The following is a 71,719-nucleotide window of genomic DNA, read 5'->3' on the forward strand; positions in this document are numbered from 1 at the left end:
GGTAGGGACCGTCTCTAGATGTTGCCGACTTGTACTTCCCAAGCGCTTAGTACAGTGCTCTGCACACAGTCAGCGCTCAATCAATTCATTCATTCAATCGTATTGAGCGCTTACAGTGTGCAGAGCACTGTACTAAGCGCTTGGGAAGCACAGTGCTCTGCACACAGTAAGCGCTCAATCAATTCATTCATGCAATCGTATTTATTGAGCGCTTACTGTGTGCAGAGCACTGTACTAAGCGCTTTGGGGGGGGGGGCCGGTCCTCCTCTGAGCATGCGCAACGCCCACTGGGGGGCGCCTCTGAGCATGCGCACCGCCCACATTTGGGGGGCCGGGTCCGCCTCTGAGCATGCGCACCGCCCACTTTTGGGGGGCCGGGTCCGCCTCTGAGCATGCGTACCGCCTACTTTGGGGGGCGCGCCTCTGAGCATGCGTCTCCGCCCCACTTTTGAGGGGCCGGGTCCGCCTCTGAACATGCGCCCCTCCCGCTTTTGGGGGGGGGTCGAATCCGCCTCTGAGCATGCGCACCGCCCACTGGGGGGGGGGGGGGGGCGCGCGTCTCTGAGCATGCACCCCTCCTGCCTTGGGGGGGGGGGCGGTCCGCCTCTGAGCATGCGCACCGCCCACTGGGGGGGGGGCGCCTCTGAGCATGCACCCCTCCCGCTTTTGGGGGGGGGGTTGGTCCGCCTCTGAGCATGCGCACCGACCACTTTGGGGGGGGGCACGCGAGCCGCTGAGCATGCGCCCTCCCACTTTTGGGGGGCCGGGTCCGCCTCTGAGCATGCGCACCACCCACTTGGGGGGCGCCTCTGAGCATGCGCCCCTCCCGCTTTCGGGGGGCCGGGTCCGCCTCTGAGCATGCGCAGCGCCCACTTTGGGGGGGCGCGCCTCTGAGCATGCACCCCTCCCGCTTTTGGGGGGGGGGCGGGTCCGCCTCTGAGCATGCGCGCCTCCCGCTTTGGGGGGGGCGCGCCTCTGAGCATGCGCCCCTCCCGCTTTTGGGGGGGGGCAGTCCTCCTCTGAGCATGCGCGCCGCCAGTTTTGGGGGGGGGCGTCCTCCTCTGAGCATGCGCCCCGCCTTGGTCGGTCCTCTGGAGCATGCGCACTGGCCGCCGTGCTGGTCTCCCGTCGGGGTGCCCGTCCCCCCGCCGGCGGTGCCGCGGTGACGTCACGCCGGGGTTCCCCCCCCCCCCGGCCGTGGGCGGGCGGCGGCGGCCCCACCATGCTCAACGTGCCGAGCCAGGGTTTCCCGGCGGCGGGCTCTCAGCAGCGCGCCGCCTCGGGCGGGAGAGCCAAGGTAAGCCCCCGGCGCCCACCCTTCTGCTTACACGACCCTCAGCGCTTAGAACACTCACTCATTCGTTCAGTCGTATTTATTGAGCGCCTACTGTGTGCAGAGCACTGGGCTAAGCGCTTAACAGAACAGTGCTTTGCACGTAGTGAGCGCTTAACAAATGGCACCGTGATTACCCCGCTCCCTCCCTGCTGAGCCTCTCCCCCACTCCCTCCCTGCTGCCCCTGTACCCCACTCTCTCCCTTCTGATCCTCTCCCCCACTCCCTCCCTGCTGAGACCCCCCTTACCCCATTCTCCCTGCTGACCGTCTCCCCCCCTCCCTCCCTGCTGACCCTCTCCCCCCTCCCTCCCTGCTGACCCTCTCCCCCATTTTCCCTTCCTGCTGACTCTGGACTCCTTCCCTCCCTGCTGTCCCTGTACCCCACTTCCTCCCTGCTGTCCCTGTACCCCACTCTTTCCCTGCTGCCCCTGTACCCCCCTCTCTCCCTTCTGATCCTCTCCCCCACTCCCTCCCTGCTGAGACCCCCCCTACCCCATTCTCCCTGCTGACCCTCTCCCCCCTCCCTCCCTGCTGACCCTCTGATCCTCTCCCCCACTCCCTCCCTGCTGAGACCCCCCCCTACCCCATTCTCCCTGCTGACCCTCTCCCCCCTCTCTCCCTCCCTGCTGACCCTCTCTCCCACTCCTTTCCTGCTGACTCTGTACTCCCTCCCTCCCTGCTGATCCTGTACCCCATTCTCTCTCCTGACCCTCTACCCCACTCCCCTCTTTCTGTCCCTGTACCCCACTCCCTCCCTGCTGATCCTGTACCCCATTCTCTCTCCTGATCCTGTACCCCACTCCCCCCCGCTGACCCTCTCCCCCACTCCCTCCCTGCTGACCCTCTCCCCCACTCCCTCCCTGCTGACCCTCTCCCCCACTCCCCCCCCTGCTGATCCTGTACCCCATTCTCTCTCCTGACCCTGTACCCCACTCCCTTCCTGCTGACCCTTTACCCCACTCCCTCCCCGCAGGCCCTCTACCCACTGCCTGCCTGTACCCCACTCTCCCTGCTGACCCTCTACCCCACTCCTTCCCTGCTGACTCTGCAGTCACTCCCTCCCTGCCGATCCTGTACCCACTCCTTCCCTGCTGAGACCCTGTACCCCATTCTCTCTCCCTTCTGACCCTATACCCCACTCCCTCCCTGCCGACCCTGTCCCCCACTCCCTCCCTGCCGACCCTGTGCTCCCTCCCTCCCTGCCGACCCTCTCCCCCACTCCCTTCCTGCTGACTCTGTACTCATTCCCTCCCTGCTGATCCTGTACCCACTCCCTCCCTGCTGAGACCCTCTACCCCGTTCTCTTTCCCTTCTGATCCTGTACCCCACCCCCTCCTTGCTGACCCTGTACTCACTCCCCTGCTGACCCTTTACCCCATTCCCTCCCTCTTGATCCTGTACCCCACTCCCTTCCTGCTGACTCTGTACTAACTCCCTCCCTGCTGATCCTGTACCCCATTCTTTCTCCTGACCCTGTACCCCACTCTCTCCCTGCTGACCCTGTACTCCCTCCCTCCCTGCTGACCCTCTCCCCCAGTCCCTTCCTGCTGACTCTGTACTAACTCCGTCCCTGCTGATCCTGTACCCCACTTCCTCCCTGCTGTCCCTGTACCCCACTCTCTCCCTGCTGACCCTGTACCCCACTCTCTCCCCTCTGATCCTCTCCCCCACTCCCTCCCTGCTGAGACCCTCTACCCCATTCTCCCTGCTGACCCTCTCCCCCTCCCTGCTGATCCTATACTCACTCACTGCCTGCTGATCCTGTACCCCACACTCTCCCTTCTCCTTTTTCATTCATTCAGTCGTATTGAACACTTACCGTGTGCAGAGCACTGGACTTAAGCACCTGGGAAGTACAAGTTGGCAACGTATAGAGACGACCCCTACCCAACAGCGGGCTCACAGTCTAGAAGGGGGAGACAGACAACAAAACAAAACGTATTAACAAAATAAAGTAAATACAATAGTAAATATGTACTTATTTTATATGTTATGTGTGTATGTATTAAGTATATATGTGTTTATTACATATGTAATATGTACTTCTCTCCCTTCTGACCCTGTTCCCCACTCTTTCCTGACCCTCTGTTCTACTCCCTCCCTGCTGTCCCTGTATCCCACTCTCTCCTGACCCTCTATCCCACTCTCTCCCTCCTGACCCTCTATCCCACTCACTCCCTGCTGCACATAGTAAGCGCTCAGTAATTACAATTGACTGAGTAGATGAATGAACCCTGTAGCCTTCTCACTCCTTGCTAGACTGTGAGCCCGTTGTTGGGTAGGGACCGTCTCTATATGTTGCCAACTTGTACTTCCGAAGCGCTTAGTACAGTGCTCTGCACACAGTAAGCGCTCAATAAATACAATTGAATGAATGAATGAATGAATGGTCCTGTACCCAACTCTCTGTCTCTCTCGTGGGCCTGTACCTCACTCCCTGCTGGCCCTATTCCCCACTCTCCCCCTGTTAATCCTGTGCCCCCTTCTCTCCTGGTCCTGTACTAATAATGATGGCGTTTATTAAGCACTTACTATGTGCAAAGCACTGTTCTAAGTGCTGTACCCCTCTCACTCCTTACTGCTCCTTTTGACTGTGAGCCCACTGTTGGGTAGGGACTGTCTCTATGTGTTGCCAATTTGTACTTCCCAAGCGCTTAGTCCAGTGCTCTGCACATAGTAAGCGCTCAATAAATACGATTGATTGATTGATTGCTCCTTTACCTCACTCCCCCCCTGCTAATCCTGTTGACTAACATGATCTCTGCTCTCAGGGAGCTTGCAGTCTTGCTGCGGAAACAGACTAAGAAAAAGAAAGTGGAAAAGTGGGGAGAGGAATTTTAGGTCTGGCCCTGGAGAAGGGGATCGTGCTGAGGAGAACACCCATCTTCTGACCAGAAAGATTTTGGTGTGGTTTTGGGACCACAATTGTTTAAATGAGGCCATAAACTATTTAAGGCAGCTAGCGGAGCAGACCATAAAAAGGCCTAACTTTGGGGGAGTTTTCCCTTTAAAGAGACAAAGAAAAAAGTGCTGTTTTCTTTTGGGTGTGGGGCTGTATTTAGTTGCAAACTAAGCCAGAGCTGGAACTATATGGATTAAAGTAGTGTACCCGAATCTAGACTTTAAGGGTCCTTATCTGGAGTTCTGGAGACCTAGCTCTAGTTCTTAAAGAACATCAGGACCTTGGTATCAGTCAGTCGGTAGTATTTATTGAACACTTACTCTATGCTGAGCAGTGTCTTACCACTTGGGAGAGTACAGTAGAGTACAGTAGGAGTGTATATATGTTTGTACATATTTATTACTCTATTTATTTATTTTACTTATACATATCTATTCTATTTATTTTATTTTGTTAGTACGTTTGGTTTTGTTCTGTGTCTCCCCCTTCTAGACTGTGAGCCCACTGTTGGGTAGGGACTGTCTCTATATGTTGCCAACTTGGACTTCCCAAGCGCTTAGTACAGTGCTCTGCACACAGTAAGCACTCAATAAATACGATTGATTGATTGATTGATTTCCTGGGGTGGTGGGGTAGAGAGAGTTAGCTAGTAACCTCCAAGTGCTTAGGGGGGAGGACTCAAGTGCGTAAACGATTCAATAGGCAGGGAAAATAGTGGGGTGAGAGGAGAGATTAGTCGGGAAAGGCTTCCTAGAGGATAGGTGATTTTTAGTAAGCCTTTGAAGACGGGGAGGGGGTGGTCTGTCATTTGTGAGGTGGTAGAGAGTGAGGCACAGCATTAGAGGAGTGAAGTGACCCATAGGCTGCCCATGATCTCTGTCATGGATCAAAAGTTCCCCATACATGTTTTGAGTGTTCACTTCTGTGTATTTTGTTCATGTTCGGTGTGCTCAGTCTCCCCCTTTTAGACTGTGAGCTCACTGTTGGGTAGGGACTGTCTCTATATGTTGCCAACCTGTACTTCCCAAGTGCTTAGTACAGTGCTCTGCGCACAGTAAGCGCTCAATAAATACGATTGCCGTGGAGCATGACCTCTACATCAACCTTTGAGGGATCTCACTTCCTCCTGCCAACTTCCTCTCCTGCCTAAGGCCCACAGATGCAGCTCTGTTCCCATGCAAAGCCAATCCACTCTCTGATTAAATCTGGGAGTCCCGTCTCCGTCCCTGTCATTCAGGCCAAGGTTCCTGCTAGGGGAAGGAAGGAGAAAGTAGACGACCAAAGATCTGGTGGTAATTGCCCTGAAAGAGGGGAAAAATTGCAGAAAAAACTTCATACAATGGAGTGTGGGCCAAAAAGAGGAAGAAAAGTTGAGAGTCAAGTGCGAAGAGAAAAGGGATTTAGAGAAAAGGAAACCAAACTACAGTTACGTAATGTCACCAGTCACAAATTAGGGAAAAGATCTCTGAGATATTGTTATTATTATTACAGTATTTTGAAAGCAACTAGTGTGTGTCAAGCTCTGTTCTAAGCGCTAGGGAAGATACAGGTTAATCAGGTTGGACACAGTCCCTGCCCGCCATGGGACTCAGTCTTCTCAGAAGTTGGGCAGGGGTGGTATTTATTGAGCACTTACTGTGTGCAGAGCACTGTACTAAGAGCTTGGGGGAGTGCAAGAAGGTAACAGTCTACAGGGAGAGGGAAATAATGCAGAGATAGTACAGAGTCCCAGAAATGATCCCGAGAAGGATTGGACGAATAGGAAAAGAGAGATCCCAGAATTGGGAGTTTTGATATTTGGTGAGAATGTCGGGGAGGTAAGGTGGTGGTGTTTCAGGCAGTAGGGGAAGAAGTTTCTCCGAGGAAGTGGAGCGGAGGTTTGCATATGTGGGAAGAGGACTGTGTTTGTGTCTGGGTCAGTGCTGCTCCATGGCCGGGACACAGGCGGAGCGTGAGAAAATATGGCATATGGTGTCCCTGGGGAGCAAATGGGATCCAGGGTTAAGAGGGTGAGCTGGGAGTGGTGTGGCGTAGTCCAAGAAAAGTCAAGTTCCTGGTTGGGAGGTTTGTATCTCTTTGTGAATTTGGGGGACAGTTGTGTTCTGAGGTGGGTGGGAGTGTTGAGAGAAGATAAGGGGGTCCCTAGTTGGAGAGAGGGAGAGAGAGAGTGAGTTCTCACGCACGCGTAGTGAGAATGCCTGTCCTGACAGGGAAGAGAGCCAAGTCGGCAAAGGGCTATGCGTGAGATCCAATCCGGCAGGATTTATCTAAGAGAAGAAGCTGTTCTGTGATGTGAATTTTTCTAGGGAAGAACAATTCTTCCATGTTATAGTGTACCCTGGGACAAAGTTCTGGAGTGCAGGGAAGACTTCCTTTTCTCCCCTCCTGTTGTCCTGGACTCCTTTTCTCCCTCCTATCCTTTTTCCTTCTTCCCCTTCACCCTTTTCTTTCTCTCTACTGTACATTTTTAGAACTCAGCATTTGTCCCGTGCTCAAACCCTTGGAATTATTTGTTTGTTTTTTCCACTTTGGTTCATACGTACTTCTTTGGAGTCGATGGTCATGAACTGTGATTTTGCTTTTCATTTGTGCAGCCGGCTCTTGGTTTTCTGTGTTGCTGGGGGAAGGGAGGCAATGGGAAAAAATGAGACCTGTAGTTGATCCATAAATGCCACTTTAGCCAATTTAGAAGGCTGGAAGCTCCAGGGAAATGGGGAGACAATTAAAAAAGCCACAGTGGGAGATGGGAGAGGAAAGTTTCACGAGACACAGAATAGTTACCTCTTCACCGGGGAGGGAGGGTTGATATATCTGTTTTACTTTCAATGAAGTAGAAGTCAGCTACTCTTTCATGGAACCCTTCTGACCAAATCTAGATAGAGTAACATAACATCATTGCCTTGAATACATAATTCTTGGTAATTTTGATTAAAAGTAGGGGTTTCTTCAGTGGTTCAGTAATCAATCCCCTATTGATAATATTGTTCCTTTGAGAAAATGGGTTCCAGCTTATGATGTGTCAGTTTTAGACATGGCTTTGAGGACCTGATTTTCCTAAAATCCAAGGCCTGCCTGGTGTAATTATCAGAGCGGCAATCAAACAGTAGAAGCACCTGGAGAAGCCCTGGGCAAAAGATAGTCCCAGTTCTGAATGATGGAGTTGGCTGAATTCTTCTTCCCTCCCAGGTACCTTTAAAGAAAGGCAGAAGCCTTATGGATTGGATTCGATTGACAAAAAGTGGAAAAGATCTATCAGGACTGAGAGGAAGATTGATAGAAGTAACTGAAGAAGAGCTCGCTAAGCATAACAAAAAAGATGACTGCTGGGTGTGCATAAGAGGTGGGTCCCGTGTTTGTGTTCAGACCTAGTAAGCCATGGTGGCTTTCATGACTGTCACTTCACTGAGTGCTTGGTTGCTTAAGAGTTGATTGTTTCAGCCCCGTAAACAGTGTATATTAGGCAATGATGATGATGATGAGAGTGTGAAAAAACAGGACAGCCTGTACCACATCATTTAAGAGGCTTGAATGAGAAGGGGAAGTAATAAGTTCTGCATTTAACTTGAAATGGACAAAAATCCTCCTTTTCCCCTTCCTTCCCAACTCCCGTTTCCTCCAAAGGAATCCATAAGAAGGAACTTTTGTGTTTATAAGGCTGAGAAGCCATAGCCTCCGCCCCCTTTTTGTCCTCCAAGATCTGGCCAGTGCCTAGGCACCATGGAGCGTAACAGTCCGCTGGTCCGTGAATCGTATGGGATATCAAAATTGGGCATGGCCTCTTGGATTTTACCCATTGTGGTTCCCATGGGCTATCCAGGGCCATGACACAAAAGCTCTTTCTATTGTTTGATGTGAAGTTTTCTTTTTTATCTGCAGCCGAAAAGTATTTGCAAAGAGTGGGATTTGCTGCTTTATAAAACGGGCAAAAAGAGTAAAAATGGTTGGAAATGCAGATTTTGACCCATTTTTTTTTGAGCACCTGGGTGGGTATATACCTCTAACTTTTTTACATTTGGAGGACATAATAAAAACTGATCCTATAGAAATTTGACATATGAAGAGCTGAGAAAACAGGGAAGATAAAAAACAGATTTGGGGGATGTAATCCTATTTTAAAACTGAATTTTAAACTGCTTTAATTATGGTATTTGTTAAATGATTCCTCTATGCCAGCACTGTACTAAGCACTGGAGTAGACAGAAGATAATAAGGTTGGACACCCTACTCACCATACTTTGATCTCATCCATCTCGCCGCCGACCTCTCGCCCGTATCCTGCCTATGGCCTGGAATGCCTTCCTTTCATGACAGAGAATTACTCTTCCCACCTTCAAAGCCTTATTGAAGGCACATCTTCCCCAAGAGGCCGTCCCCGACTGCCCTCATTTCCTTTTCTCCCACTTTCTTTTGCATTGCCCTGATTTCCTCTCTTTATTCACCCTCAACTTAGCCCCACAGCACTTTAGCTACACACTTGTAATTAATTTCTATAAATGTCTGTGTCCCCTTCTAGACAGCTCATTGTGGACAAGGAATGTGTTATACTCTCTCAAGTGCCTAATACAGTGCTCAGTAAATAAGATTGATTAAGTGATTCATTCTTCTGGTGAACAGGCCTGCAAATAGCCTCGTTCAAGAAACTGTAAAATCTCACGTGATGCTCACAAGCAGCCTAGGTACAGGTGCCCCTTTACACAGCACTAAGTACTGATCAGTTGAAAGGGGCACATGGATATATAGCATAATCTGGATGAGGACTTTTAATTTTCAAGATCTTAATATTTTTTTTAACAATCAAAAGAAGTCCAATGTTGACGTTCGGGCCCAAGTCTGGACATGTTCTGGCATGGGTATGTAGAAGGGATCCGGATAGACTAGATTCCTCAATAACAATCAGTCAGTGGCATTTATTGAGTGTTTACTATGCATACAGCACTGTATTAACAGCTTAGGAAAGTACAGTACAATAGAGCTGGTAGATGCCATCCCTGCCCTCAGGGAGCTTTCAGTCAAAATTGGGCCCAGATTTTGGAACTGGGACTAGGGGGACAGAGATGGGAAAAACTTCATTTTTCTCATCTTAGGGATTTGCTCACCTGCTGTGACTGCTGACGATGACTGAGTGCCTACCATTTAAAAAAAGGAGGGGTACCTGTCCTGGTTTGACACACTGAATTTCTTGTAATAATCAAAAGAAGTCCAATATTGACGTTTGGGCCCAAGTCTGGACATGTTCTGGCATGGGTATGTAGAAGGGATCTGGATAGACTAGATTCCTCAATAACAATGTCAGTGGTATTTATTGAGTGTTTACTATGCATACAGCACTGTATTAACAGCTTAGGAAAGTACAGTACAATAGAGCTGGTAGATGCCATCCCTGCCCTCAGGGAGCTTTCAGTTAAAATTGGGCCCAGATTTTGGAACTGGGACTAGGGGGACAGAGATGGGAAAAACTTCATTTTTCTCATCTTAGGGATTTGCTCTCCTGCTGTGACCGCTGACGATGACTGAGTGCCTACCATTTAAAAAAAGGAGGGGTACCTGTCCTGGTTTGACACACTGAATTTCTCGTAATAATCAAAAGAAGTCCAATATTGACGTTCGGGCCCAAGTCTGGACATGTTCTGGCATGGGTATGTAGAAGGGATCCGGATAGACTAGATTCCTCAATAACAATCAGTCAGTGGTATTTATTGAGTGTTTACTATGCATACAGCACTGTATTAACAGCTTAGGAAAGTACAGTACAATAGAGCTGGTAGATGCCATCCCTGCTCTCAGGGAGCTTTCAGTCAAAATTGGGCCCAGATTTTGGAACTGGGATTAGGGGGACAGAGATGGGAAAAACTTCATTTTTCTCATTTTAGGGATTTGCTCTCCTGCTGTGACCGCTGACGATGACTGAGTGCCTACCATTTAAAAAAAGGAGGGATACCTGTCCCGGTTTGACACACTGAATTTCTCGTAGACGATTCCTTTTATCAACACAAGATGGCAAAGTGTTCACAGTCATTGAGAGTATTTTTTGAGTAACTTTATGTGGAGAGATTTTGATTTTTGTCCTCAGTAATTTGTAAGTCAAAGTGAACGGCTGCAGCCAATTGAAGCTGCCAAATAGTATTTTCAATAGTACCGATCCATTCTTTAAATTCCAGAATGTAATCGAGACTTCACTCTTCGTCCGAGGTCCTCCGGGGAGAGTGATCTTAAGGGAAAACACGTTTTGTTCTCTTATTTGATACTTTTCTTTATCTGAAGGCTGGAGTAAAAGAAACAATCTGTTTTGGGCAGGCATGTCTCAATGCAAGGATTTACTCTAGGGCTTCGCTTCTAGATTGATTGCTATTATTTCATTTCTACTGTAGCGTTTCCAGCTGTGGTAGGGTTTCAGCAGCACCCCTGTTAACAGTTGTGGTTGATTCCTGAGAAATCAGTTTTATTAAGCACCTTCCTCATGCAAAACACCCTACTAAGTGCGTCTCGACTTTGAGGAGTTTGAAGGGGGCCATTCACAAAGCAGTGGCTGTTCCAAACGTATGGAAGGATAAAGAAATGCACATGAGTAAATAGCACAAGTGCTAAGGGTGTGATCTGGGAAACTGGTGTGTAATTGGAGAATAACTCCAGGAGAAGGTGGGAATTCAGGCCTTTGAAGATGGAGGGAGCTGGGTTCTGGTGAAGTTAAGTGAGAGCGTTTCAGGCAGGTGGACGGGTGCGAGCGAGGCATCAGAGGCTGGAGAGTTGTGGATGAGGTCCAGTCAGAAGGTTATCTTGGGAGGAACTGAGGGGTGAGCTGGGATGGGAAAACAGGATAAGTAGCAGGGAGAGAGCTAACTGCATTAAAGTCAAGAGTTTCTGCTTGGTGGGGAGAGGAATGGAGGCTTTTGGGGAGTGAAAGCATGCAGAGTAATGTTCTGGCCAACAGAGTGGAGTACGAAGTGGAGTAGCAGGAGATGTGGATAGAGAACTCTACCTAAACTTGGATAGTGGCAGTTTGGATTATTAATTGTATTTATTGAACGCTTATTGTGTGCAAAGCACTGTACTAAGTGCTTATGGAGAGCAGAGGGTGGATCTGGAAAACCCTCCAGCGTCTGCAGAAAGAGGCTAAGTTCTGTCCTTCCAGGGCTGTTTTAGGGGCCGTCCTTCCTAATGTGGAGAGGTGAATGGGCTGATCTTTCAAGAGCTCTTTGGGCCCCTGATTCTGGATGGAACCTGGAAAGCCCAGGCTAGGTGAGAAGATGTAAGTAGTAGAGCAGATTGTCGTCAAGTTTTCAATAACCAGTTCCCCAAACTTAACTTTCAGGAGTCAAAGTCAAGCAATTCTAGAGATATATCGTGCTTCGCTTCCCACAAAATCAGTCCCTTCGTGTTTTAAACGAAGCCATAGATCAGGGGGCAAGTCCTACCATCCGAATCCAGGCTTTACAATTCTCACATCTTCAAGTCTTTCTCCATCAGTGGGGATCGCTGAGATCAGGTAGACGCAGAAGATGGTAGCATTTGCTTTTGCACTGGTGCTGAAGAAATCTCGTGGTGGTGTCTGTCAACTCTGTTGTATTGTTCTCTCCTAAACGCTTAGTACAGAGTTCTGCACACTGTGATCATGCAATAAATACCATTAATTGATTGCTTGATTGACTTGGATGACAGTCACAGTTTTTTTTTTTTTTTTTGTCTTTAAGGGCCTCTGGGTTATAAAGCTGGGTTTTGCTGTTTAGTAATTCAAAATAAATGTTTTTCATTACTCCCTTTTTGAGATTTAAGCATTAGCAGGATTCTTTCCAAACTGCCACTTGTGAAATGGAACATACTTTGGAATTATATTTTTAGTTGATTTATGATCTTATTTTTTCATCTCGGAAACAGGACTTGTTTACAATGTTAGCCCGTACATGGAATATCATCCTGGCGGGGAGGATGAGCTGATGAGAGCAGCGGGAACAGATGGCACAAATCTGTTTGATCAGGTAAGAGGCCGGCGGAGTTGGAGAGCAACTGCGCTTCAAGTTCATTTTTGAAAGGGGTTTTAGTAAATGCCAGCTCAGTGCTGAGCACCAGGGTAAAAATGCAGGGTAATCGAATCAGACGTGGTTCCTGATCCCTTAGGTGCACCACAATGTAAATATTTCTGAGCAATCTTTAAGTTTGAAGAAAAAGCAAAAGATAGAGAAGAGTCTTAATAACATTTGCCAAAGGCCAGTTCTCTTGGTCCCGTGGCCCAGCATTGTCACGTATTCAGCAGATGCTTGATTTATGTTTGTAATGGTGGTGATTGCTCATGTTCTACTTGTCTTCTACTTTTATGGCTTTTTTATAGGTTATCTAGCTCTCTACCCTCTGAATTAGATAACAATTGAGAAGAGTTTAGGTACTAAGAAAAGTAGGATAGACTTTCCGAGGGATCATGGCAAAGAAGTTCCGTGTGGCGCCCTATAAAATTTGACCATGTTTCCTCTTTATTTGATCATTTTTATTAAACTGTTTGAAGTGAACTGATGAACAAGTGCTTTTGGAATAAAATAGTATTGTTGAAAACTCACATTTAAATCAGAATGTCATGAGGTCATCTTTAGTAGGTTGATTCATGGTTCTTTTGAGATCACAGGTCTTGGTAAATTACACAAGGCTCAGCAAATGTGGATTTAGTTCACTAGTGAAACAAAAATCCTTCTAATTAGATACTCTCTGGTGGTCATCTGTCTTTGTGTGTGCTGCCTTTGGCTTATCTGTTTGTTTTACCTTGTGCTTTCTCCTGTTACCCCTCTGTCTCCTGTTGCTGTGTTTTCCAGTTGCAAAAGATTGCCTGATTATTAACCCTGATTTTTTTTTCACTTGTCACTGACCTATAGGTAGTGAATCTGTTGAGATTAAGCGCTTGACAAATGCCATTATTATTATTATTATTATTATCTGTTGAGACCCAAACATTCATTCAGGTGTCAGTTCTCCCTCCCTCCCCTTCTTCCATTGGATTTTTTTTTACAAAGTCTTACCATAACAATTTAGTAATTGCTTTTTTTTGAAAAAAAATTCTAATTGGATTTGTTAAGGCCATTTGCCATAAAGTTTTCTTCTGATATGTTGGTTTACCTGTGGTTTATTTCTCTCATCTCAGTTCAGGTTTCTATTTCATTCTTTATATAGTTCCCTAAAGACTGTGCTCTCAAGCATAAACTCTAGTTTGTGGGTAGTTATAACTAAATAGCTTTATTGTAATAATTCTTCTTTGAAGATATCCAGAGATAGCAGTTCCAAAAAAGCAGAGTAGAGGAGCCAGGAGGTGAGAGGAAAAGGAGTGGAGAAAGGACATGAGCTGAGGTGAGGGAGAGGAAGGAAGAGAGGGGATGAGCTGGAAGAATAGGGGGAGAAGGAAGGGGAAAAGAAGAGAATGGAGGGAAAACAGTCCCCACAAAAGTTCCTTAAATGCTTTGCACGTCTCGAAGAATATTTAAATAGTTAGCTTTATTGAAGTACTTTCTTATTCTTTGGAGACGTGCTCGGGGCTTTCATCCTCCGTAAGAGAATATTGAACTCTAGAAATCAGATTCTGGAAAGATAACAGAGACCCTATTTGTCATCTAGACATTTTATCACATCCAGGGTTACGTGCACACAGATTGTTCTATAACTGACTGAGAGCATCCCCTTGGTGTCCAGCAAATTCAGGGGGTGAGGGAGTTATTAAAACCCTCTCTGGCTCTGAGAAACCACGGAAATTAATCGGGACCACATTTCCCAGAGAGAGACATCTGTTGTCTTGTTGGCTAATTGCTTGGTGATTCTTTTGGTGTGTGGGAGTGGAGGAGCTTGCTCTTCCCAAATTGACTTTGAACTTTGGGAAATATGCTTTATTAAGATTGATCACTGACCCAGCAGCTCAGTGCTGGCTTGGAGATGTAGGTGTTGTAAGCCCACTGGTTGTGGGGACTGTGATATTGTACTCTCCCAAGAGCTTAGTACAGTGCTCTTCATACAGTAAGTATTCAGTAAATACAGTTAACTGACTGACTTACTAAGGAAATGATTTGGAGTGGCCCAGTACCGCTGAGCAGATTGATTTTTGTCTAACACTTCAAACAGTGTTTTCTCTTGCCAGGCACTTGCAGTCTCCTTGACTTTAAAAAAGGGGGCATTTAAATAACTTATGGATTTCCTATGTTTTCAGAAGTGAACAACTCCAAATAGCAATATATGCCTTAAAACTGCTTAACTGTCATTAAAACCTTTGAGTGCTTCCAGGAGCTAAGAATTTGGATTGTGGGGTGAATATAAACCATTTCTCTTGGCTTTCACGGATTGACATTTCATAATACTCGTAGCAGAGTGGTGGAGAGCAAATATTACATTTAGCCATTGGAACATCATAACTTAAGATTGAAGGTCCAGCCTGTAAGAGGGAACTATGATCACGCCCATGTCAATAGTATCAGAAGGTCTTGGGTTTCTTCACTGGCAGTCAAACCAGTTGCTGTGGTTATGAAACCACAGATCACTGATATATTTGTCGTGATATATTTGCCAGGTGAACTTGACTCAAGTTCTGTTTCTTTGATGTCTATACCCTGGATTCTGCCCCTCTCTCTCTGAAAAAGAGAGAGATGAGGGAGAGAGTGTGAGCGCACACATATATGTTCTTGCGAGTTTGGAAATATGTGTGCATATATGTTGGGAGTGGAGAAATGCTGAAATGCAGGACCACAGCTGGTTTACAGTGTGGAACATTCTAGTCAGAAGAATACTGATTTTTTTTTAATCTCTGAAGCAAGAAGTTCCATTCTATTTTAATGATCTGCCATTCAGATCATTAAAAGTTCTGAGATTACACTCTTTCCCTGTTCTCATTAACATCTCCTGTCTGCTCTTTTGTACAGGCTGATCTCAAGTCCTGCTTGATAACCATTTGTTGTGAGTTCATTACACTAGGGCCAGAAGGGGAAGGAGACCATTTGTGTCACACAACTGTCCTCATTAGCCTACATGACAGACACCAGGGCCCAATTTCAGTATTCTTATGTAAAAAAGGGCATTATTCACATGATGATTTACTAGGATACTCAAGGTGAATTAAGGTTGAAGGACCTAGAGACTTGCTCATATGGTCTTTTCAATCTGCATTCATTCCTCCTCACTTCAGGATCAGCCAGAGGTGAAAAGATGATCAGCTGAAAAAGCACAGTTTTTTCTAATCATTTTTCCATGTTTATTTCACTCTCACTAATTTCTAAGTACAGTAATTATTTTAGAAAGATATTCTTGTCACTTACACTGGACCACTTCTGTAGTTGCAATTTTCAGTTAAGGACTCCCAGTGCTGAATTCTGAAGAGCTAGGGTGCTTTTAAAAACTAATTTTATAAAATCAGGACAGTAAAGCAAGATTCATTCATTCAGTCATTTATTGAGCGCTTACTGTATGCACAGCACTGTACTAAGCACTTAAGATCGAGCCCTACTTTAAAGGAGATGACTCCAGTTCTAATAGCAGTGACCATGTTTATTAAATTAGTGCAAAAAAAATTAAAAAACTCCTAAAACAAAGGTGTTAATAGCTCTGCCTTTATCACCCACTGTAGCACTTAAATTTATTTCTTGAATGTCAAGGTACTGTTCAGTTAAGTTTTGTTGTTCCCTAATCTTATAGACTCTGAGAGTTCTGTTTACATATATTTTGTTGTTGCATTTATCTCCTCACTCAGGTTCATCGTTGGGTCAACTATGAGTCTATGTTGAAAGAATGTCTTATTGGAAGAATGGCAGCCAAACCTGCTGCTGCTGCTAAAGGTTCGTTGAGCTCAGTCCTTCCTGCTCCCTCCTTTCTCCATCTCCCTTCCACCCCCCTCCACAGGTTGGAGAACTCAGCATGGGAAAACAGAGCAGGGTTCCTATGAAGATTTCTGTGAAAGAGGGGAAAGGTTTCCCTAATCTGGCCACGGGTCGGGGGTTTTGGGTCATATGCAGCCTTTCACGGTGAGCAGCCTGGTTTTGGTAGGGCAGGGGAGAGCTAGAACCTGAGAACAATTTCCAATGGTCCTTCTGCCCTGCGACAATCCTTCGGGGTCCTACTGGGTATTCCTCCTCCAATGATGACCACAGAGGAAAACCAGAGTTTTGAATCTCAATAACTGTAGCGTTAGCTACCTAAGAACAGATATCCTCTGAGAGAGACTGCATCTTGAAACAAGGTTTAACCGTGAAATCAGGTCCCTTTGGTGAAAGTGTCACATCCTAGCAACCAGTACATGCACAACACGGATGAAATAATAACAATAATAATAATGATGATAGTATTTGTTAAGCGCTTACTAGGTGCCAAGCAGTGTTCTAAGCACTGGGGTATATCAGGACGTCCCAAGCGGGGGTCACAGTCTTAATCCCCATTTTACCGATGAGATAACTGTGGCACAGAGAAGTTAAGCGCCTTGGCCAAAGTCACACAGCTGATAAGTGGCGGAGCCGGGATTAGAACCCACAACCTCTGACTCCCAAGCCCGTCAGTAAACAATGCTGCTTCTCCAACAAATGAAAGCATAAAGTGAAAAGTAGTTCATCTTAATACTATAGGGAAATACCTTGGGCCTTATTTTCTCCCATTTTGTATTGGTACCCAGGTGATATGAAACAGTGTTTTGGCTACCTGACTTCCTACATTGACTAGTCTCCTTGCTGGTGAAAATGTGCGAAAAGCAGTCAGTGATCACGTCCTGTGATTTCATGAACTTAACTCCTTGGGTGGCTGAGGGGTTGCACCTATGAGTCCCATTCATGTCCTCAATAAGACTTTCATTCATTCGGTCATATTTAGTGCGTGCTTACTGTGTGCAGAGCACTGTACTAAGCATTTGGAAGAGTCCAATGTGACACCAAACAGGCACGTTGCACAGCGAGCTTATGTTCTTCACCAGTACTGTCCACCCAAGGTAGAAATAGTATGAGCTACCCAGAGGCCAGTTTCCTTGTGCTTGAATGGGGCAAGGACCTTTATTACAGGACCCAGAAATGGGACAGGGCCAACTGAGTAGTGAATTCATGAAGTCACGTGAAGAAAGCTTCAGGACAAGGTACTGGACCTCACAGAACCTCACCTGTAGAAGTTTGTGACTGCCTGACCTGTTGCCCAGCTTGCCAGAGGTCCCTAATTTCAATCAGTCGATGTTTACTGAGCACTTACTGTATGCAGAGTACTGAACTAAGTGCTTGGGAAAGTACAGTGCAGTAAAGTTGGTCGGCTTGATCCCTGCTCTAAAGGAGCTTACCATACTGCAAGCACTTTTTGGATTGCCCCTCCTGCTTAGGAAGTGCACAGATCATTTTTGCTATTATAATAATTGTGGTATTTAAGGGCTTATTGTGTGCCAAGCACTGTACTAAGGGCTGGGATGGATATGAAGATAGCCTGGACACTGTCCGTGCCTCTCATGCATTTCACCATCTAATGAGGAGGGAGAACAGGTATTTACTCTCCATTTTACAGATGAGGAAACTGAGACATAGTGAAGTTGTGACTTACCCAGGGTCGCAGAGGAGGCCAGTGGCAGAGCCGGGGTAGGACCCCAGGTTATCAATCAATCAATCATATTTATTGAGCGCTTACTGTGTGCAGAGCACTGTACTAAGCACTTGGGAAGTACAAGTTGGCAACATATAGAGACAGTCCCTACCCAACGGTGGGCTCACAGTCTAAAAGAAAGTGGAGATGCCGGGGATTGAACCTGGGGCCTCATACATGCAAAGCATGCGCTCTACAACTGAGCTACATCCCCTGACCATCAGTTTATCTGACTCCCAGACTCCCTAGGCCCTGCTTGAAAACATTTTTTTTCATGTGGTGGTGTTTAGAAGTCCTTTGGAACTCTTGGTTTCCCCTTGAAAATAACAAATACCATTATAACAAAGGACCACACTATAAAACCTTTTCTTTCTTTTGTCAAAGAACCAGCCATCTCCCCATGATGCTAATATATTTCAGGGTAACAAACCATGAAACTCAGGGTAATGAAAGGCTTTATTGGGTTTCATGGCTTGTTATACTTTTATGGGATCTAAAAGATCTTTTCTTTCTGGTGACTGTCCAGGATATGAAAAGCACTTATTTTAAAACAGTTTGGATTTGTTTTTCTTCCATTTTGTTTTCTTTTTCGGGAGAAATTTTAAAGATGGATTCTGGTTCAATACAGACATTAAAGAGCAATTGCTTCACTGGGGAAGCGAGTAAATACAAAAATACACGGATCTATGCAGTTAGATATGTGTAGGCACAGATTGCTCATTCCTCTCCTTAAGTACCGATCGATAAGTACCCCTGATTGATTACTCCTGTTGAGACAGGTCCAGGGGTCTTGAGTCCCAATGGGAAAGGGGGAGCAAGAAGGAGTAGTCATTTTGGAAAATGAAAAGCTGAGAGACAGTTGAATAATTACTTTCAACCACTATTATAACTAAGCTCTTCTCCATTTACACTGAAGATAGAATAAAAGGGAACTCAGCTGCAGTTTGCACGATCTAGGGTAGATAGAATTAATTTCCTGAGAATGAGATGTTAAGCTTTGAGATGTATTAGTGAAGAGGTTCTGGAGTCTCATTCCCTATAATATTTCACAAGCAGGACAGATCCTCATCCATCACTTTAACCCAACAAGTTGGTTCATTAAGAGAAACTCGAGGACCATGTGTCCAGCCTTATTATCTTGTATCTACCCCAGGGTTTAGTAAGAGCTTGGCTCACAAGTGTTTAACACATATCCATCCATCAGTCAATGGCATTTGAGTGATTGCAGTGTGCCAAGCACTGTACTAAGAGCTTGGGAACATACAATTCAGTAGAGTAGGTATGGAAGCTCCCCGCTCACAGGCAGCTTACAGCTGAGAGGAGAAGCTTACAGTGTAGAGGAAGTTACAATACCACAATTATTACTATTCTCATTCTTCAGCATGTATAGTAGTTTGTGATGATGCAACGTGTTTTTGCCAGTGACAAGGAAGTGAGCTCTCCCAGAGGATTTTCAAGGAGGAATGTTAACAGGTTGGGGGCAGGGGGGAGACTGGAAGAGCTCAGGATTCACTAGCACTGCCATCTCTTTTTCCCCCAGACTCCTGTAGAATGGCTGTCTGCCACCACTTCAGCATTATCCCAAGCCACTGCCACTTCTCCATTGTTTTCCATCCCCTCCATCCTGTGGTAGAACGGTTAATTAGTTGTTGTTTCAGGGGTTTCAGTGATTTAAGACGTGGTGAGGCTCCTTTCCAATTGTATGAGTCCATGATTAAGGCCGTGCAAGAACTGATGTAGAGCAGTAGAACCTCGGTTAGCCAAGCCCTACAAATCCAGATCTCCTGCTAGTCCCCACAGTTTGGGAGAGCTGGGCCCATCAAGCCTTTGGATCCCACCGCTTGTAAGTGGATTCTGGCTGGATGGGAAACATTCTGCTAGAAGATTGAGAGAAAAATAGGCCAACTACATCATATAGGATGAGTTTTGTCCTCAGGAGCATTTAGATCTTTCAGTTAAAAATAAACTCAGCAATTGTAGAAGTCTTGGTGCACGCAGACAAACTCACAGAAACACACACACACACACAACTGCCTTTTCCTTTTTACACAGAGCTAGGGTCTTCCCTTTCCTCTGGTTGGAGCTGAGAAGTACACAACGACAGCTGGTAACTGTTGCACAGGAGCACAAAACCCTAGAGAAGAGGAAGCTGCACAGGCCTTAGTCACTGGTCAGAGTCCCCACAACTCTGGTTTCCAAGACTGGAAATATTCAAAAAATCTTTCCTCCTACACTCCATCTCCTGGCCATGGATATGTAAGAAGTAGTTTCTCTTTGGAAAGGCATTTTGTCCCAGAAGTAAATTGTGTAGGGAATTTTTCAAATTACCTGAGCCTCTCTGATAAGAAGAAATGACATATCATTTTCCTGAACTGCAAAATGAAGATGATGATGATGATGAAATCGTGTACTTACCCAATTTTGTAGAGACCATGGGGAGAAAGCCCAGAAATAGCAGGAAGTTGGGCGGGAGGAGAAGCTGCAATCGACTACATAAAAAACAGGCATCAGGGAGTTTCTAAAGGCTGTAGAGTTTGTAAGCGAAGGTCTGAGAACTCTGACCAAGCTCTCACTCAAGCATTTTCTCTTGATTCTGCCGGCTTCCCTTCAGATCGGTTCCAGCCCAGACCATAAAGGGGGGTGGAAAAGCTGACTTCTGTTTTACTAAGAAACGTAACTTCCCCTGGGAATAGTTTTCAGTTAACACTCAGTTTAAAGGGCAGCCCTTTTCTCTGGTTCTCAATCAGCTTGTCCCCTCTTACCTTACCTTGCTACTCTTCTGGTACAACCCAGCCCACACACTTTGCTCCCCTAATGCCAAGCTACTCAATGTGCCTCGATCTCATCTATGTTGCCGCCGACATCTCACCCACGTCCTGCCACTGGCCTGGCACTCATTCCCTCTTCATATCCAACAGACAATGACTCTCCCCACCTTCAAAGCCTTACTGAAGGTGCATCTCCTCCAAAAGGCCTTCCCTGTCTAAGCCCTCATTTCCTCTTCTCCCACTCCCTTCTGTGTAGCCCTTGCTCTTGGATGTGCTTTCTTTTTTCACCCCTCCCTCAGCCACAAAGCACTTAAGTACCTAGCCATAGTTTATATAAATATTCGTGTTCCCCCTCTGTGTAAGCTCATTGTGGGCAGGGAACAGGTCTATCAACTGTATGTTGTACTGCCAAATGCTTGCTACAGTGGGCTACAGCCCACCCCGTCCCAGATTGAGCCCCTTCTTTCCTCTCCCCCTCGTCCCCCTCTCCATCCCCCCGCCTTACCGCCTTCCCCTCCCCACAGCACCTGTATATATGTATATATGGTTGTACATAGTTATTACTCTGTTTATTTATTTATTTATTAATTTTACTTGTACATTTCTATCCTACTTATTTTATTTTGTTGGTATGTTTGGTTCTGTTCTCTGTCTCCCCCTTTTAGACTGTGAGCCCACTATCGGGTAGGGACTGTCTCTATGTGATGCCAATTTGTACTTCCCAAGCGCTTAGTACAGTGCTCTGCACATAGTAAGCGCTCAATAAATACGATTGATTGATTGATTACAGTGCTCTGCACAAAGGAAGCACTCAATAAATGTGGTTGTTTAAATATGACTGGTACTTCCTGTAGCATTAGCATTCATTCATTCATTGAATTGTATTTATTGAGCACTTACTGTGTGCAGAGCACTGTACTAAGCGCTTGGGAAGTACAAGTTGGCAACGTATAGAGACAATCACTACCCAACAACGGGCTCACAGTCTAGAAGGGGGAGACAACAAAGCAAAATGTGGACAGGTGTCAAGTCATCAGAATAAATAGAAATAAAGCTTAGATGCACATCATTAACAAAATAAATAGAATAGCAAATATGTACAAGTAAAACAAATAGAGTAATAAATCTGTACAAACATATATACAAGTGCTCTGGGGAGGGGAAGGAGGTAGGGCGGGGGGAATGGGGAGGAGGAGAGGAAAACGGGGGCACCCAGAGAGACGATGCTGTTTTAAGAAACTGGCCTCCCAGTTGACAGGTGCTAGATGAAACACTTTTTCAACTCTGTGCTACATGCATAGCTTTCTGAAGAGCATTTTTGAGTTTTATCAGGAGCCAAAGGCTCGGTAAACATAAATAGGTATATCAGTCAATCAGTGGTATTTGAGTGCTTGCTTTGTGCAGAACACTGTACTAAGTGCTTTTAAGTGTACAGTACAATATAGTTGGTAGTTGCAATATGTTCCCAATTTGTACTTCCCAAGTGCTTAGTACAGTGCTCTGCACATAGTAAGTGCTCAATAAATAAGATTGATTGATTGATTGATAGTCTCTGTCCACAAGGAGCCTTCAGCTTAGAAGGGAAGACTGTCATAAAATACAGAGAGGAAAATGGCAGGGTATAAGGATACGTAAGTGTGGTGAGGGTGCATTTGACTGCATAGGAAACTAAGGGAAAATTACAGTTCAACTCCTGTGAACATAAGGAAGCACCAGGCCAGTTGGAGACATTTGCCTGACAATATTTCCAAAGAGTCTGACTTTACCCAGTTACGTTTGAACTCTTATATAGTTTATTTTGTGTCTCCTGTCTCTCTGCAGAGAATCGTGAAGAGAAGAAACATTTAAATGGTAAGAATTCCTAGGAAAAGCTAGCTGCCAAAGTCAGTAACACCCAGAAGTGATGAAGTGATATCAGAGAATGTTTGGGAGGTGTTTTTGACTGGCTATTGCTGATGATGATATTTTAATATTAAGGTCATGTGTCTGCACTTATCAAAACTTGTATAAGGTGTCACTAGCTGAACAGAAAGCCAAGGTCTTGCACTGGCATTTCGTATGGTTTTTTTTTTTTTTTTTTTGGTTTGGTTTTTATTCTGTTAAAGTCACCAACACAGGCCTCTCAGATCCCAGTCCAACAACTGTCTATTTTTCAAGTTAAAAAAAGTTTTCCTTGCATGCTGTGGCTGCTACTAATGATAATAATTGTAGTATTAAGTTCTCATTATGTACCAAGCACTGTATTAGCCCCGAGGGTAGATACCAAGATATTTGGACACAGTCTCTGTCCCAGGTGGGCCTCACAGTCTAAGTATGGGGAAAGTAGGAATGAATCCCCATTTTACAGTTAATTGGAGCACAGAGAAGTGAAGTGATTTGCCCAAGATCACATCGCAAACAAATGGAGGTGTAGGGATGATGAAAAGTAGGGATTTCTTCAGGTCTTAGGTTTGTGATCCCAATTAGTATTTGAAAGGACTATCGAGGTGCTTAGCAAATAAGGAAGCTTCTGACTCTCCAGAAGATGAATTATTTCAATAACTTGTGAACATTGTAACCATACCTTTTCCTCTCTTCTTAGTTTTGGGGATTTTTCTGGTCCTGCTTTATTTCTCACAGTTGGTTTAATCCAGGAAGACTGGGAGTTCAAATTCACTCTTCAGTCTTTGAGTTTCAAAATTCATCCTGCCTTATGTTTTAGAACTGTAAATGCATCCGTTGGTGTCAGTGTTTCCTTGGTGGAGAGAAATGCCATGGTGTACACAATTCACTTTGAATTTTCTTCTTCGTAGGCATGCTTCCTAAGAGCCAAATTTCAGAAACACTTGCCAAAGATAATACCCCAAGGTAGGCAATTCTGTTTTACTATGTCTGGATTGTTTTAACCTGTGTTTGGTGTTGAAGGGTGATTGAGGGTACTTGGTATGTTTTTTCTATACTGAAGTATGTCTAATTGTTTCAAATTAAAATGACTCCAATAAAACTGTATAAAAAGATTTGATTTATTAGGTGTGTCTTCATCATCACCACCAGGGTTTGTCTGGTTGTGGGGGTAGGGAAGAGAGCAGTGGTGTATCAGAACCGAGAAATTCCGGAGTCTTACAACTGGATATACCAAACACTCACTGCTGGAAGTCCAAGCCTTCCTCAGTGCCAGATTTTCTCACAGAAAGACCAGAAACTACTCAGCTCAGACTGCACCATCACCCTCCCCTATCTAATTACCCCTAACCTCCCTCCCTCCATCCCAACCCGTTCCCTGTCCCTGTCTCTCATCGCAGCAGGAAGGGCTCTGGAAATCTATGGCTTGGAAAAGCTGCAGATGGATAATGAGAGCATACTGTAACTAAAAGGCCAATGTGCTCTAGAAGATATGGTTCAATATTGGGAGATCCTAATCTCACTCCCAATTCTGCTATTGTCACTTGAATAATGATTCAATCTCTCTGTAACAGTTTATTCCCTGTCCCTTAAATGCTCCACACAGACTTTGCTGCAAAGATTAATTAGGTCATGCATACAAATTGCTTTTATGCTCCTACAGGGCAAGGTGCTGGCAGAGAATTTAGTAGGAAACTATAAAAATTAAGTAAAATGACCCAAGCAGAGATTTGCATTATAAAGATAGCTTGCCAAGATTTCAACTCTTTCAGATAAAGGAGGCAATTTTTAAATTTGAGTACTCAGAGATTGGGAAGAGACGGTGCTTATTTAAGCTTAATGATCCTTATTTATGTCCATCTAGAGTTTTGGGGAAATAATCAACTCTATATGAATGTGAGTGCATTAAAATGAAATTATGCGATGCATAACAAAGTGTGCTTGCACAAATGAAAATGATATGCATATGTAAATAGCTTGCAAATTGAGGGGGTTTAGGTCTTTGTTTTTGTTTTTTTTACCTTTTCTTTATTTTCCAGCTATGATTGGTTCCAAACAGAATCCTCGGTCACTATTGCCATCTACACAAAACAAAAGGTAAAAAAGTCTTCAAATTTAAGGAACCCTGAAACCTAGAATAGAAAAATGTTTTGTTCTGTCCAATTTTGTATATGTGTGTATATATATATATGTATATATATATATATATATGTATATATATATGTATATATATATATGTATATATTAAAAAAGGGGAGTACCTGTGAAATTACTTATTGAAATTACTGGTTGTCCAGTCTCCTAAACATTTGAACCTGTAATAATTGGAGACCATTTTGGTGGTGAAGGGGTGGGTGTTTATGCAGGGCTCAGGGAATCATCCCAGACCCCTTGGGGAGAGTTCAAAAATGTGAAGCTGGCAAAAGCTTTTCTTTTATAACTAAAATTCACCTCTCCAGTTTTCCCTTATGCTCTGGGAACTGTACAGTCTTAAAACAGAGCTGCTAGGGCCTGCTCTACTACAGCTAAAGACTTGGCACTATCAGTGCCTCGTCTTACCTAACCACTTTGACTACCGACATCTTCCTTTTAAGATGCCTTGGTGTGCTCTGGGCTATCATAGGTACTAGGAGAGTAGTGGAGGAGCTGGCAATTAGCAGTCATGAATAGATCAGTGCTTAGAACAGTGCTGGGCACATAGTAAGCACTTAACAAACACTATTATTATTATTATTATGAGGAAGCAAGTGATCCCTGTTTAGGGACTGCCAGGAAGCGGGAGGCAGATGGGCAGGAACTGCCCTCAGGGAGGGGATCTGCCTCTCTGTATTTGGCTTGGACCCCAGAATGGACACCCCAAGGGGGAAGTAGAAAGATGTCCAAAATGAGGGTGGAAGCAAAAGGAACAGGGAGGAGGATTGAGGTACTCAGGGGATTAGGTCAGGTTGAGCCATAGAAGTTCGGCAGATTTACGGGCAGCAACTGATGTCCACGTACTGTACTAGATTATTTCCTTCTGTAATTAAATGCCAAAATTAAACATTTAAAAAAATATGATAAATGGATGAAACCCTGTAAATTGGGACCAGCTGTCCCTCATAGTTCTCTAGGTGTTGCTCCCTGAAAGAAATATCCAACATAAATATTTAGCCACTGTTTATGTGCTACCTTTTTGGTAGAGGGGAAGGGGAAGGGGTACCCTTGACTGGGCACATATTTTTTTCATGTGCAGCAACTTCTAGACTGTGAGCCCACTGTTGGGTAGGGACTGTCTCTATATGTTGCCAACTTGTACTTCCCAAGCGCTTAGTACAGTGCTCTGCACACAGTAAGCGCTCAATAAATATGATTGATTGATTGATAAATATACAGTTTACCTTTGCTTTATGAGTTCAAACACTTTGTTGATCTCTGAATAATGTCCTGCCCAATTTAAGGACAAATAATACATGGTTAAAAAAATATATAGGCCTATATAGGTCAGGATTAAAAAGTGGCTTGAATCAGAATCATTCGTAGCAGGAAGAGGAGGCGAAGAGGCTTTTCGTTCTTTGTGAAGTTAAGTGATATGCAGAAATAGGTGGAGTTGAGTGTTTGAAAGATTTTCCCTTCCATTTGTTAATGGAGGCAGCTTTTCAGGGTTTTTTGTGTATGGCTCTTCACAGCACAACTGATTCTTTCAGCAATAGTTTAGTGACAAGCCTCTATATTTAAACTGAATTAATGAAATGTATTTTCTCTAAGCTATTTGTCCCTGAGATAATTTCATCTCATAATATAGCAGACATCTGAAAAGTATAATTGGCAGCTGTTGAATGCCCAAACAGTTGTTTAAGTTCCTTTTCCTTGGCCTGACTAGCTCTAATAAGTTCCTTCTTATCACATACGTGTTTTCAGTAAGACTGTCTCAGAGTAGATCGGTAGCATATATTTTCAAATTAAATTTAGTAATCGAAGTACTCCTGAGTCTTTAATTAAAAGCTTGTTTCCAGGGATGTTTGAAGCTTCACTAATTGTCTTCCTTCTCCTCATCCTCTGCTCTTGCTTTCTGTGAAGGATTTAGATTCCGAGTTGGTGATCGTTGACTACCAAGATGGTTCCTTGAGAGCAGAGATAGTTATTAAGGAGAATTCATATCTTCTACATTATGGTGAGAACATTTTATTGGAGATAGAAAAACTGGTTAATGTTTTTGGTCCAACAGTCTTTTAAGGGCTGTTTGATTAAAGAAAGCGTCACAAATGCTTTCAATTTGGTTGGCAACCCAGTAATTAATTCCTTTGCCTTTTATTGCCTCTGTCCATATACAAGACGTTGGTAGCGATGTCACCATCAATCAATCAATTGTATTTATTGAGCACTTACTGTGTGCACAGTTGGGAGAGTATAACATTATAACAGACACATTCCCTGCCCAAAATGAACTTACAGTCTAGAGCAGCGTGGCTTAGTGCCTAGAACACTAGCCTGGGAGTCAGAAGGTCATGGGTGTTAATCCCATCTTGTCATGTTAGTCCCATCTTGTCAGCTCTGTGACCTTGGACAAGTCACTTAACTTCTCTGTGCCTCAGTTACCTCATCTGTAAAATGGGGATTGAGACTGTGAACCCCACATGGGACAACCTGATTACCTTGTTACCTGCCCCAGCGCTTAGAACAGTGCTTGGCACATAGTAAGTGCTTAACAAATACCATTGTTATCATTATTATTATTATTATTATTATAGAGGACAGGCTTGCAGTCTAGAGGCTGGTTATAACTCGTCATATTAGAGAAATCTAAATGAGGGGCACACTTAATACTACTTCCCATGATCCCTAAGAGATTATGTCACTGATTCTGACCAAATGGGAGACAGAGTTTCACTCTTCAATGTACTGTTCCGTCCCCTTTTTCTTCAGTAAGGCAGAAGCACCGTATCCTATAACCACTGTAGTTTCCATATTGCTCCATTACCTGCTCACTGATTCACTCCATCTTTTCTTTTCCCTTCCTCCCCACATTCTTCTTCCCCATGCTCCTCCACATCACTCCTTCAGCCCCCAATTCGCTACCCAAAAGCAGCCTTGCACTCTACCTCTGCTCTACAGACCCAGATGAATAGGAGGATAAGGGTCTTTCTCTTTCCCCTTCTTCCTGGGCTCTAGTAGCAGTAATCGTAATTATTGGCTGCTTAGTGTTTGCGGAGCACTGTACTGAGTGCTGGAAAAAATACGTAGGGGGATTTTAGACATGGCCCCTTGCCTCCCCTTCCCTTCCTGATGTTAGTAATCATACCCAGAGCATTCTGAAAGGGAGGTTGAATGTTTCTTCCCTCCTGGCCTATGGTGCTGTGTTTATGTGGCACGTAGCAATTTTTAGCATTCGAATGATTTCCCCTTTCTTTGAGTGGAATGGCTTTCTTCCAACACTCATTAGGGAATCAGATATTTTATTGTTAATCTTGTAAGTGACACAACCAGACTGAATTCACAGTAGAAATGCAGGAGTAGAGTATATAAGTTGTGGCTGGTTCATGTAGCATTTTGCCTATTGCTGTTGAATGAAGTGTTTGCCAAATTTCAAACTATGTGAAAGACTAGAAACTGAGGGGAAAATAAATATTAACAACATAACATTGGGGAGAAGTATATGTTCCCTTCTACAGATGTTAATTTTGAAATGTATTTTCCGTTTTAGTCCAACAAAATTCCCCCTTTGTGGCTAGCCATATTTGTGTTCTTTTGCCCCAGATGTTTGCAACAAGATGATGATGATGATGATGATAATGGCATTTATTAAGTGCTTACTATGTGCAAAGCACTGTTCTAAGCACTGGGGAGGTTACAAGGTGATCAGGTTGTTCCATGGGGGGCTCACAGTCTTAATCCCCATTTTACAGATGAGGTAACTGAGGCAAAGAGAAGTTAAGTGACTTGCCCAAAGTCACACAGCTGACAGTTGGCGGAGCTGGGATTTGAACCCATGACCTCTGACTCCAAAGCCTGTGCTCTTTCCACTGAGCCACGCTGCTTCTCTAATGTAATATGAATATTTAATATGTAATATGTAATAAGATGTAATATGAACATTTAAAGTCATCTCTTCACATTGTTCATGGTACTAATAGCATGCTAAAGAATTTGCTTAAATATAGGGCTTATTTCTGTTGCAGAGCTGAGCTATGCAATTCAAGAGGACATTCAAGGCAAGTATCACATTAAGTCTTGGTCTTTATTTGATTATCACATTGCGTCAAAAAATGACAGCTTTGTAAAATGACAGCTTTGTATCTCATTCGCTGTCCTACTCCATCCTCATTCCCTCCATTATAACACCATTCCCTTCGGTTCAGAGGCCTGTTCCGGGGGGAGTTTTTTCCTAAATCTGGCCGACAACAATCTACTGAGCCCCTCAACTCCTCTGTGATGGAGTGGGCAGAAGTGCCTGGTGTCCCTACTCTCTCAATGAGTAGAGCTGCAGAGGTAGATGACGGCAATCTTCGGAATGACAGGGTACCCCGGGGAGGGAAGAGAAGTCTGGAGGGGCTGACAGCAGGTTCGCAGGTGGCTCTGGCCCCAGGAGAAATAGCCGGGTGCAGTTTTGGGGGGTGAGGAGTACGAGAGTGGGAGGGTGAAGATGGCAGCAGCAGCCAGTCTGAAGCTACTACCAGGCTGAGGGCACAAGTAGAGAACAATGACCTTGGGAACTACTGTTAGGCTGGCAATCAGAGGTATTTAATGAGCACTGTACTAAGTACTTGGGCATATACAGTAACAGTTGGTAGACACAATGCCTGCCTTTAAGCAGCATAGAATAGACTTGTCTCCCCTCCCCTGGCTAGTTAGGACCCCACGCCCAACCCAGCCTCCGCAGATAACTTTGCCAATGTCTCCCATCCGAGCAGCAAAAATTACCAATTCTTTATTGGGTGGTGTATCCACAGCGGGTTTTTTATGAGACTGAAAGCTTTCAAAGCTAGATTTCCATAGGCAATATGGAGTTCATATCAGTGGCTACAAGGGCGACACTGGATTTATATCTCTGGATATGAAGCCTGCTGTCAGCATAGCCAGGTGTTATGAAAAAGTAATCTGGTGGCATTGCCCATGTGAATAAGTTCTTAATTTTTTACTTTGGCCACAAGTTGAAAGTTTCATGATTCTTTTGGAAACAGTTCTCCCTCGACTCAGTAATTAACGAGAAGTCTGGCGTTGTTTGTTTCTAACAGCAGATGGAAATGGGTTTCAAGCCTTTGAAAGTGTACTCGATTCTAAGACAAATTTACAATGTGGTTAATAGTTGGAAGAGTAAATAAGAGCTAAACTTCAGAATGTAACAATAGACATCCATCGTGTCAGAATAAGATACCTCTGCAAGAAGAATTTTAAAGGTTTTTCAGGCGTATGAAAATTTTCAATAGACTGCAGTGTTTCCTTAGCCCAACCATATTTCCCAATCAATCAATTAATTTCCCAGTGCCCACTGCCTCTTCCAAAATAAATGCCCCTAACATTCTCCTACAAATAAAAACTTAAAAGAAGTGAAGTTTTGCTTAAATTAGCCAAAAGCGGTGTCCTCATTCACTCTGTCTGATTTCATTTAGCTGTTTACCATTTTCATGGCTGATGTGTTCAATTTCAGTGGTAAACCAGCTGTGAAAATAATCCGAGGCCTTAAGGTTCAGGGTTAGAATGAAATTAAGTTGATATAAAAAAAGATTAATGGCAAAAAGGGATTTTGATTAAGAATAGAAAACATGACTTGGTGTATGGTTCTAATGGTCCCTGCCATTCCTGAACAGTGACTATGGCATTGGTAAGTTTGGGGGAAAAGTAGTATACATTTTTGTAAGATGTGGTTTTGGGTTTTAGTTTTTTTGTTTTTTTTAAAAAAGCTGATCTCAGAAAAGCGTCTTTGTAAGACTTTTATCAGATGTGCTAACCCAAATTTCTTTTTAGTACGCATTGCTGAAAAAGTGGGGAAAATAGAGATCATTCTGAAGAAAAAAGATAGCATCGCTTGGAAAAATCTTGGACATCCCTTGGAAAACCATAATTCTTTTATTTCCCACAGAGACACGGGTATGCTCTAATTTCTGAGTTTGATAGTGGTCACAATCCTGTGGATGTTCATGGAATGAGTTGGGAGTCTTGGGGGTGAGTCCTGAAATGATAATAATAATAATAATGGCATTTCTTCAGCGCTTACTATGTGTTAAGTGCTGGGGGAGATACAAAAGAATAAGATCAACACAAGCAGGGGCTTTTTAGAATTCCAGGGTCTGCAGTGAAGTGACCATCAGGAAAATGTCTCACACTATGGAGCGCATCTTTTTGGTTCTAATTTTCCATATAATTCTCTTAGCAATGTATCCCAGCATTCTGCTTTTGGATGGCAGCTGCTCCTCGTGACTTAAAAAGATTGTTGTTTTTCCCCCTCAGGGCCCATAATTTTCATTTATATTGTGCCAGGATCTAGTATTTGTACACTAATCTAATTGAATAATATATTTTGTCATGCTCCCCAGGTCCCAGAATAGTTTGTTCTTTTTGTCTCTCCAAATTTTCCACCGTGTTGGGCTAAGCTAAACACCATCTGTGTCATCAACATGCTGTCCCCCTTCTACTGCAGTCTCTTGATTGAAATTGTGTTGGACCTAAAAAAACCCCAAAGGAGCACTGCATTCAGGACAGCTATTTCTCGCTGCCGATCCTGAATTCACTTGTTTCCAAGGTTTAAAAAATGCTAAGCCCCTTTTATTTTTCTGTATTTAATAATAATAATAATTGTGGTATTTGTTAAGCACTTACTGTGTGCCAGGCACTGTACTAAGCACTGGGGTGGATACAAGCAAATCAGGTGAGACACAGTCCCCGTCCCACATGGGGCTCACAGCCTCAGTCCCCATTTTGCAGATGAGGGAACTGAAGCACAGAGAAGTGAAGTGACTTGCCCGAAGTCATACAGCAGACAAGTGGTAGTGCTGGGATTAGAACCCATGACCTTCCAACTCCCAAGCTTGCGCTGTAGCCACTACATCATGCTGCTTCTGTTTAGAAGGTATGCTAGTCTCAATTTTCTTGGCAGGCCTCTTCTTCTTGAAGTTCGGAACAAACTCTTCCAAACTTTGCCTTTTCTTCTCTCCAGAGTTAGAAAGAAATTGAAGAGCTACTTGCAGTATGTGTGCATCGAATAGAGGAGGCTTAGAGAGGGGAAAAGAGTTGAAGTGGCAGTAAAACTGAATCGGGTTAGATCTGAGGTTAGGTCCAGTCCAGTTAGAGCACTCTGCCCTGGAAGATCACCAGGAAAAGAAGAAGCACGCACCTCTCGTAGGTGGCTAAGTGTTCGCCTTCATAGAAGCCGGTGTATGATGTGAGCTTATCATGGGCAGGGAATGCCTTTACCGACTCTGTTGTACTGTACTCTCTTAAGCGCTTAGTACAGTGCTCTGCACATAGGAAGCTCTCGATAAATACCATTGACTGAACAATTGATGAATCACATAGGTCTGGTTTCCAGCCTACTGCTGGCCACCACTTAATGTCAGGAGATTGAGTTTGATCCGAAAAAAGCTCACTGTCACCATAATAATGGTATTTTGTAAGTGCTTACTGCGTGCCAAGCTTTGTACTAAGTACTGGACTAGATACAAGATATTTGGATTGGAAACAGTCCCTGTCCTACCCCAGGGATCACGGTCTAAGTAGGAGGGAGAGCGGGTATTGGATCCCCATTTTCTAGATGAGGAAACTGAGTCCCAGAGAAGTTATGTGGCTTTCCCAAGGACACAAAGCAGGCAAATGTTAGAGCTGCGATTAAAACTCAGGTCCTATTACTCCCAGGTCCCTATTCTTTCTACTAAGCCATGGTACTTTGTACATCCTCTAGACCGTAAGATCCTTGTGGGCTAGTTTCTTGTCTACCATCTCTATTGTACTGTGCTCTCCCAAGTGCTTAGTTCAGTGCTCTGTACACATTAATTGCTCAGTAAATACCATAAGTTGAGCAGATCTGTGTTCAAAGTGCATCTCTGGTTTTGGGCTCTTGCTGACATGAAGTTGTTGTATGTTTCTGACTCCTGCGCTTGTATGTTTCTGTAACTGATCTGACATCTAGAAAGATTGCTGAGAAGCAAAGTGGAATCCTGCAACCGTGTGAACTTGAAGAGTTCCTTCTGTTTCTTCTCCTTTCCCATCTGCCCTCCCTTGCCCCTCCTTCCTACTTTGCTGTGTAGGGGCTGGGGGATACTTTGAAATTCTGCTCTCAGATGGTCTCATATGTATTAGTACAGTTTAAGTGCTTAATCTGGAACCTAAGTGGATAAAGAAAAATGTAGCATGCAGGAAACAGCTTACTGTGTAAAAAAAAAAAAAGCCCAGGGCCAGTGATTCAGGAGGAGGAAGCTTATCAATTATTACTTCTGCAGTATACAGCAGCTGCTGAACACCTAGTAGTGTGCCAGATTCAGAGTACATGGTAAGCATTTATGGCAATTACTGATCCTTACAATGCCAATGATCTATCCAATGCCTAAAGGGGAGAAGGTCTATCTGTGCCTTAGAATATTAGTATTCCTGAGAAACAGACTGTTTTGTAGAAGTTGTTTTTCTAAGCCACATATGTGCTCATTTTCATTCCCAAGCATTTAGTTTCTTGCACATCCAAATAAATAATAGGTTTTGAGAATCTATTGGCCGAACCTTCATTAGGTACTCAGGGACCCAGGTAGAAAGAAATCAGTCATGCAGAAAAAGAAGTCATCCTCAGGAGTTCTTATTGGGCATCCATTGTCTGAAGCATAAGGTACTTATTCCTTTGGAGTTTCTTATAAGTGGACATAATCTCAAATATTTTGGAGGTTCATATGGTTTAGGGAAAGTATTGGAGACTGCTTTTAATTAGGTTTGGCAATAACAACCTGATAATAGCTTGGAAGAAGTTTAATCACATGGCAAGGTTGTGATGTTTCCAAGAACTAATTACACGAGACATATATAGCGCTTAGAACAGTGCTTGGCACATAGTAAGCGCTTAATAAATGCCATCATTGTTATATATCAATTTCACATCATCTGGGTTGTAACTTTAGAAGTTATCCAAGGGAGAGTGAGGAATGAGAGAGAAAGAGAGAGAGAGGCGTCCTTGAATGTAAATAATTCTTTCATAGTCTCTTCAGTTTATAACTTTAGTGCTAATAAAATAGCCAGAAGAAAACTGCTAATGTAACATCAATCTGTCATTTCCAGCCTCCAGTCAATGAAATTCTGTTCTAGGGAGAAAAGAAAGCAGAATTTTTGAATTATGGCAATCTTAGCCTAACATCATTATGGAGCTTCACAGATCAGTGCTGTGGGCATTTTACTAGAAGGTGGAAATATCTTTTTGAAAACATAGTGAGGTGTAATTTCTGCAGTAACCATTTTGTCAGATTGAATTTCTATTTTTAATCCCATCTTTATTCATTTGCATGTCCCATTCCCTAGTGGAAGAGTTATGGAAGAAGCCAATAAAATAAAATTTAAAATGCACCTATGCCTTGACCAAACTAATTGGCACAGCCTGCTCTATCGCTCCCTTTCCCTCCCTCTTCCTGCTCTATCCTTTTCCTCCCCCCAGATCCTTTATTCTTCTATTCCCCTTAGCTTGCCACTATTTGGCCTCTCTTCCCCTAGTCCCCTTCTCCTCTCCCTCCCACAAAGGTGCTGCATTTAAGAGGGCCTCACTGGTGGACATGAATTGAAAAACTTGATGAGCCAGCTACCAATTGTCTCTTGTGGACAATATTTGGGATTCTTTGCCCAGAGAAATCAGGGGGAATCCATCTCCAGGCAGATGGGCCTTTCAGTCAATCAGTAGTGTTTATTGAGCACTTACTGTGTGCAGAGCACTGTTGTAAGTGCCCAGGAAAGTACAGTACAATTGACTTGGGGATAAAAATAAATCCTCTCTGATAGGAATAAGGTAAAATGGATCAGTAGCTCCGTAATAGTAGGCAGATCACTGTCAGATAAGGAAAAACAGTAGCTCCGGAAAACTGAAATTGTAGCTCTAATTTCCAAGAGAATCCATTCTGAGGAATGCTCCAATTCGTATTCCTCATAAGTGATCAGGCCTGATAGAGCCCTGTGTATGCTGGAAATCTAGAGTTTGTCAGGTCCTCAACCACACCACCGCGATACTGAGTAGGATCAGAAGTGAGCCTGGGGTAGACCTGGAGAGAACTGCATTCATATCTGGAGGATGCTATTATGACATATCCCAGTGGGCTGCTGTAGCTTGTAGTTCCAGGAGCTTTCCCTGACAATCACATATTTAGGAAAAGAGAGAGAGAGAGAGGAGATGTTGCACTTATCTCCACTCCTCTTCTCTCACTCTAAAATCCCCCAACTGTAGCTGTTTAGACCAATTGTTTGAGTTTCCATTGGATGTTTAGCACTGCACTGGGTGCTTAAGTAAGGGTATACCTGATAATAAGGGCGTTTGTTGAGCAATTTGTGCTAAGCACTGTACTAAGATCTAGGGTAGATACAGGATAATCAGTCGGACACATTCCCCTACCCCATATGGGACTCACAGTGTAAGTAGAAGGGAGAACAGGTTTTGAGTCCCCATTTTACAGATGAGGAAACAGCCATAGAGAAGCTAAGTGAATTGCCCAAGATCACCCAGCAGACAAGTGGCAGGGCAGAATTGGAACCCAGGTCCCAGGCCTATGCTGCATCCACTAGACCACCCTCCGCACTTCCTAATAGTTGTTTTTACCCTCTGTACTTCCTAGTAATTGTTGTTTTTACCCAGTGGATCAGAAAATGATTACTGGTTTGAGTAATTCAGAAATAAGTAAAACCATCGATTTTTTTTCTAGGATTGTTCTACCGAAAATGCCAGCTGATTTCTAAGACGGATGTCACCCATGATACCAAACTTTTCTGCTTAATGCTGCCTCCAAGTTCTCATCTTCAGGTGCCTTTAGGGCAGCACGTTTACCTCAAGCAAACCATCGCAGGTAAGTGGAACAGAAGCTATCAAGATTGTGTTTGTTGGTTTTTTTTAAGAAAAATACTTTCATCTTCTGAGCATCATGAGGAAGGTGAACTGAATTTTGATTTTCAGTTACAAAAAAAGCTGCCTTTCATGATGGTTAGGTGCTTCTGTCGAAGGTAAATGTTACCCATGTGTTCAGTGAGGACGCAAAGAGCAATGCAGGATAGACTGACTGACTTTCTCCCTCTGTGCACACTTGTAAAGACCAATCCTTTGCTGGATTTGCCATCCTAATGCCTGTCACGGTGTTATTTAGGTCAGAGTTTGTCGAGCTCCGGGAAGTTAAATTTACATCATAATTGGCAGAGACTAAGCATTATGAAATATTGTTCCTTGTATCCTTTTGTGCTGTGCCTGTTGGAAATACATCGCTGGAAAATGACTCTTCCTGGCCTCAGTTTCCACCATGATGATGATGATGATTGCGGTGTTTAAGTACTTACTATGTTCCAGGCACTGTACTACAAGCTGGGGTGGATACAAGCAAATTGAGCTGGACACAGTCCCTGCCCCATGTGGGGCTCACAGTTTCAGTCCTCATTTTACAGATGAGATAACTGAGGCCCAAAGACGTTTAGTGATTTGCCTAAGGTCACACAGTAGACAAGTGGCGGAGCCATTATTCGAACTCATGACCTTAAGAGTCCCAGACCTGTGCTCCTTCCATGACACCATACTGCTCACTTTGGTAGCTCGTACTGGAGTAATGATTTCAGGCATATTCTCATATGCTAGCATCCACTGTCTTGCCTGTATTGGCAAGTGACGTGTTACCACAATCCTTGCCCTTGGGGTTTTACTTTGTCTCTTGGTTGTTAGTGACAGTAGAACTTCAAAATCTATTGCATTTCCAGCTGCCCGGAAGAGATGGCTTTTGGATGCAGAGAATCCATACTGGGTCTTTTTTCATTGTTTTATTTTTCATGACAGTGCTGTTCTTTTTGTAAATAGCATTTGTAAAGGGGAGGGATCTGGCAATGTATTGATTTGTAAGGAAATTTCAAGATTTGACCTGTAAAATATCAGTAACTGCATTCAGTGAGCCTTTAGTATATACTAGGCACTTGAAGAACTGTACCAAGAAAGTACACACAGACACACACACCCCACCCCCCCCAGATAATGGAGCTTTCCATTTTATGGTCCAAAGGTCAGGCCTTCCCAGATTATTCCAAAAAAGCATCTAGGTGGTGGGTAAGGCCTGGCCTGATCCACCTGGTGACTTGGCTAACATATCCACATATGTGCTTTACCATGGGAATAATTACATGTACTCTGGCATCCATTTGTGTAATTTGTGAAATTAGCCAGGCTTAGGAAAGTTTTCTTCGTTTTCAATTTTTAGAGCTGAAGTTTCTTTGGTTTTTGCTGATTTCAGGGACAGAAATAGTGAAGCCGTATACACCTGTGTCAGGTTCCTTGCCATCAGACTTCCCGGATCCCTATCATCCTTATAACAAATACATATATTTTATTATTAAAATCTATCCCAATGGACTTTTCACACCACAATTTGATCGTCTTCAACTTGGTAAGCATTTGCTAGTTGCCTAAGGGCTTTATGTAGCAGTTGCCCTTTGTAATTTATTTCCTTGGCATTGGTCTGGAATTTTGGTTTTGGTTATCCCCTACAGTTCAGTTCATTCATTTTCTCTTTTTCGTTTTATTTTGTCTCCACCCCTACCGCTCCTGCAAGCCACTATAAGCACTACAGATTTAGCCAAAGTTCCAGGCCTTTTTCTGAACCCCTGAAGCTTGAAAATTGAAAATTAAAGACACGTAATGTGGTATTGAAAATGAAAGACATTTCAGTTTATTAAAGATGACAAGTGGTGGGATTGAATCAAATGGCAGCAGTTTCCAATTTCCACACTAGGGATGGTGGAGCCTTCTAGGGTCTAATAAAGGAAGAAACCCTGGTCCAGCTTTCAGGAAGGTCTCTATTTGAAAGTTTGCAGTGTGCAGAGCACTGTACTAAGCAGAATTGGTAGACATGATCCCTGCTCACAAAGAGCTCAGGCTCTAGAGGGGGAGACAGACATAAATGTAAATAAATCATTTGCAGTTTATAATTTATAGATCTGTATCTATACATATTATTGAAACTACTGATTAAAATGACATTTTTGGGTCTTGTGAGAATTTCAGTTATCTAAATTACTTCTGTCCCCCATTATTTTGATAATCTAGGCTAGCAGTGTTACTCTTTTTGTACTGAAAGTATCTTGTGAAAAAAATCTGGATGAGAGGAGTGTGGGAGGAATCATTAAGACTTTTTTTCATTTTTTTCACTTTTAGGGTTTTCTGATGTGTTTAATTTCATTGTTTAGGAGATTATGTTTCTGTGAGCAGTCCCGAAGGCAATTTTAAAAAGTCTCAGCTTCAAGCAATAGAAGATCTCTTTTTATTGGCAGCTGGAACAGGCTTCACCCCGATGGTTAAACTACTAAATTACGCTTTGACTAAAATTACCAGTCTCAGGTACGTAGAGTATCATCCAAAAGCGTCAAATTTTATTTTGTGCAGATTAATGATGTATGTGAAAATGCTTTGAGTTTTCCAGCAGAAAGTCTATATGTAAATTCCATGGTAATAATGGTAGTGCAGTATTGCCTCCCAAAACCCCTGAAACCGTGATTTGGATTAGAACCCAGGTCCTTCTGACTCCTGGGCCAATGCTTTATCCACTAGACCATGCTGCTTCCTGATTGTATTCTGAAAAACAGGGTTGGTGTTGGATAGAAGGGTCTCCTCTCCTCTACGTGGTCTTCCTTCTCTTTTTGTCTTGCATCTCCTTCAATGCTCTTTGGCAATGGCCTGAAAACTATAAGCCCTCTGGGGGAGATGAACAGGTGAGAATAAAGTGATCTAAAAATGACCTCCCTGCTGACTGCAATTTTAACAAGCACCACTTCAGTGGGCAATTTTCAGTCCCAGTAGAAATTCCCTCAGCAGTGTTATTTTTGTAAAAACGACTACCCTGTTCAAAATAAAGTGCCTCTAAACCCCTCCGTGAAGGCCCGCTTCTGAGTTGAGAACTTTCTTTTCCTGTTCTCATGAAGAGGGAGGAATTGCCAGCAGGGAGGATATCCTTTTCTCACCTGAGTTTTTTAATTGTTATTCACCGATTTCAAGACACTGACAAGGAGGTAGCTTTCTGTGAGGTAAAATTTAGAAATCCTGGATTTCTGAAATTGAAGAAAGAAACTGTGGCAGGTACAGAGCAGGTTAACACTGCAAAGTCAATGTGGTGATAATATTGACGGGTAGGATGCGGTGATACTGGGTGCATAATATTTAGTTCACCAGCTCTTAATCAATCAATTGTATTTATTGAGCGCTTACTGTGTGGAGAGCACAGTACTAAGCGCTTGGGAAGTACAAGTTGGCAACATATAGAAACGGTCCCTACCCAACAGTGGGCTCACAGTCTAGAAGGCAGGAGTCCTGCCAACTTTATTATCTTCCAAACTAGCACAGTATTCTGCACAAAATAGTCACTCAGTGCTGTTGAACAATTGATTGATTGTTCAGGGTCAGACTACCTTGAAGGAGAGGTCCTGGCAGATTTTTGTGCCCAGTTTCTGGGCAGAGCTTGTGGTAGAGGAGATGGCCCAGAATCCCTGGGCCCCGAACTTAACGCAGAATTTACTTGGCGGCTCAGTGATCCCAGGAGCAGGTAGAGAATTGTGCTAGTGACTGGAGGTGGAACCTGAGGTGAGCCGGGAGAGGAGGAGACTAATCAGTCATTCAGTGGTATTTATTGAGTGCTTACAGTGTGCAGAGCACCATTCTAAGTGCTTGGGAAAATACAATAAAGTTGGAAGACTGTGAACTTGTCCTCCAGACTGTGAGCTCACTGTGGGCAGGGAATATATCTGTTTGTTGTTGTATTATACTCTCCCAAGCGTTAAGTTCGGTGCTTTGTACACAGTAAGCACTCAATAAATATGTTGGAATGAATGAATGAAGTCACGGCCCCGCCAGTAAAATTCTCCCTGTCTTCCCTCCGACTTAGTTTGTGGACCCCATGCAGAACAGGGATTGTGTCCAACCTAATTAAATTGAATCTGCCCCAGTGTTTAGAACAGTGTTCGACCCACATGCTTAACAGATACCATAATTTGGCAGAGTGTAAGGACATGTACCCAAGAGGGTGGGGTACATATCAGATGCTTTATAGTGGTATGTGTTTTTTTTGTTTTGTAATGGTATTTTATTATGTGCCAGGCACTGTACTAATCACTGGGATAGATTCAAGCTAGTCAGGTTGGACACAGTCCCTGTCTCACACAGGGCTCACAGTCTTAATCCCCGTCTTAATCCCTGCTGTGACAATGTGGCAAATTACTTATCTTGTCTGTACCTCAGTTTCCTTATTTAAAAATTGGGGAATAAATACCTATTCTCCCCTCTCCCTTAGACCCTGAGCCCCAAGTGGGACAGGGACCATGGCTGATTTGATTGTATTGTGTCTACCGCAGTTCTTAGTACATAATAAATGCAACAAATATCACAGTTATCATTATTACAACTAGGAAGAAAATGTAGAGAGCATTCTGGGGACGAGAACCAAAGGTGGCAATGTCCTTACATCCTTAGGGAGATTAATTGGCCCTGAATATGCTGAGGGCTGCCTCCTTTTGGGATGATGTGGGGCTTGTGATGAAGCTATGGCGTCACCGAAATGGAACCCAGAGGAGATTTTAATCCACATTCTTCCTTGGACCCAGCGTTGAGCCAGTCAGTGCCTGGGAAGTGATAGGAAACAATGTTTCAGTCACAGCAGGATCCCAAGTATCCAGCACTGAGTCATTCATGTGCATGGGTAAACTTTACCAATTTATTTCCCCACACGAAGATGTGCCAGAGTACATTGACTCTGTCTTATTTGACTTGAGCAGTGTTATTGGATCTCGTGCTCCTTAGGTGATGAAATAAACAAAGCAGAAATAAAATCAGTAATGGTTTCATAAAATAAAGCACTCCTTAACTATCTAGCCCTTAGTTCTGCTGCACTTCCAGACTCTGAGGTCAGATTAGTGGCACATACTGCCACGAATTGGTCTGCCGGAGGGGGTGGGTCCCCTTAAATTTTTCTGGGAGGGAGGGCCACGGGTGAGTTGCTTTGCTCTGAGGAGATTTGGATCCTGGTGAATATTTCCCTCAAGTAAACCCTCTCCAAATGTAATAGACTTCAAGCAGTTTCAGCTTGTGGATACTAAGCAGCGTAGTCTAGTAGACAGAGTACAGTCCTGGGAGTCGGAAGGACCTAAATTCCAATCCCGGCTCTGCCACTTGCCTACTTTGTGACCTTGGGCAAGTCACTTTACTTCTCTGTGCCTCAGTTACCTCATCCGTAAAATGGAGGTTGAGACCGGGAGCCCTATGTGGGACGGGGACTGTGTCTAACCTAATTAACTTGTATCTATTCTGGCACTTTATAGAGTGCCCGGCACACAGAAAGTGCTTAACAGATGCCACAGCTATTATTATTATTAGGTCAGTCTTGATGAATAGCAACAATTATTAAGAACTGTAGAATAATTTCCTTGACCAGTAGTCGGGAAGATGGAGAAACTTAATGACGGGATTAGAAAACCCAAAATTAGCATTATGTTGAGGGTGTTTTCCACCTCTTCAGTTCTTTTATTGGCAACTGCAATTAAATCTCCGTGGAGTACCTCAGCCCCCCACTTCAGTGCATCAGACCCTGCCGTGGGTAGTAGAAGCCTGCTGATGGCCATGATGGTTGGGGTAACAAGGATAATTGAAATCCCCAGGCACTGCAAAGCACCATGTGAGCTCCTCTCTCCATCCACTGTCCTGGTCTATACTAATAACCTTACAAAGAGCGTTCTAGGAAAGGCTCAGCAAAAGCATCATAACTACATTTCTTTTGTGTTTGGCTTGGCTTCTTTGTCAGGTAGTTTTTCATCCTCGATGATCACTCCAGGTGTTTGCAGCTCCATCCATCCTGTGACTGGGAACTGAATTTTGGCTGTGGAGAAGGGTGATATGTGGCCCTAAGCCTAGTCTGGCGTATTGATGTGCAGATTTATGGATGCAGAGGGGCAATTTGTTTTTCTCTCAAACGCTTCGGTAGACACTTTGCACACAGGCTTTTCTAAATTCACCTGTTTCTGAATTTACATTTTTATCAGGAAGAAATGATGGCAGCATTCTGAATGGGGTGATTGCCTGGTTTCACTAATGATAAAAGACATTTCTTGTGAAATTGAATTCTAGATTTGTTATTCTCAATTCCCCATCTTCATTCTTAATGGCTTTCATTTGTCTCTGTTCTAGTCCATTCAATGCATGGTGTTTGGGGCTAGGTTGCCACCAAAAAATTGTAGCGTTGAAAATTTCTGCCTTTTTCTTCAGCACGTTTTCTGCTTAAGTTGCAGTAATCAGACTGAAATTGTAGGGCGAGACAGAGCTCGATTCATTCCAGGATATCTTTTTGACAAAATTTCAAACACCGTCATTTCAATATAAAATGGAAAGGGCTTGTCTGTCCTGGTGCTCCTAAGGGGGACTTGAATATAGAGTTTAAAACCTTTGCCGCTTATTCAAAACCCATGGATATTTTTAAAGATTTTTTTTTAAAGGTTACCATACAAACAGCTGGATTTCTCTTACTCTTGATAAAAGCTAGGTTTTCTATAAATGCTAAACATTTCACTGTATACATTTTAATTTCCAGTTGCCTAATTAGTAGGGACAGTGCACCTTTTACTTGTAGTATGGCTTCCTTTGGTAGGATTGTCACAGCCGTTTGCCTGATCGGGTTAACAATTTGTTGGTATGTTTTAGTGTCTGGCCTCCTTTCACGCCTGCTGTGGCCGATGATATTGGCTGTCATTAGCATTTTGACTGTTAGCTGTTATTCGGTATTTGGATCGTAAGGTTCATTCAATAATTCATGGCCAGCCACTCGCAAGCCCCAGCCAGGAATAGTAGCTCTGCAAGCCATGTTTAATTTGATATAGTATTTTGATTTCACCTGTGTACGTGTTTTGTGGGTGTTGTCTGTTTCCCCCTTCTAGACTGTGAGCCCGTTGTTGGGTAGGGACCATCTCTATATGTTGCCGACTTGTACTTCCTAAGCGTTTAGTACAGTGCTCTGCACACAGTAAGTGCTCAATAAATACGATTGAATGAATGAATGAATATAGTAGGCCACCTGTTCCTGAAATGGTTGCTAGGATCCAATTGCTGCTTCAGAAAAAAAGGAAGCCTCTCACTTGGGCTTCCTCTAGTGGATGGGTTGCTGAGCATGGAGGGATGCCATCTTCTCTGGCACGTTTGCTTCCATTCTGGGGTCCCCTCTTTTATGATCTTTGTTTCCCCGCATTGCCCTGGGCTTAATGGTATTGTTTTATGCCATCGAGTCATTTCTGACCTATAACGACACCACGGACACATCTCTCCCAAAAGGCCCTGCTCTCCATCTGCAGTCGTTCTGGTAGTGCATCCATAGAGTTTTCTTAGTAAAAATACAGAAGTGGTTTACCGTTGCTGCCTTCCGCTCAGTAGTAAATTACTTTAAACTGGACCTTCCCCACCAAATCAATCCGAATAGATGTCAAGTGAATTGTTATTGTAGTGGGAAGAGTTTTGTGCCAATAATCATACTCTCCTCATTCTAACCATTTAACAGACTTTCCGCACTAAACATTCTGGACATGAAAAGTTCCTGAAAATATGTCATTCTGGTGGCATGTATATGCCTCTTCATAATAGGTTACGACTTACTAAGGATATGGAACAGTTTGAACATAATTCCACACTGGTCTAACAATCTAATTCACATTTCACAGATGAGGAAACAGGCCCAAAGAGGTTAAGTGACTCACCCAAGGTCACAAAACACATTCTGCATCTCATGGGGATAATCTGTCAGCCAATAACACTAATATATCTGACTTTCACCTATGGTGTTTTGTTTCTCACAGTGTCTGTTAAAACCAAAGAATCCTTTCAAAATGCATTTGATCATGTAGAGTTTCTAAATGTCTTGAGTATAATCAGTATCACCTCCACTAAAATCGTCATATTGTAGGAATGACACATAACTATCCAGTGACCCACCTCTAACCTTCCCCATTCAGTACAGGATCACTTTCCTGTACTTAGTACAAACTGTGAAACCTCCAAGTTCATTCCCCTTCCAAATTCATTCCCATTAGCACATGTATGATTCTTCCTCATGAGTGTCTGCTTCTTTCCTTACTAGTGTCCTGCATATCACTTTTCTCTGGTTCTTTTCTGGACACCAAAAATACATAGCAAACTTTTCCTGAATTTCTATTTGAACTGGTCACATTCATGCATAGTTTAAAAACTGCATAGACACTGGCCTTCGTTTAACTTGAGTCAAATATGATTATTTTTAGGAAAGTGAAGCTACTGTTCTTCAACAAAACAGAAGAAGATATACTTTGGAGAAGCCAGTTGGAGCAATTAGCACTCAACGATCAAAGGTATTCAGCTAGTGGTAGTTTTTGTTTTTGTTTTTTTTGTTTTCTGAGTCTATGTAATGAAAGACTTGATTTTTACAACAAAGCTTTTGAACAGAAATTAAAACATTTCAGGTAATCTTCTAAAAGGAAAAAAAAAAAAGCTTCCTTTCCCCCTAAAATGAAAGGTCAGGATATTCAGTGTTTTAGTAGCAGTCTACTTTTGCATAGTGCCACATGAATATGTTTATTACCTCCCCCAACTTTGGTTTTGACTTGTATGTATATGTAGGGAATCCAACATGAAATTATCACTGATGAAGACATAAGCCATCATTTGATAGGCTCCATACCAAAAACCTAAAAGTTATATTTATGGCACTTAGGCATTGAGCTTTCACCTCTAGTTTCAAAAGTTTGGGGTTGTGGGAGAGTCTACTTTAAGCAAGCTATCTGTGATTTTTGCATTAGCTAAGAGAGTGTGGAGTGGGAGAGTCTTCCCCAAAGTTTGAAAAATGGAGGCATTGCAGGTGACTTGGCAGATACAAAGTGACAGGTTGTCTGCTGCTGAGGGGATAATTGTTCTAATAACAAACAGCCCCCCAAAGCATCCATGATTCGCACACAGTTCCCGTAGTCTTGTCTTCTGCCTCATGTATTTGGATTTATTTGGTGGGGTCTCTGAACAGCTTCGATAGGCTAATATTTCCACTACTTTTCATTAGTTCCCCCTGGTTCAACAGCAGAAGGTGCTTCCGCATCTCCATCATCAATCAGTCATATTTATTGAGCACTTACTACGTGCAGAGTGCTGTACTAAAACACTTGGAAGAGTACAATACAACAGAATTAGCAGACACGATTCCTGCCCATAACGAGCTTAAAGTCTAGAGTGGGAAACAGACATTAATATGAATAAAACATCAACAACAGCAGTGGTCATCTGTACTAAACACTTGGTAAAATACAGTACACAGAATTAGCAGAAACATTTCCTACCAATGAGGAGCTTAAAATCTAGAATAGGAAGCAGACATTAATATGAATTAAACATCAACAGCAGCGGTATTGATGGAAAACCTCTCATGGGCAGAGCTCCCGAGGAGATACCTGGGGAACATAGAGGAGGAGTATATGTGATTCCTGTCTTCAAGGCACTTGCATCTAATAGGGAAGCCAAATCGTCATAAATAAATTGATGACGATGTCAGAGTAGTTGTAATAATGAAATCCAAGAGAATAAGTTTGTCAGTAACAAATGCCGAGCAGTGGCACGATCAGCAATGTGATGGTGAGATAAACTGGGGAAGGCCTCCAGGAGAAGGTGACATTTTAGAAGGGCTTTGAAGAAAGAGTGGATTAGGGTTTGGTAAAGCTAAGGAAGAAGTACCTTCCAAGCTTGGGAAAGTGTGAGCGATGGATCAGAGAATTGAGAATCAAGAGCAAGGACTGGTTAGAAGGTTTGTTTGGAAGAATCGGTGAGCATAAAGTAGGTTGCATCAGGAAAATCTCCCTCTGTCCAGTTCCAGTGATTTCTGTTCCTTTACCCAGAAATTCTTCCCTGGGTCTGTTTCTCTTCTGGCTATTAATCTCATCTCTGGAGGTGGGAAATAGTTTTTTTATTATTAAATTCCTCCTTGTTATGCAGCTAGGATATAATTTGTGGAACCATGTGAAATTTGAATTTTTTTGTCTCCATTCCAAATAAAAGAGGCTTTCTACATAGGCAGTATATATCCATACTTTAGTCATTTTTGTTGCATTTCATGAATCCCAGTCTACAGCAACCTGAGAGCCTTTTAACAAGTCTTTCTCAGGCTTTCTGAAATTCCAAGCTGCTGTATATCTCCGAAAAAACAGAATACCCTGCTGGATATGGATTTTGTGGTTTTTAGCATTTTTGTTAAGAGCATGCTGTTATTTCAGTGTTTCCCAGGAGGAAAGGAGGGCAGAAAAGAGGAAAAGCAAAGGATGGCAGGAGAAAAAACATCCAGGAGCGGGGGAAGAATTAAACCAAAGAAGAAGGGACCAAAACGGACCAGGGGTGAGGTGGGCAGAGGAGGGCAATGTAAGAGAGCCAGGTACTCAGAAAGGGAGGATGGCACAGAAAGGGACAATAAAGGGAAGAAAGGAGACAGAAAGAAGAGGAGAGGAGGAGTGAGAAAACCAGAGGAGCTGGCAGATGTGGGAGGAGGTGCAAGGACTGGGGAGTGAAAGAATCGATGGGGAGATGATAGGCCTACGGGTGGAGTGTTGGGGCAGTAGCGATTGGGCAGATTATTATGTGAGGGTGGGTAGGTGGCTTTGTGAAAGCTGTGGAATCCTTCGTTAGTCTGCAGTGTATTGGATTTTGGTCTCATCCCTATTTTGAAGTCCTATTCCCCACAGGAACCCAGGCCAGCAACCTGGCTTATTGACAGCTACTGAACCATTTTTCCTCGGGGAAAAAAAAGTTGGCATCTGATATTAGGCAATGGAAAATAGTGAATGGACACCTGTTGCTGGGAACTGAGACATTAAGGCATACATCCTTGCCATTTCAGCAAAGCTATATTTTAATGCTGGAAAATACGGCCAGGAAGGCTATGTAGACATTAATTGGGTGATTATTTTTGACATTATCAGGGTTTCTCTGCATAGAGATAGTATGGCACCAGTTGTGTCCTCCCTACCCAGTGCAGTACCAGGTGTTAATTTGGAGCTATTATTGCTTTTCTGCTTTTAATTTTAATTAGCCCCTGAACTCTGCAGATGAGCTACCACTCTGGCAAGTGGTCCTTTTAGGAGATTCTAAAGTTTAATTTTGAAGGGTTAGAAAATAAGGCCTTTGCAGTGGTATTTATTGAGTGCTTACAGTGTGTACAGAGCGCTGTATTAACCTTCATTCACATACCCCTGCTTTCCACAGTGGTGTACAAAAATTGATTAAAGAAAACATGCCCACTGGCCCCCACCTCCCAGATTCCTTTGGAGATGGCTTTCTAATAGTGTCTGACGTAGCGATGACGGAGTCTTCTGTCCAGAATGATGAACAAACCTCAGGACCCAGAATCTGCACAGAGGAATTGATTATAGGGCTAGTGGCTTGCCCAGTGCCATTACCTCTCTCTCATCCCTGCCAGCCATGTTCCCCTGGGGAAGAATGCAACAAGCGAGTAAAAAGTGGGCAGAGGTGTAGCACATGGCAAAGAGCTTGTGTGGTCTTCGTCCTCATTAGCAGACTACAGGTAGAACCAGACGAGAATCCAGTTCTCCTGGTTCTCAGAACAGTGGGACCAAAAGCAGTACTGGGGTTTAATCAGTCAATCAACGGTATTTATTGAGTGCCTGCTATGTGCAGCGTACTGTACTAAGCACTTGGGAGAGTACAGTACAATCCATTAGTCCTCGCCTAAGCTCCCCATAAGTTAATGCCCCGTCAGTTTGAGTTCTCAAATTGAAGTATATGGAGATGTGTATGTACAGAGGTGTTGATGCTACAGGTAGCAGGATCTTAACCACACGTGCGGGTGTGGCTGAAAAGTCATAGCTGACAGACAATGATTTTCCAAACCACCTGTGTGTGTAACTTGCCCTTTGTCGCACGAATGCACTTGCTAATCTCCGAACGTGTCTTGTATTCTCATCTGCCCCTTCATCTCCAAGGCTTTCTGTTCATGAGCGCTGTCCCTCTCCTGATTAGCCCCGCAGAGCCGGAGCAAGGATTCTGGTCTCTGTCCTGAAATTCTCATCCTCCAAGAGTGAAAAGAGCCTCATAGAATCTGTTTAGCCCATGCCAGCTCTAGCCACTTCCTTGTCTGCCTGAAAGAAATCCCCAGTTCCAGGAGAAACCACTATTTTATCTGTGACTTTTTCCAGGTTTGAAGTGGAGTTTATTCTCTCAGAACCCCACTCCGGATGGTCAGGCCGACGGGGGAGGATGTCCTTAACTCTCCTGTCTGACGGTGTTAAAAGAAGCCAAGACGGGTCTAACGTTCTCATCTGCATCTGCGGCCCGGCCCCTTTCACGGAACTAGGAATGAGGTGAGTTAAAGGTTAGAAATGTGGTTGGGTTTCAGGAGGAAAAGCCTGTGTGAGATGCTTTGGAGTCAGAGGTCATCCTTTGTGTTCCTCTGTGGTCTTGCCCTCATAAGGAATTGGTTGTGGTGCAGGGAAGCAACAGGGAATGTTACATCAAGCAAGTAAGAAATCTGATCCACTTTATTTCTGTAAAATTTAACCTCGCTAGGCAACGATAATGCTCAAAGATTATTATGGTGCTTCCTACCGTTTAATGTTCCTCTTGAGTGTAATACCACTTACAAATATAATACCACACTAAATTTGTAGTAGGCAACTTGTCAGTTATTGTGAATGGAAGGTCTGAAGGAATAAGAGGAGAAAAAAAAATTGGATAGAGATGTGTGCATTCAGTCCTGAGGTTGGTCAGCTGGGGGGATAAGACCCTTGTCTCTTGTCCCCTATGCCCCCATTTCTCTCTGTAGGTTCTTCCAAAGTCAGCACCAAATCGACAACCCTGGGGTAAAGTTTAAGCCACTTCAGCAGGAAGGGGAGGGATTCTGACAGCCCATTTCAGCCGGCCCCTATGGAATAAATTGCAGCCAACACTTAGTAAGTTGTTAGGAGAAAGGGAAAAGTTGGCTAAAGGAACTTACCAGGTAAAGGCAAAGCCACATTTTCCATTTCAGTCTTTTTTCCCACTACACCTTTGCTAGAGTTGTTACCAAGTAGCACTGATACATGTTGTTCTCATGTGCAACATTTTGTGAGTAATTTCCATTTAGGTGATCTATTTCCCATTTCAAAGAGCATAAAAGATTGAAGCCAGTAAGTGGGAAGACCTTTTTTTCCTATAACAGTTTTTCTCCAAGTTCAATTTCCCATTTATTTTAATTTCATTCAATAGCTTCTAAGAATTTAGAGATTTTCAGCAAAATTCTCACTTCAATCTTTCATACCTCTGAGTCCCTTGCTAGAAGCAAGGATTTCAGCGGGTCAAGCTAAGATTGAAAATGGGCGAAGGAATGATACAGACAGGAATTTAGAAATATACCTATCCCTGAAAATGGGCTTCTCTGACTAGCAAGTTCTTGGCCCTCTGGTTTAACCACTAGTGGGGTTTCTTCGGATTTGATTCAGCTGGGTCAGGAATACGTAGGTTTTCCAACTCAATGTGCGCTCTTAGTTTCTAAAATTGGGATCTTAGAGCCAAGATGACTGTCATTGAGAAGTATTGTTGAAGCCTCTGCAGTGTGCCAGTGCCCTGTGGAAAACCTTCAGTGGAAGTAAGATTCAATCCTTGCCCTCAAGCTGAGTCAACTTGCCACATAAGGCAAAATGAGGATAAAATGCCTCCTTAGACTGTGTAACCCTGAGTGGGTCTTGTACTGACCTGATCTTCTTGTACCTACCCCAGTCCTTGCCAACTACCCCCAGTATTATTGTTGTTATTAGAAATAGTATTTTTAATGGTATTTGGTAAGTGCTTAGTATGTGTCTTGCACCGCACTTAGGGCTGAGATAGAATCAAACTCCTTACCATCGCCCCCAAAGCACTCAATCACCTTGCCCCTCCTACCTCACCTCACTACTCTTCTACTACAACCCAACCCGCCTGCTTTGCTCCTCTAATGCCATCCCACTCACTGTACTTCTATTTCTTTTTATCTCGCCACCGACCTCTCGCCCACGTCCTGCCTCTGGCTTGGCACGGCCTCCCTCTTCATGTCCCGCAGACAACTGCTCTCGCCCGCTTGAAAACCTTATTAAAGGCACATTTCCTTCAAGAGGCATTCCCTAAGCCCTCCTTTCCTTTTCTTCCACCCTGCATCACCCTTACTTGATCCCTGTACTCATCCCCCCCCCCAACCCCACAGCACTTACGATCATATCTACAACTTATATCAATGCCTGTCTCCCCCTCTAGACTGGAAGCTCATTGTGGACAGGGAATGTGTCTGCTTTAGGTCAACTGAGTAACCTTAGCCAGCTCATAAAGTCAGTACTATAACGTGAGAAGCGGTGTTGCCCAGATGATAGAGAACAGGCCTGGAGTCAGAGGGGCCTGGGTTCTAATCCTGGCCCCGCCACTTGTCTGCTGTGTGACTTTGGGCAAGTAACTTTTCAGTGCTTCAGTTACCTCATCTGTAAAATGGGGATTACGACTGTGAGCCAACATGTGGGACATGGACTGTGTCCAACCTGATTAGCTTGTATCTATTCCAAGGCTCAGAACAGTGCCTGACACATAGTAAGCATTTAATAAATACTATAAAAAGAGTGTTTGAAAGCCAATGGGTTGGAGTGACTTTCTTTTATTGTGAGAACAATCTATTTGAGAGTCAGTGCATACACGATGGTTTCTGTCAGATTTCAACCTGGGTTTTACTCCTGTTGGTCAAAAGATCTTGCTTTGTAGGGGTGTGCTCTCCTTGCCTAGCTTCTTTACATAAGCAGGGAGGCAGTGCCGCTATTCCCCTTACTTACTTAGCCAAGCTTTCTGCTTTATGAAATGGTGTATCATTTTGGTGTTTTAGCATTAAAAATGTTGCACTGAAGTGTTTTCAAGTTGTTCGTATTTAGATGGTTAATGTGAAGACGAAATAAAGCAACAAAAACATCAGCTGGCCTTTCTGTCTTGCTAAGAGGACCGTTCGGAAATTAAATATTAAGACACTGTGAAGCATGTGGGCAATATAGGGACAGTTTTTCCACTTGGCTTTAGTAATGCCTTGCATCCCTCATACCCGGAAAATACTCAAGCCCAAAACTGTTATTGAATGAGAAGTAGATAAATTATGTGATATGCCAGGTTCAATCATTTGTGAAGCCGTTATTTTCCTCCAGGACAAATGTGAATGGTTTTCTAAATGTATTTGCACTGGGTTGCCTAAGTACCCACCGAGACTGAATCCATTAGGGCTGGCTTGGAGCAATGATGTAATTATCCCTGGTCAGCTCTTCCCGTTTCTCAGCTTCTGCCCTGTTATTATCTCCACTAAAAATTTGCGCTTTGTTTTTCTGTTTTAGGTTGCTACAGGATCTTAATTATTCCGAAGAAGAGCTTCATAGTTTTACCGCATAAAACAAAAAGACCACCACCAATCCAATCAAATTGATTTATCTACATTCATGATTGTTGAAACTTTTTTAAGGAAAACTTTTTTTGTATGAACACCGTGTCTTTACTCAGTCCAGTCATTTCTTTCTTCAATGACATGCACCTTTCACTGGAGTAAAATAATTTAATACTGTGTTACACCTTGCATCATTTCATAGCTTTTATCAGAGGGATGAATTAATCTTGTAAACAAATGAACTGTTTTAGATATCATTGTTTATTCCTCCCTATTTAAAATTACTGTCTCACAGTTATACAATTAGAACCCTTTGCTAGTATTTTACAACCCGTTGTGTAGTAAATGAACCCTTTTATTACCTCTTCGTTACTGTAAAATGTCTTATTAGCAATACAGGTTAAATTATACATTGCACAGTTACCTCAGGAAATGATCGTTAATGTTCTTGTAATTGCTATTGAAACACGGAATGTTCTGAGTTTTTAAGTGATTGAAACAAGTTCTTGTACATAATATCAATTCGTAGTAGAATAAAATGGTAAATTAGTGCTTTTTAAAAGATGAAGCAGTCAGTGAATGTTCAACCCCGAGGGTGTATTTCTCCAAGATCTGAGAGTCATTATTTGGGGTTTGGGAACTGTTGTTTTCCTGAGAGAGACAGGGTTAGGAGGCCGTGTGGCAGTCAAGTCAGAACCCTGCCGGGAGGATGGCGAGAGCGTCGAGCTTGAGTCAGGCGAAGGTTTGAAAGCAGGTATGTGTTCGTGAAGCTGAATTTGTGTCCAGAATTTCCACTGGGTTGCAAGCACTGTGTTAACACACCATTGCCGCACTGGGCTCACATTCAAAGAACATGCTTCTCAAATGGTCCCAGATATCACCGAGGCCTTTTGCAACTCTTAGGCGAATAAACCAAGACCCTCTAAAGTTGAACTTTAGAGACTATGGATATGGATTTTCACCATTTTTTTTGCTTCAAAGATGGAAAAAAGCCTCTAAATATTAAAAAGAATGCAATTTTAGTGTTTTTGGCATCTCTTTTTTCTACTTTGTCCCCCTCCTTTCTCATTCCTCTTTTTCATCTTCTTTCCTAAGCCAGTCCAGCTTCCTGCCTCATCAGGATCTGTCAGCAATTAATATTTTATGCCTATCGAGCATGAAAGTTGACTCATTTACTGGTTGCAATCTTAACTAACACTGGATAAAACTCCCTATAGTGCTTCCCTGTTTTTTCCTGAGAGACTTTGTTTCCACTCGTGAGGAATGTTATTTGCACAAAAGTCTTTAAATATCTGATTAGAAAGACACACAGGAAAGAAATTAGCCTCCCAGGAGACATGCTGATTGACTGGCTTAATAGATTCCCCTTACCTATTTGGCTCAGCTCAAATCCTGACTGGGTTATTGAGGACCATGAGTTTTTGAGCAGATTCGTCGAAACCAAGGGTGTGCCATCTCTGATTTTGGTGAGGTCCAAGGGCAGCGGCAGATTATGGCCAGGCTCTAGAAACCACCTGCAGTTCCCTGGCATCCATGGCTTGTGGGCAACCTAAATATGCGAAGTTAATTCCGGAAATGAGGGACACTTTCTTCCTGCAATTCCAGGAGTGTGTTTTGACTTGAGATTGCCTGTTTAACTGTGCCGCCCCGCCCCTCCGCTCTCCAAGCTCTCCAATCCCAGAGGCATGGAGTCTAGTGCTTGGCCCTCATTAGAATTCAGTTTTCAATCCTTCATGACATTATAGAAATTCTCATCCTCCCCTCACCCTCTCTGCTAAGGCTGCCTCAGCCGGCAACTGGTGGAGGAGGGAAGGAAATGCGTCTGTGAAGACAGCCAAGCCATTTCGTCCCTTCCTGTTAACCCTGGTGAGTGTATCTGTACTTCATTCAATCGTTTTTGAGTGCTTACTTCACGGTTCATGTGGGAGATTTGGAGCTTCTGGGGCAGATAAGGGATCATGTCTACCTTTTTGCACTCTACCAAGCACTTCGTCCAGTGCCTGCCAACAGTAATCAATCAATTTTCCCCTCTAAGCTGTAAATTCCTCGTGGACAGGGAGCATGCCTACTACCTCGGTTGTGTTGTGCTCTCCCAAATGTTTAAAACAGTGCTCTGAACACAGTGAGTGCTCAATAAATACCACTGATTGATTTACTGTCCACAGTAATCAATCAACCTCTCCTTTTAGGCTTTGAACTCCTTGTGGGCAGTGAGCATTTCTCCTAACTCTGTTATATTGTACTCTCCTAAGTGCTTAGTACAATGCTCTGCACACAGTAAGCACTCAATAAATGTCATCAATTGATCAATTACAGAGCACTTTACTTTGAGCTTGGGAGAGTACAATATAACAGAGTCGGTAGACACATTCCCTGCCCACAGGAGTGTACAGTCTAGTGGAGGAGTTTAAAATCAAGTGGGTTTACTGAGTAAAGTACAGCTCAGTACATCTGTGGCTGAACTAGAGTCATTTCTCCGGTCTCCTCTGCACCTCTGCATTTTTGCTTCATCTTCTCTGAACTGATTTTTCTGCCCTTGGTGACAGACCTGTCTCTCTCCCTCTCACACACCTAAACACACATTTATGCATAAAACACCTCTGTGTAAATGCACAGGCAGACAACTCTCCCATTACGGGTGTGTTCATTACCTGTTTTGGCTGGGTGCTAGTTAGGGAAGTAGGGAACATTCTTCTGACAGTGTACTTTGAATACACACCGTGTTGGAAGAAGCAGCTGAGTGCTGAACAAGAGGTCAGTCAGTCAATCATTTATTGAGCTCTTACTGTGGCAGAGCACTGTATTAAGCGTTTGGGAGGGTACAATATAACAGACACATTCCCTGCCCATAACAAGCTTACAGTTTATAGGACGCATGTGACAATGCGAGTTTTCCTTAATGCACAGATCTCGAAAGACATAAGCTCGAGGAAAACAGTGCAGTCAGTTCTCCACTAACGTGGCTTGGGTCACTGGGGAACTGACTGCACTGTTTTCCTCAAGTTTTGCTGGGCTAACGCTTCAGTTCAAGCCCAGGTGTTCGGTTCCCTTGGATACAGTTTCCTATGCCATCCTGCTCGAATGAGCCTGCTGGCAACCATGGCAACCCGAGATACCCTAGCTGTGGGTCATCTAGAAACAGCGTGACTTAGTGGAAAGAGCACGGGCTAAGAAGTCAGAGGTCTTGGGTTTGAATTCCGGCTCCGCAGTCAGCTGTAAGACTTTAGGCAAGTCTCTTAACTTCTCTGGGCCTCAGTTATCTCTAAAATGAGGATTAAGACTGTAAGCCTCATGTGGGACAACCTGATTACTTTGTATCTATCCCAGTGCTTAGAACGGTGCTTGGCACATAGTACGCACTTAACAAATGCCATTATTATTATTATCTAGGATTCAAATTGCCAGGCCAAGCTTGGAGCTCAGCCAGCCCGATGGGCCCCTGACAGCCCTCAAGAATGCTGGGGACACCGTTACTAACCTGATCAGCCTCATGTCTGCTGCGTGACGTTGGGCAAGTCACTTTCTCTGGGCCTCAGTTACCTCACCTGTAAAATGGGGATAAGAGTGTGAGCCCCATGTGGGACAGGGCTTGTATCCAACCTGAATGAATTGTATATACACCAGCGCTTAGAACAGTGCTTGGCCCATAGTAAGCACTTAACAAGTACCTTAGAACAGTGCTTTGCACATAGTAAGCGCTTAATAAATGCCATTATTATTATTACCATAATTATTATTATTATTATTATCATTACCACCCCACTGCCCCTCTTCCCCTAAATTCCCAGTACTATTTGAGTCAGGCCAGCCGACCCAGCTTCCGAGAAACCCTGAGGCCCCGACTCTCTGTAAAACAGGAAACTGGAGTTTGCAGGGGGCAGCCTGCTTTTTCACTCCGTGGGAGTGAAGCCCACAGCAACTTTCCAAATGCTCCTGTTGGGTGCTTGGCTGAGTCCAGAGTGGTTTCTCATCATCATCTTTCATTTACTGAGTATTACTCTATTTATTTTATTTTGTTAGTATGTTTGGTTTTGTTCTCTGTCTCCCCCTTTTAGACTGCGAGCCCACTGTTGGGTAGGGACTGTCTCTATATGTTGCCAATTTGTACTTCCCAAGCACTTAGTACAGTGCTCTGAACACAGTAAGCGCTCAATAAATACGATTGGTGATGATGATCTTCCAATGTCCCTGAGATGGTGTTCTAGAACCTAGCCATCAGTAGAGTGGAGCTCTTGAGGAACTGGTCCAAAGAATTACAGCCATGCCATTTACCTGTTGTGCTGAGAGAGCGAGTGGCTCAGAGCCTCTGAATCTTCCTCGTTTGTCGTTGCTTTGTCGAACACGCTTGTGTGGTATAGGTTGAGAAGACCTGAGTCTACTACCCAGTCCGGCCTTGATAATGGCAAAGCGTTTAGTACAGTGCTCTGCCTGCGTTAAGTGCTCCGTAACTACCATTAATTAATTGCTAGAAGGCAGCTGTGAAATCATGTGGTCTCATTGTAGTCTGAAGTTGTGTCACAATTGTGGGAGGGAATGGTTAATGGCTTGGGATGACACAGCCTAGCAGTGGAGAGGAAGGAGACTATGTGATGGTTTCCAGAGTCACCTTGTCCGGAACTGTGCTCTGCACAGAGTTGGCACTCGGTCGATGCTGTTTAATCTGTTTTAAATCAATCAATCAATAAATGATCTTTATTGAGCACTTATTATTTGTAGAGCACTGTACTGAGCATTTGGGCAGGACTTGCAATAGAGTCGGTGGACGCTCTCCCCGCCCACAGGGAGCTGATGTTCTACAAGGGAGCAATTTTTAGAGCAAGCTGTGGGAGGGAAGAAAATAGTGCTGAGGAGAAGAAGGAATTACAAGTAAGGATCATGAAGGGAGAGGAGATCAAGGTGTAGAGGCAGAGTCCATTGTTGGGGAAGGGACTTCATATTGTACTCTCCCAAGTGCTTAGTACAGTGCTTTGAACACAGTTAAGTGCTCAGTAAATGAAAGAATGAATGAATGCATCGAACGGGCAGGGACTGCACTTCAGGATGGAATCCAAGGTTATGAGTTCAGGCTGCCTAGGCTGGGAACACCCAGTTAATGTGTGTTGCCTTGACTGCAGGAAATTTTAGCTGAGCATTGAAATGCTTTTGCTTTGTTCCACCTGGGTCAGGAAGCAACCTTGCTCTGCTCACTGGAAAGCACACAGTTATTTTCCAGCCATGTTTGAGAACAGTGGCTGAACTGAGTTATTAATTGGTCACAGAGTCCAAATGTTCCGACATAGAAATGTCTACTTGTTTTGATTCCGGTGCTCAAGGTGGTCAACTTGGGCTAGATTGTGTACGGTAACCCAAGAAGCCTGGTACATTGTGTGGCCCAGTGGATGGAGCATGGGCCCGGAAGTCAGAAGGACATGGGTTCTAATCTCAGCTCTGCCATGGGACCTTGGGTAAGCCACTTGACTTCTCTGTGCCTCAGTTATCTCATCTGTAAAATGGCAGTTAAGACTGTGAGCCCCATGTGGCACATCAACTATGTCCAAACTGATTACCTTGCATCTATGCCAGCACTTAGTACAGTGCCTGGAACTTAGTAAGAACCTAAGAAATGTCATTAAAAAAAACCCTTAGTGCCTTGATTGGCAATTACTTTTGATATTTACCATCAGGTAAATGATTGCATGAGTAATCCTCAAAACCTTATTAAAATCAAATCTCCTCCAACGGGCTTTTCCCAACTAAGTCCTCATTTCTCCTACACCGTCTCCCCTATGCATCACCTAGGCATTTGAATCTATACCCTTTTAGAACTTGATATTCACACCTCCATTAGCCCCACAGCACTTATGTATGTAGCCATAATTTAATGTCTGTCTCCCCATCTCCACTGTAAACTCCTTCTGGGCAGGGGACTTGTCTACCCACCCTGTTGAGAATTATATTCTCCCAAGCACTTAGTACAGTGCCCTGCACTTAATAAATACCACTGATTGACTGGTTTAATCCCTTACCCACAGAAGATAAATGCTGTAAAAAAAAAAGTCATGCATTGAGCTTTTCAAGGATAATTTATCTCTACAATTAAATCAGTGCAAACTCCTCCATTGGTTGTAAGCTTCTCCACTAGGCTGTAAGTTCTTTCATTAGATTATAAACTCACTGAGGGTGGGGACTGTATCTTTTATTTCTGTTGAATGTTCCCAAGTGCCTAGAATAAATTTTTGTGCAAAATAGGCTTTCAAATAGTGATGCCCACGCTGCTTTAGTGGACAATTAAGTTTACTTTTCAAAGTGAATTTGAATTCCACATGAATCTGCTGCTTTTTCTTTCATTTCGTCCTATTATCAACTGAATATCATGATGATAACCACTTCCATTTGCAGCTCACATAATGGGAGCTTTGAACCCAAATAGTTCCGCCAGCAGATTCCAAGTTAAATTCCCTCTGCTGTAGGACAATCAGTGCATTTCTTCTTTTTGAAGCTCTGGTTTCAAAAGCTCCCCAAGATACCGATGGGTCATTCTTTCTTGTAGAGTCAGAGGGTCTCCCAACCTTAGCCCTCTGGCCAGGCCTGCAGATCTCTAAACATTCTTTCAATCTGAAAAGAAAAAGCATCTAAAGCATCGCAGTCCAGTTTAATAACAGTAGCCGTGCTTGCCAGTGGTAGCAGATTTCTTCCTAGGTGCTTAATTCCATCTTGGGTTAGACAGCCTGAGAGAGATTCCTTTGGGATTCCCTCTGGATGGCTTTCTGTTAGGAGAGCATCTGGGGGCAGTGTGGCCTAGTGGGAAAAACACGGGCTGGGATTCAGGAGACTAGTTTCTAATCCCACCAACCTGATTACCTTGTACCTACCCCAGCACTTAAAACAATGCTTGGCACATAGTAAGCGCTTAACAAATACCCCTATTGTTATTATTATTATTTATTTTTGTGCTTGTTTCCTGATTTGTAAGATCTCCCCCCCTCATATCCTTCATTCTACCATTCTCCCAAACTTCAATGCAAACCCAAAATCACATCTCCTCCAAGAGGACTTCCCTAAACTGTCATTCCCCTAACTGCTCTCTCCTCTGCTTTGCTTATGCACTTGGTGGTGTATCCCTTAAGCCCTTTGATCCTCACCCCAGTCCCACAGTACTTAACGTACAAATCTTTCTACTTGACTGTAATTTAATGTCTGTCACCCCTTCTAGACTGCAACCTCGTTGTGGGCAGGGATTCTGTCTTCCAACCCTATTAATATCATACTTTCCCAAGTGCTTAGTACAGTGCTTTGAAAACTCAATAAATACCACTGATGGATTGAACTAACTGTTCTTCCTAATCAATCAATTCAATATAATACAGTGGTAGACAGCGCTGGTACCCAACCCGTCCCCTATAAAAATGGCATCAGTATCAGCCTCCTTGTGAACCGCTCCAGACAGCTCCTCCCAGATGGGTGTTATTGTTTCATCTTCCAGGGGGCAGGTGTGTGTTTGGAAAATACAAATCCGAATTGCAAGCCTACAGACTGAGCACCTGGAAGGAACCCCTAGCTCCCAGACACAGTGGGAATTAAGTGCTCCCATTTTTTGGAGGGCTGCCCTCAGGGCAGGGGTCCTGCTTTAATGGGGAAAAAATCAGCCAGGCTGATCTAGGGCTTCTAAGTGTAAATTCAACCCCATTTTAGATGGGTGGCTGACTTCTGCTATACACCCCTCCAGGGTCACTTCCCCCTCTTTTCCTCATATCACCCTCTGTCATCCCTCACAGACAAACATCGGGATAGAGCACTGGCTTGGGAATCAGAAGGACCCGGTTAATGATCCCGGCTCTGCCACATTTGCTGTGTGGTGTTAGTAAAGTCACTTAACTTTTCTGTGTCTCAGTGACCTCATCTGTAAAATAGGGATTATGACTGTGAGCCCCATGTGGGACATGGACTATGTCCATCCTGATTAGTTTGTATCTACTCCAGTGCTTAGTACAGTGCCTGATACAGAGTAAGTGCTTAACAAATACCAATTTAAAAAGTGCTGCACTTGAAATGGCTGCCTCAGTGGAGACAAAGGAATCATTTTCCCTCCCATGCCCCCCTGAATCCATTCTCAGGGGAGACTTAGCTTAATGTGACAGCATTCTCAAGTTTGGAAAATACTTGTTCTGCCTCGGATGGGCTGTCAGTGACAGGCTCATGGTTTCATACCAGGGAAAAGGAAACCTGTTTTGAATATAGATTGGATGTTGGCATTCCTCTGAGAGAAAGAGAGAGGAGAGACAGAATGTTCTATCAATATCAAATATTAGATTGTATCCTTGTCTCTCCCACAGAGCCCTGCATAGAGGAGGCACATAGCAAATACTAGATGAGGAAAAGAGAAGGAGAAGGGAGTATTTTATGGCTTCTAATTTGTTGAATTTCAAATTCGTGTGTGTGTCCTTCTAAACTGGACCTGTGCTGCCATAATATATTTGTTTCTTATTAAGGACTTGACTCTAATTATGGCTCCTCAGGAAACTGCCTTGAGTTACCTGTCTCTTTGGGAGATCTCATCAGGTCAGGTGATCTGGAGGGATCAAGGATCTTTTCCTGGAATCCCCCGGCTTCTGTTAGAGGTTCAAAATGTCCCAGTTTGCTTATGGAAAAGCGATAGGCTTGAGGGTTCTAAAAGAAGGTTAGGGTGAGATATTGTCATCATCAATATTGGGTGGTGGGCGAGGTGTCAGTCAACACCTTGCATTTACAAAAAGTTGTGGTTGCCTCATTAGACTAACACAACATTGTGATGTATCCAAACCCTTTTGGGATAACCAGGGATGTTTCAAAACAAGGAAAGATTTAGGGGAAAAGCAATACAAATAAGGAAAGAATCTGTGAGGGAGAGACTGAAGGTTGCCTTTACCTAGTACAGTTATGCGTCATTTTTGCAGGAACATGAGGAAAATGAAAATGTAGCTGAAAAATGAAAAAATTGACAAGGAGCAGTGATTAGGCACCTCCCGAGAGGGTGGTGACTAAGGCTGGGAATTCCTGGCACTGAGAGAAGGGAAAAGCTGGTGATTGTCCCTTTGATTAATGGAAATAGCCAGCCGGATGACTCAGGCCCCATAGTTTGTTCATTCATCTAGTGGTGTTTATTGAGCCCTTCTGGGTGTAGGGCACTGGACTGGTGTAGGCTCTTGAAAGAGTAAAAGACAGGGTCCCCGCCTTCGAGGAGCTTCTGTTCTGATGGCAGGGAATCTGTGGACACACAAGGGAGGCTGATAATGGAAGCATTTCAACTTGTGAACATTCATAAAGGTCAGACTCCTTCCCCCACCCTCCACTCGGAGCAGTGGAGGAATGTGGGTAATGGGGAAGCAATGCCTAAGACCTCCAATTCCCAAACAGCCAGGGGAGAAATACAGAAATTGTGAATAGGGTGGAGAAAAGAAATACTTTAAGGGCCCATTGAAGCAAAAACTCAAATACCTGGCAGCACTGAACAGTAGCAGAAGCCGGACATGTTTGGGGGATGGCCTCTAGAAATGGACCGACTATCGTAGAACAGAAGCTTCGGGAAGATTGTGATCCAAAGAGTCAGGATGGAAAAAGGCGCAAGCTACTGCAGCTAACAAATGCAGAAGTGCGGTCCAGTCTTTGAATGGACCGGATGCAGAAGAGATTGCTGGTTCTTCTTGGGTCAAATCAATCATCTCCACAAACCCTGGCTCATGTCTCTCCGTCAATAGCATCATCTTTGAGCCATAAAGACAACTCTATTTATACTTATAGCTCATAAAAAAAATCACGGTCACTTGCAGAAAGGGCTAGACTAATTAGGCAAGTCGTAATGTGTGTTGGCTTTTCACCGCAAGTCTTTGCTAGGATGTTACCATATTTAAGAGGTCCTTTGGACCAATTGGTGTCCCAAGTTGTCATATAAAACCGGCAGCCAGAGGTTTCTACTAGCCGCAGCGTAGAGAGTTGAGCTCCTTTTGACCAACCAAACTCCTGAAATGGTTCGCGAAGGCCGTTTCACTGCTGGTATTTTGGAAGAAGATACGATATCCATGTCAACAATTGAGGCACAATATAGCAAGACCCACTGGCGATTTAAATGGCCCGGAACATCCTGTTTGAGGATTGTAGGGAAGAATTGATTTTAAACAATCTGATTTGGGACTTCATAGTTCAGTTGGTCCATGCTCCCCAGGGAATTATTTCTGCTCCACCCCAAGAGAGCCAGGGGTCGGGGTATCAAACTTCTCCAAGGAAGGCTTCCTGCGAATGGGTGAGTTTAATCAAGAGGTTGCCATCCTCCTGATTTACCGGAAACACTGATCTCTCTGGAGAGGTTTCATCAGGCCCCTTCGGGGAACAATTAGGACAAGTGGAGTCTCCTCCTCCTCCCATAGGGAGAGAGCCTCCTTCCCTCAACTCTTGGCTCCATCAAGGAGCAGGCAGATGTGTGATTGGTGTGCCCATGGGAAAGGCTCCAGCCTTAGCAGAAATTTGAGTCTGAAGTTTGAGCTAAGGCAAAGACTGTGAGTAGACAGATGGAGGCTTTCAGGATCATAGGGGCTCGAGAGGCAGATGTGTTTTTCCTTTTGGCCCAGGCTGCCAGCCCCTTAACTGGACACAGGAGCTAACCCCCTATCTATTTTGAACTTTGAGGCTGTTATCACTGGGTATGGCTTTATTCATCGTCATTGGGAATGGTTCAGAGCTTGTCTACTGCTGGACTTGGACCCTCGGGAATGGCCACCAAAGTTTGAATTAAAGGCAGCCCCTTCCCATGAGGAGGCACAATCTAAGAGTGGGGAATCTAGGAATCATTTAACAATTTTGAAGAGTGGCCTAGTGGAAAAAGAAAGGGACTGAAACTCCGTAGACCCGGATTCTATCCCTGCCTCTGCTACTTGTCTGCTGGCTGACCTTAGACAAGACACTTAACTTCTTTGTGCCTCAGTTTCCTCATCTATAAAATGGCGATCCAATGCCAGTTCTCCTTCCTACTTAGACTGTGAGCCCCCTGAGGGGCATGTATGGTGCCAGATCTTGTATCTACCACATCATCTGCCACATTGTAAGCACTTCATGTATATCATCATCACTATTATTATTATTCCAGAGAGGGTCTAGACAGAGGAGGGATATAGAGTTTGGAATGTGAATTAAAGAGCTTGAAAGGAAGGTGGCACTTGATAAATTCAGAAGTAGATACCTTTCAAGCCATTGAAAGAAAATTCATTGACAATGACTCGGGGTGAGAAAAATAGCTTTCTGTGGGCTGCAGCTTAGCAGGAGCCCCCAGGAGCTCATCTTTTAGACTTTATGTTTTGGTGGGGACGGAGGGTGTGGAGAGGCCTGGAGATCCAGCAGCTGCAGGGTTTTCTCCCCATTGTTGAAGTTCCGCTCCTTCCATCAAGCCTGGAGGAATTTCTCCTACAGATTTTACTAGAGGAAATTCCCAGAGGAGGGAATCTGAGGTGCTTGAGAACATCAACCGTGCTGCTCCCCATGATCATAACCAATATCCTGCATCAAAAAAAAAAATCAAGCTAAGGAGCAAGTGTGGTTGATATGATTCATTCATTCAATCACATTTATTGAGCACTTACTGTGTGCAGAGCACTGTACTAAGCACTTGGGAAGTACAAGTTGGCAACATATAGAGACGGTCCCTACCCAACAACGGGCTCACAGTCTAGAAGGGGTGGTGGGATGGCATGGCTGAAGAAGTCCAGCTAAGAGCTTAAAAAAGTCATTAAAAAAAAAACTCCCACCAAGCCGAGAACTTTGATTCATCGGTAAAGAAGCTCTGTCCCCATACACAACACAACTGCAAAGACAGACCACTTGCCTGCTGTGTGACCTGGAGCAAGGAATTTAATTTCTCTGTGCCTTAGTTTCATGGCTGTTCTGTTTGCACTCTGATCCCCTTGTGGGACAGGGACTGTCTGTATATAACTATTTTCTACTATAATAATAATAATGGTATTTTTTAAGCACTAGCACTTTGTATATTGTATTGGCATGTAGTGTAAGTACTTACACTTACCACTGCCGTTATTATTAGGTGGCCCCTCTCTCATAAGAGACCAAGAGGGTATCCAAGGGAGGTGACAACAGTCCTTCAAAGTTTAGAGAAGACTCTATCCTGAAAAGGATGGGCACGTCCCAGACAATGGCACATTGAGCCTGTCAGTCCACTCAAAACAATGACACCCAATCTTCTTTTTTCCCCATCCCACCTCAGAGCAGAATGTCTTTTGAAAGTATACAAGACACAGGCAGAAATGTGGATGCTTTGGTCCCACTTGGCAGACCTCAAACAGCTTTAAAATAGCATTGTTTCCTTTGGGGATAATGGAATTTCTGTAAATAAGAAGAAGGGGTGTGTATATGAGGGTTCTTGGACAATCTGACTTCTCTCTTCAGTTGCACTCATATCTAGGTAACAGTTCTAACCAGAGCTTCCAAATGTTTTAGGCCAAAAACCCCTAAATTAATTTTCTGTATCTTCGTGTAATTCCTCATGACCCCAATCCCAACGACTATCACTCCAGGATACACATCATTTACGTGTTTTCAACAAGCAGTATCAGAGTTCTTTCAAATGTATTTCCATTGAACGCAGAAACAAGGAAGTCAGTGGTAAGTTTCTGATTTTTGTGTTGCCAAATTTTAAAAAAAATCACTTCAGAAAAGAATGATTTTCAAAAACAAGTCGAGTAGGAAGTCCATTTTCAGAAATCATTGAAAATTGTTCTGACCTTTTGGTCTAAGAAAAATTTGGGAGATTGATGGATGCCTTGTAACTAAACACATTTTTATTTCTTTTTCAACACCCCGAGGTCTTTTTCTGTTACAAGGCTGGGAGACTTGTGCTGTTTAGAACAAACTAAAATTTAAAAAGCTGCTACACAAATCCTTGTCTGGGTTTGAACTGAAGTGAATTCTTGCAAATTTTGGCATCACGCAAAAGGTCACCAGATGATCTCAAAGCACCAACCAGTAGACTTTAAGCTCCTTTTGGACAGAGACCATATCTCAACTTCTATTGCATATTCTGTTTGAACGATTGGGAAAAAAATGAATTCTGATGAGAAGTGATCTCTGGTACACCATCAAGTGGATTTAAAAAGTTCTCTAATCTATTTAAATGATTTGTATTCATTTCTTAGCTTCATGGCATTCTATAGTATTGAACACACCTGGCTAAGAAATGACTTTACCCTCCCTCCCATTCCTGCATTAAACCCTAGACTCTAGGAGCGACTGGGCTTGCTCCACCAGTCAAGCAATCAATCAATCGTATTTATTGAGCACTTACTGTGTGCAGAGCACTGTACTAAGCACTTGGGAAGTACAAGCTGGCAACATATAGAGACAGTCCCTACCCAACAGTGGGCTCACAGTCTAGAAGGGGGAGACAGAGAACAAAACCAAACATACTAACAAAATAAAATAAATAGAATAGATAGGTAAAGAAAAATTTGAATTGGGACCTCAAGAACAAGGAATTCCCATTCTGCTTCGTAGCTCACTGTGTGTAACTTGCCTTAGATGCTCACTATCTCAAAATGGTCCCACCTGATGGGGCTGAGAGCCTCACATATCAATCATCCCAGTTTTATTGAAAAAGGAGTCCGATTTGCAGTAAGTCTTTTGGTGCTCTCACTATTAGAGGGTTTGTGTCTAGAGGGGAGGCCTCAGGCTAAGTGATCCAGGGCTTGTTTAACTGGAGAGAGAGAACATGAGTTTTCTCCCCATTCTCGTTCTTGCTTGACTAGTTACTCAATCCCGGTCGATTGCCTTTGCTGATCAATTTAATCTTTTACCCCTGTGCCCAGGCACGGAGGACTCTTCCAGCCAGGTAGTACTGGGTTGCCTGCAGAGCTTGGGAGTGAACCAAATCAGCTACAAGGCCACACACCGTTATCAGGTAAGGAACACAGTTCAGCTCTTGTACCAGCCCAGCATTCTGCTCCACTCATCTTCTTAGTGTATGTTTACCGGCCTTTAACCAAGGATCTCCTCTCTCCGATAATAAGATTTTCCACATTGCCATCATTTCTGCTTCCCCGGCTTCGCTTTCAGCCCAGAAAACCGCAAGCCTCTTTGATGCTTTGTTGCACAGCCGACATCTCCAAACACTCAGCAAGTAAGAAAGAAAGGGGAACTGGCCGTATGTCTCAAAGTAGCTGAGACAGTCCCGGATTTCTGAATCTGCCCCGGATCAGTTCAGATATCTGTAACAGCGTCTTTCGAATCGGGACCTGTCGGCCTTGATTTGTCAGCCCTTGAGTTCCAGTTATGGCCGCTCCTTTTATTTAACTGGACCGGCACATTTAGAATCAATCAATCAATCAATCGTATTTATTGAGCGCTTACTGTGTGCAGAGCACTGTACTAAGCGCTTGGGAAGTACAAGTTGGCAACATATAGAGACAATTCCTACCCAACAGTGGGCTCACAGTCTAGAAGGGGTAGACAGAGAACAAAACCAAACATATTAACAAAATATAATAAATAGAGTAGATATGTACAAGTAAAATAAATAGAGTAATAAATATGTACAAACATATATACATATATACAGTCGGGAAACCGTTTAGGTGTCAGAGAATTTGACTGTTTGGTACCTCGAGGTCCAGCGGAGGATTACCAGGCCCTTTGCTTGCCTCTTTTTTAAAAAATGGTATTTATGTGCTTACCATGGGCCGGGCACTGTGCTAAGCGCTGGGGTAGTTACAAGCTCATCAGGTTGGACGCAGTCCATGTCCCACCTAGGGCTCATAGTGCCAATCCCCATTTTACAGATGAGGTAATTGAGGCAATTAGAAGGGAAGTGACTTGCCCAAGATTGCACAGCAGACAAGAGGTGGAGATGGGGTTAGAACCCAGGTTCTAGGCCCAGTCCTGTGCTCTATCCACTAGGCAATACTGCCTAGACTGTCTCCCCATCTCTAGACTGTAAGCTCACTGTGGGTAGGGAAGGTGCCAGTTTATTGTTGTATTGTAATAATGGGAAGCAGCGTGGCTCAGTGGAAAGAGCCCGGGCTTTGGCGTCAGAGGTCGTGGGTTCAAACTCCGACTCCGCCAATTGTCAGCTGTGTGACTCTGGGCAAGTCACTTCACTTCTCTGTGCCTCAGTTACCACATCTGTAAAATGGGGATTAAGACTGTGAGCCCCCCGTGGGACAACCTGATCACTTGTAACCTCCCCAGCGCTTAGAACAGTGCTTTGCATATAATAAGCGCTTAATAAATGCCATCATTATTATTATTATTATTATAATGGTATTTGTTCAGCACTTGCTATGTGCCAAGCAGCATGGTTTAGACTGTGAGCCCACTGTTGGGTAGGGACTGTCATGTTGCCAACTTGTACTTCCCAAGCGCTTAGTACAGTGCTCTGCACACAGTAAGTGCTCAATAAATACGATTGATTGATTGATTGAATGAACACAGGCTTGGGAGTCAGAGGTCGTGGGTTCTAATCCCAGCTCTGCCACTTGTCAGCTGTGTGACTTTGGGCAAGTCACTTACCTTCTCTGTGCCTCAGTTACCTCATCTGTAAAATGGGGATTAAGACTGGGAGCCCCACGTGGGACAACCTGATCACCTTATATCTACCCCAGCACTTACAACAGTGCTTGGCACATAGTAAGCACTTAAGTACCATCATCATTATTCAGCGCTTAGAACAGTGCTTTGCACCTAGTAAGCACTTAATAAATGCCATAAAAAGGCACTCAAGCACTTAAATACCATCATCATTATTCAGCGTTTAGAACAGTGCTCAGCATTTAGAACAGTGCTTTGCACATAGTCAGCGCTTAATAAATGCCATAAAAAAGCACTCTTCTAAGCGCTGGGGGAGATACAAGGTCATCAGGTTGTCCCATGTGGGGCTCACAGTCTTAATCCCCATTTTACAGATGAGGGAAGTGAGGCACAGAGAAGTGAAGTGGCTTGCCCAAGGTCAGCCAGCTGACAAGTGGAATTAGAACCCAGGTCCTCTGACTCCCAAACCCATGCTCTTCCCACTAAGCCACGCTGCTTCTCCAGCGCTTAGCACATAGTAAGCGCTTAACAAATACCATTATTATTATTATTGTTACTATTATTATTACCATTGCCCTCTCCCAAGCTCTTAGTACAGTGCTCCGCCTATAGTAAACGCTCAATAAATACAATTGAGTGAATGAATGAATGAGAAGCAGCGTGGTTTAGTGAAAAGAGCCCGGGTTTGGGAGTCAGAGCACGTGGGTTCTAATCCCGGCTCCACCACTTGTCAGCTGTGTGACTTTGAGCAAGTCACTTCACTTCTCTGTCCCTCAGTTCCCTTATCTGGAAAATGGGGATGAAGCCTGTGAGCCCCACGTGGGACAATCTGATTAACCTGCATCTACCCCAGTGCTTAGAACAGTGCTTGGCACATAGCAAGCGGTTCATTCATTCATTCAATTGTACTTATTGAGCACTTACTGTGTGCAGAGCACTGTACTGAGCGCTTGGAAAGTACAATTCTGCAACAGATAGAGACAATCCCTACACAACAACGGGCTAACACTCTAGAAGGGGGAGACAGACAATAAAACAAAACAAGCGGTTAATAAATGTCAATCAATCAATCGTATTTATTGAGCTCTTACTGTGTGCAGAGCACTGTACTAAGCCCTTGGGAAGTTCAAGTTGGCAACATATAAAGTCCCTACCAACAGTGGGCTCACAGTCTATCATTATTTTATTATTACTATTATTATTAATCATAATTATTATCCTCCCCCCCCCCAGGCTTCCCCTCGTGCTCCCCGGGTCCGCTCCCCCCGTGCCCCCTCGGTGCTCCCTGTGGTTGTATTGTACTTTCCCCAGCGCTTAGTCCAGTGCTCAGCACACAGTAAGCGCTCCATAAATTCGATGGAATGAACGAATGCTTCCCCTCGTTGCTCCCCTTGTTGGGTAGGGATGGTCTGTCTCTATGCTGAATTACAAGAAAAAAAAAAATAATAATAGCATTTGTAGAGAGGCAGCGTGGCTCAGTGGAAAGAGCCCGGGCTTGGGAGTCAGAGGTCATGGGTTCTAATCCCGGCTCCACCACTTGTCAGCTGGGTGACTGTGGGCAAATCACTTCACTTCTCTGGGCCTCAGTTCCCTCATCTGTAAAATGGGGATGAAGACTGTGAGCCCACCCCCCGCCGTGGGACAACCTGATTACCTTGTATCCCCCCCCCCGCCCCCCAGCGCTTAGAACTGTGTTTGGCACATAGTAAGCGCTTAACAAATACTATTATTATTATTATTAAGACGATGGAATAAATGAATGAATGCTTCCCCCCGGGCCCCCTTTGTGCTCCCCTTGTTGGGCAGGGACCGTCTCTGTTGTTGTAGTGTACTTTCCCCAGCGCTTAGCCCAGTGCTTTGCACACAGTAAGCACTCCATAAAAAGCAGCGTGGCTCAGTGGAAAGAGCCCGGGCTTGGGAGTCAGAGGTCATGGGTTCTAATCCCGGCTCCACCACTTGTCAGCTGTGTGACTTTGGGGAAAATCACTTTATTTCTCTGGGCCTCAGTTCCCTCATCTATAAAATGGGGATGAAGACTGTGGGACAACCTGATTACCTTGTATTCCCCCCGCCAGCGCTTAGAACAGTGCTCGGCACATAGTAAGCGCTTAACAAATACCATCATCCTTATTATTATTATAAAGACGATGGAACAAATGAAGGAATGGTTCCCCCGGGGCCCCCTTTGTGCTCCCCTGGTTGGGCAGGGACTGTCTCTGTTGTTGTAGTGTGCTTTCCCCAGCGCTTAGCCCAGTGCTGTGCACGTAGTAAGCGCTCCGGAAATTTGATGGAATGAATGAATGAATGGTTTCCCCCCGTGCTCCCTCCCCCGGGCTGTGGGCGGGCCGCTGCGCTCCTCCTGCCAGGGGCGTTCAGTTCGCCTGCACTTTCTCCCAGGAAAACCAGCCGCTCAGTCGTATTTACTGAGCGCTTTCTGTGTGCAGAGCACTGGGCTAAGCGCTTAAACCAGCCACCGCACAGGGGCAGCCCGCCCTGCTGCAGGAAGGCCTCCCCGGGCACGGACGGCGTCCAAACTATAGCCCCGCGTCCTCCCGGCAACTCTCACCGACGGCCGGACCAGTAAGTGAATGCATTTAATAGCTCTATATAGCTGTCATCTCATTTTATTAGGCATTTATTTGTTCATGCCTTCCTATTTATTGAGCGCTGACTCTGTGCAGAGCACTGGGCAGTTGAATGATGGCATTCGGGAAGCGCTTACTATGTGCCAAGCACTGTACTAAGCGATGTCCGTCTCGATCTCTCGTGGTGAGCAGGGCGTGTCACTTTTTAGTGCTGTACTGTAATCATGCTAATAATAATAGTACTGTTCTGATTCATTCAATCGTATTTATTGAGCGCTGACTCTGTGCAGAGCACTGGGCTAATGGCTGTTGAATGATGGCATTTGGGAAGCGCTTACTATGTGCCAAGCACTGTAGTAAGCGATGTCCCTCTCGATCTCTCGTGGTGAGCAGGGAGTGTCACTTTTTAGTGCTGTATTGCAATCTTGATAATAATAATACTACTGTTCTAGTTCATTCAGTTGTATTGAGCGCTGACACTGTGCAGAGCACTGGGCTAATGGCTGTTGAATGATGGCATTTGGGAAGCGCTTACTATGTGCCAAGCACTGTACTAAGCGATGTCCGTCTCGATCTCTCGTGGTGAGCAGGGAGTGTCACTTTTTTGTGCTGTATTGCAATCTTGATAATAATAATAGTACTGTTCTCATTCATTCAATTGTATTGAGCGCTGACTCTGTGCAGAGCACTGGGCTAATGGCTGTTGAATGATGGCATTTGGGAAGCGCTTACTATGTGCCAAGCCCTGTACTAAGCGATGTCTCTGTCTCAATCTCTCGTGGTGAGCAGGGAGTGTCACTTTTTAGTGCTGTATTGTAATCATGATAATAATAATAATAATAGTACTGTTCTAATTCATTCAATAGTATTTATTGAGCTCTGACTCTGTGCAGAGCACTAGGCTAATGGCTGTTGAATGATGGCATTTGGGAAGCGCTTACTACGTGCCAAGCACTGTACTAAGCAATGTCCGTCTCGATCTCTCGTGGTGAGCAGGGAGTGTCACTTTTTAGTGCTGTATTGCAACCTTGATAATAATAATAATAGTACTGTTCTAATTCATTCATTCAATTGTGTTGAGTGCTGACTGTGCAGAGCACTGGGCTAATGGCTATTGAATGATGGCATTTGGGAAGCGCTTACTATGTGCCAAGCCCTGTACTAAGCGATGTCTCTGTCTCAATCTCTCGTGGTGAGCAGGGAGTGTCACTTTTTAGTGCTGTATTGTAATCATGATAATAATAATAATAATAGTACTGTTCTAATTCATTCAATAGTATTTATTGAGCTCTGACTCTGTGCAGAGCACTAGGCTAATGGCTGTTGAATGATGGCATTTGGTAAGTGCTTACTATGTGCCAAGCCCTGTACTAAGCGATGTCTGTCTCAATCTCTCGTGGTGAGCAGGGAGTGTCACTTTTTAGTGCTGTATTGTAACCATGATAATAATAATAATAAAAGTACTGTTCTAATTCATTCATTCAATCGTATTTATTGAGCGCTGGCTCTGTGCAGAGCACTGGGCTAATGGCTGTTGAATGATGGTATTCGGTAAGCGCTGTGTGTCAAGCACTGTTCTAAGCGTTGTCTGTCTCAATCTCTCGTGGTGAGCAGGGAGTGTCACTTTTTAGTGCTGTATTGTAATCATGATAATAATAATAATAGTACTGTTCTGATTCATTCAATCGTATTTATTGAGTTCTGACTCTGTGCAGAGCACTGGGCTAATGGCTGTTGAATGATGGCATTTGGGAAGCGCTTACTATGTGCCAAGCACTGTACTAAGCGATGTCCGTCTCAATCTCTCGTGGTGAGCAGGGAGTGTCACTTTTTAGTGCTGTATTGCAATCTTGATAATAATAATAATAGTACTGTTCTAATTCATTCATTCAGTTGTATTGAGTGCTGACTCTGTGCAGAGCACTGGGCTAATGACTGTTGAATGATGGCATTTGGGAAGCGCTTACTATGTGCCAAGCACTGTACTAAGCGAGGTCCGTCTCAATCTCTTGTGGTGAGCAGGGAGTGTCACTTTTTAGTGCTGTATTATCATGATACTAATAATAATAATAGTACTGTTCTAATTCATTCAATCGTATTTATTGAGCGCTGACTCTGTGCAGAGCACTGGGCTAATGGCTGTTGAATGATGGCATTTGGGAAGCGCTTACTATGTGCCAAGCACTGTACTAAGCGATGTCTGTTTCAATTTCTCGTGGTGAGCAGGGAGTGTCGCTTTTTAGTGCTGTATTGTAATCATGATAATAATAATAATAGTACTGTTCTGATTCATTCAATCGTATTTATTGAGCGCTGACTCTGTGCAGAGCACTGGGCTAATGGCTGTTGAATGATGGCATTTGGGAAGCGCTTACTATGTGCCAAGCACTGTACTAAGCGATGTCCGTCTCAATCTCTCGTGGTGAGCAGGGAGTGTCACTTTTTAGTGCTGTATTGTAATCATGATAATAATAATAATAGTACTGTTCTAATTCATTCATTCAATCGTATTTATTGAGCGCTGACTCTGTGCTAATGTCTGTTGAATGATGGCATTTGTTAAGCGCTTACTATGTGCTAAGCACTGTACTA

General features: G+C 43.8%; 2 protein-coding genes and 1 non-coding gene across 4 annotated transcripts in view; 2 read left to right on the forward strand and 1 right to left on the reverse strand.

Annotated features, from left to right (window-relative positions):
* Positions 1-1,192: 1,192 nt before the first annotated feature.
* LOC119940984 (cytochrome b5 reductase 4) lies at positions 1,193-52,027 on the forward strand. The gene is made up of 16 exons (XM_038761405.1): positions 1,193-1,297; positions 7,424-7,577; positions 12,110-12,210; positions 15,939-16,023; positions 22,378-22,407; positions 23,349-23,403; positions 24,477-24,534; positions 26,494-26,587; positions 28,593-28,625; positions 30,379-30,501; positions 35,286-35,426; positions 36,843-36,995; positions 37,795-37,945; positions 43,867-43,953; positions 47,788-47,952; positions 50,959-52,027. The coding sequence occupies exons 1-16, from the start codon at positions 1,223-1,225 to the stop codon at positions 51,011-51,013; spliced, it is 1,560 nt and encodes a 519-aa protein (XP_038617333.1). The 5' UTR covers positions 1,193-1,222; the 3' UTR covers positions 51,014-52,027.
* Positions 17,931-18,002, reverse strand: TRNAA-UGC. The gene has a single exon. It is a non-coding gene; the product is annotated as a tRNA-Ala (tRNA).
* Positions 52,028-68,975: 16,948 nt separating the features above from the next.
* MRAP2 (melanocortin 2 receptor accessory protein 2) overlaps positions 68,976-71,719 on the forward strand; it is a 20,797-nt gene continuing 18,053 nt past the window's right edge. For both annotated transcript variants that reach the window (XM_038761335.1, XM_038761336.1), the window contains exon 1: positions 68,976-69,122. The gene's annotated coding sequence lies outside the window, so the exon portion shown is untranslated. The remainder of the gene's footprint in view (positions 69,123-71,719) is intronic.

Source organism: Tachyglossus aculeatus, chromosome 19 (genome assembly GCF_015852505.1).
Source record: "Tachyglossus aculeatus isolate mTacAcu1 chromosome 19, mTacAcu1.pri, whole genome shotgun sequence".
Classification (NCBI taxonomy): Eukaryota; Metazoa; Chordata; class Mammalia; order Monotremata; family Tachyglossidae; genus Tachyglossus; species Tachyglossus aculeatus.

Excerpts from the sequence above, each read along its gene's own strand:
- LOC119940984 (XM_038761405.1), top strand. The coding sequence starts at position 1,223 with ATGCTCAACGTGCCGAGCCAGGGTTTCCCGGCGGCGGGCTCTCAGCAG. Across the intron at positions 12,211-15,938 it reads GCACAAATCTGTTTGATCAG|GTTCATCGTTGGGTCAACTA; the intron begins GTAAGAGGCCGG and ends CTCCTCACTCAG. Across the intron at positions 28,626-30,378 it reads AATTCAAGAGGACATTCAAG|TACGCATTGCTGAAAAAGTG; the intron begins GCAAGTATCACA and ends ATTTCTTTTTAG.